Source organism: Sander vitreus, chromosome 9 (assembly GCF_031162955.1).
Source record: "Sander vitreus isolate 19-12246 chromosome 9, sanVit1, whole genome shotgun sequence".
Taxonomy (NCBI): domain Eukaryota; kingdom Metazoa; phylum Chordata; class Actinopteri; order Perciformes; family Percidae; genus Sander; species Sander vitreus.
The window spans coordinates 102,501-172,500 of record NC_135863.1 but is presented as its reverse complement, the minus strand read 5'-3'; the positions used below and the strand labels follow the sequence as shown (position 1 = coordinate 172,500).

At 37.4% G+C, this 70,000-nt stretch overlaps 4 protein-coding genes and 1 long non-coding RNA gene across 10 annotated transcripts in view; 3 read left to right on the top strand and 2 right to left on the bottom strand.

The window, feature by feature from the left end:
- The window catches only part of LOC144522996 (nardilysin-like), a 36,905-nt gene extending 32,740 nt beyond the window's left edge, over positions 1-4,165 (top strand). The window contains exons 30-31 of the mRNA XM_078258241.1: positions 630-719; positions 1,793-4,165. Coding sequence (XP_078114367.1) covers positions 630-719; positions 1,793-2,005 — 303 coding nt within the window. The 3' untranslated portion in view covers positions 2,006-4,165. The remainder of the gene's footprint in view (positions 1-629; positions 720-1,792) is intronic.
- Positions 4,166-25,913: 21,748 nt separating this feature from the next.
- On the top strand, positions 25,914-57,000 carry LOC144522993 (sterile alpha motif domain-containing protein 9-like). Of its 6 annotated transcripts, XM_078258235.1 has the most exons (6): positions 25,914-26,070; positions 26,543-26,684; positions 26,815-26,870; positions 29,115-29,835; positions 30,051-30,333; positions 33,432-38,759. In XM_078258235.1, the coding sequence occupies exons 4-6, from the start codon at positions 29,125-29,127 to the stop codon at positions 37,031-37,033; spliced, it is 4,596 nt and encodes a 1,531-aa protein (XP_078114361.1). In that variant the 5' UTR covers positions 25,914-26,070; positions 26,543-26,684; positions 26,815-26,870; positions 29,115-29,124; the 3' UTR covers positions 37,034-38,759. The 6 variants fall into 6 exon arrangements, with proteins under 6 accessions (XP_078114361.1, XP_078114362.1, XP_078114365.1 ...); XM_078258236.1 differs by lacking the exon at positions 26,543-26,684; XM_078258239.1 differs by lacking the exons at positions 26,543-26,684; positions 29,115-29,835; positions 30,051-30,333; positions 33,432-38,759 and adding exons at positions 51,186-51,317; positions 54,150-57,000.
- Positions 38,796-39,335, bottom strand: LOC144522994 (uncharacterized). Its single transcript, XR_013502472.1, has 2 exons — positions 38,946-39,335; positions 38,796-38,867 (listed from the first exon to the last, which is right to left on the bottom strand). It is a non-coding gene; the product is annotated as an uncharacterized LOC144522994 (long non-coding RNA).
- LOC144523926 (GTPase IMAP family member 9-like) lies at positions 55,992-62,849 on the top strand. The gene is made up of 3 exons (XM_078259896.1): positions 55,992-56,103; positions 61,364-62,119; positions 62,815-62,849. Exons 1-3 carry the CDS (start codon positions 55,992-55,994, stop codon positions 62,847-62,849), a joined length of 903 nt encoding a protein of 300 aa, XP_078116022.1.
- A 3,428-nt stretch (positions 62,850-66,277) lies between these two features.
- frem1b (Fras1 related extracellular matrix 1b) overlaps positions 66,278-70,000 on the bottom strand; it is a 93,746-nt gene continuing 90,023 nt past the window's right edge. The window contains exons 34-36 of the mRNA XM_078258234.1: positions 69,943-70,000; positions 68,060-68,145; positions 66,278-66,613 (exon numbers count right to left, since the gene is read on the bottom strand). The exon at positions 69,943-70,000 is cut by the window's right edge and continues 61 nt beyond it. Of these exons, the coding sequence (XP_078114360.1) occupies positions 66,402-66,613; positions 68,060-68,145; positions 69,943-70,000 (356 nt within the window). The 3' untranslated portion in view covers positions 66,278-66,401. The remainder of the gene's footprint in view (positions 66,614-68,059; positions 68,146-69,942) is intronic.

The window sequence follows — 70,000 nt, the reverse complement described above, 5'->3', positions numbered from 1 at the left end:
TCTCGTTCTCTGTCTGTCTCTCTCGTTCTCTGTCTGTCTCTGTCTCTCGTTCTCTCTCTCTCTCGTTCTCTGTCTCTCTCTCTCTCTCTCTCTCTCTCTCTCTCTCTCTGTCTGTCTCTGTCTCTCTCTCTGTCTTTCCCTCTCGTTCTCGCTCTGTCTTTCCCTCTCGTTCTCTCTCTCTCTCTCCCTCTCGTTCTCTCTCTGTCTCTCCCTCTCGTTCTCTCTCTCTCTCTCTCTCTCTCGTTGTCTGTCTGTCTGTCTCTCTCTCTCTCGTTCTCTCTCTCTCTCTCTCTCTCTCTCTCTCTCTCTCTCTCTGTCTCTCTCTCTCTCGTTCTCTCTCTCTCTCTCTCGTTCTCTCTCTCTCTCTCTCTCTCTGTCTGTCTCTGTCTCTCTCTCTCTCGTTCTCTCTCTCTCTCTCTCGTTCTTTCTCTCTCTCTCTCTCTCCCTCTCGTTCTCGCTCTGTCTTTCCCTCTCGTTCTCTCTGTCGCTCTCTCCCTCCCAATTGGGTCAAAACATTGCTAATAAAAACTGTTGTTAGGTACTTACTTACTGCTAGGTTAGTGAAGCTGCAGGTCTCTGGTTCTGGTTCTGGTTCTGTGTGTTTCTGACCCGTTGTGTCTCCGCTGCAGATCGAGGCCCTGAAGCTGTTCTCTCAGGAGGAGCTGGTCTCCTGGTTCCTGGAGCACAGAAACACCAACAGCAGGAAGCTCAGCGTGCATGTAAGTGTGTTTGAATGTTAGACTAATATTCAGTAAGTACAGTTTTTAAATGATGTGCTAAACATGCACAAAAAAACAAACGGTAACACTTTACTTGAAGGTATCGACATAATCGTGACTGACACTGTCATAACTATGACATGACACTGTCATGAACGTGTCATAAACATTATAAACAAGTCATAAACGTTTATAACTTTTGTCATTAAGTGTCACTCGGTTTTTGTCATGACAAGTTGACATTCAAGAGGACGACATTATGTCAAGTTGTCATTACAAAGACAAAGTGACATTACCAGAAGTCGTCTTGGTCATGACAAGTTGACATTACATTTGTTTGGGATGTCTTTGTAATGACAACTTGACATAATGTCATCCTGGTTAATGTCAAGTTGTCTTAATAAGGACACGCCAAAGAAATGTAATGTCAAGTTGTCATGACTAAGACATCTTCTGGTAATGTCACTTTGTCTTTGTAATGACAACTTGGCATTAACCAGGACGACATTATGTCAAGTTGTCATTACAAAGACAAAGTGACATTACCAGAAGTCGTCTTTGTCACATTAACCAGGACGACATTATGTCAAGTTGTCATTACAAAGACAAAGTGACATTACCAGAAGTCGTCTTTGTCACATTAACCAGGATGACATTATGTTACAAAGACATCCCAAACAAATGTAATGTCAACTTGTCATGACCAAGACGACTTCTGGTAATGTCACTTTGATTAATGTCAAGTTGTCATAATCAAGACAACCCAAACAATGTCAACTTGTCATGACAAAAACCCAATGACACTTAATGACAGAAGTCATTAAACGTTGATGACTTGTTTATGACACGTTCATGACAGTGTCATGTCATAGTTATGACAGTGTCATGTCACGATTATGTCGATACCTTCAAGTAAAGTGTTACCAAACAAACAAACACTACAATCCTTTAAAAGTAAAAAAAATATTTAGACTCAAATCCGAGGGAGGGGAAATACTGGCTTACAAAAATCTCTAAAAAGCAGAAAGTAAAGAATTTTTAACACATTTGTTTCCTCTCTCTGTCTGCGTCAGGTTGTTGGTTTTGGGGTGGAGGAGAACGACCCACCAGAGCCGAGCGCCGGCTGCGGCCCGGAAAGCCCCGACAACCCTCCCTCCTCGTCCTACGGGGAAGTGAGCGAGCTGACCTTCCTGCCGTCCGCCTCGCAGGACGCCACGCTCATCACCGACATCAGAGCGTTCACCTCGTCCCTCTCGCTCCACCCGTACCACAAAATCCTCAGCTAGGCCGCTCTCGCTCGCTGCAGGCCGACAGGACGGAGCTGAAGACCGCCTCGTAGTTAAAATTATAATAAAGTAACCATGAAAACAGCTAGCATTGACGTTTGATCGGAGAGGACACTGTCAGGGCGGGCAGACTTTTCACGGTGTTTGGTGTTGTTAGCCCCCAACGCCGCCTTCCAGGCAGCGCGGCAATGGTTATTTTTAGGGTTAAGGTGAGGGTTAGCTGCCTGGAAGGCGACGTTGAGGGCTTAAAACACCATCGAGCACCTTTCACATGTTTTTAGTTCTTTTGTTTAATGTGAGTTGGTTGTAAAAATGCTGCATTCACTTCCCGTGGGGAAAAAAAGTCTAAATCTGGGCCTGTATTTTAGAAGCAGCTAATGCTGAAACGTTTTACGTCAGTTGAAATAATAAAATAAAATATAAAATAACCACTTTTTTATGTAGCATAAAGGCACGACAAGGACGGGCACATAAGTAACCGAGCTATCTACTGTACTTCAGCTAAAAGTCTTCAATACAGCTCACGTTAACTTTATAACCAATTGCAATCAGCTGTAAGTAAACACAGAATACATAACAAAACGTATAAACTTTTAGGCTTAATTTAATAAATATCTGTCCAATCACATCGCTTAACACTGCCGATCTCATCGCTGCTAAAACATTTAATTCATCTCCTCTTTCAAGTACACCTCGTGTTAACTTGTGAGCCTTCACAGCTGCGAGCAATGATCTATTTCTGTTTATTAATTGAATGCGTTATGTATAAAATATAGCTCCTTCAACAAGTTAAGCCAGTTGCATGAAAAAGCAGGTTTTCTTCGATAACTTCCTGTGAATTAATCTGCGTTTATTTGAGAAGCTGTAATCACGTAGTCTGCAGAGTCGCACAGCAGACGCAGCCATCCTGATGCGTTCAGGGACAGTACTGAGTGTAGGTCACCGGTCTTTTCGCAGATCCCAAGCACAGTATTTACTTGTGTAAAAACGGAAGAAAATAGAACGTGAGATCGAACGTAGATTGATTAAACCTCCTGTTGTCCTCGGGTCAAATTTGACCCGTTTACAACAACTTCCTATATCAGAACTATACTTTACTCTGAAAAAATGACCAAAAAAATCGGAAAAAGTAAAAAAAAACTTGTTAAAAAAATCGACAAAAACATAAAAAAAACACTAAAAAAGTGACAAATAAATTGGAATAAAATCGACAAAAACGTCGAGAAAAGTGTAGAAAAATAACAACCAAATGTTGAAATTTCGACCCAGAAAAACACCGTTGCAGGTCGACGGGAAGACAACACAACAACACAAAGGGTTAAGATAAGAGCTGAGAAACACTTCCTGTTAACCTGTGAGAAGTCAGTCGAGGTTTGATTTATTACTGCAGACAGACGGTTGTAATTATCGTATCCAAGCTACATTTTACTTTTTGTTTTGTGAGGTTGCAAGAACGGCATGAAAACAGAAAAATTATTAAGATATTGCCAAAAAAAAGGTCTTTTGAAAACAGCATCTTTCTGCCTGAATGCCATCTGTAGCACTTCTAAATATCAGCACAGAGTCCTAAAATTAGGGCCAAGTTTCCCTCAGTTTGTGGCTGATTTATTACCCTTAAATGCTCGATAAACGGCCCAGAGCTTCTTACTGATACAGCAGCGCGATTAGCTCAGATATCAGGTGGAATATTATTCTCTGCAATAGTAGTTTGTCAGAGTCTGGAAATACAAAAAATCTGTTCATTGTTTCTGTGGAAAAGCTAGCTACCATCATTGCATTTTGATGGATTTAAATACTTGTTTACTAACTATACTACTGTGAACTAATAAGTATGATTATTCCCGGGTGAAGTGAATGCAGCATGATGACTCAGGGCTCTGGTTTAAAATACAGTCAGACAAAAAAAGAAGGGCATCACTGATTAACAGCAGCGTATGTTAACATATAAGTGTTCATACTGTAATAATAATAATGGATGATGTATTTAAAATGTAGTGACTGAATGTATCTGGTGGCCAGTGATAAAAAAAAACAACTGATGTAAGAATGTACTGCAGTAGTTTGTGGAGGCCGGACAGTGCCGCTGAAATAATTTTAAATTAATTACAATTGAATTTCCATGACAATTAAAACTACCTTAATTAAGTGTTTCAGTTTCAAGCTTTGTTTCATGTTTGTCTATGAATTATTTTTAAAGAGTTGTGATGATTTCAAAAATGACTCAAATATTCCCCTGAAGAGGAAAGTTCCCTTTATAACCTTTTCCTCTAATCTAAAAAGTCCCAAAAAGTCATAGCATAGTATGTAGAAAAAGTCCAAAAAGTCATAGCATAGTATGTAGAAAAAGTCCAAAAAGTCATAGCATAGTATGTAGAAAAAAAGTCCAAAAAGTCATAGCATAGCATGTAGAAAAAGTCCAAAAAGTCACAGTATAATATGTCGAAAAAAAGTCATAGTATAGTATGTCGAAAAAAAGTCATAGCATAGTATGTAGAAAAAGTCCAAAAAGTCATAGCATAGTATGTAGAAAAAGTCCCAAAAAGGTCATAGCATAATATGTAGAAAAAAAGTCTAGCATAGTATGTAGAAAAAGTCGAAAAAAGTCATAGCATAGTATGTAGAAAAAGTCGAAAAAGTCATAGCATAGTATGTAGAAAAAGTCATAGCATAGTATGTAGAAAAAGTCCAAAAAGTCATAGCATAGTATGTAGAAAAAGTCCAAAAAAGTCACAGTATAGTATGTCGAAAAAAGTCATAGTATAGTATGTAGAAAAAGTCCAAAAAAGTCATCGCATAGTATGTAGAAAAAGTCCAAAAAAGTCATAGTATAGTATGTAGAAAAAGTCCAAAAAAGTCATAGCATAGTATGTAGAAAAAGTCCAAAAAGTCATAGCATAGTATGTAGAAAAAGTCCAAAAGGTCATAGCATAATATGTAGAAAAAAAGTCCAAAAAGTCATAGCATAGCATGTAGAAAAAAAGTCCAAAAAGTCACAGTATAATATGTCGAAAAAAAGTCCAAAAAGTCATAGTATAGTATGTCGAAAAAAAGTCATAGCATAGTATGTAGAAAAAGTCCAAAAAAGTCATCGCATAGTATGTAGAAAAAGTCCAAAAAAGTTATAGCATAGTATGTAGAAAAAGTCCAAAAAGTCATAGCATAGTATGTAGAAAAAGTCCAAAAAGTCATAGCATAGTATGTAGAAAAAGTCCAAAAAGTCATAGCATAGTATGTAGAAAAAGTCCAAAAAGTCATAGCATAGCATGTAGAAAAAGTCTAAAAAAGTCATAGCATAGTATGTAGAAAAAGTCATAGCATAGTATGTAGAAAAAGTCCAAAAAAGTCATTGCATAGTATGTAGAAAAAGTCCAAAAAGTCATAGCATAGTATGTAGAAAAAAAGTCCCAAAAAGTGATAGCATAGTATGTAGAAAAAGTCATCGCATAGTATGTAGAAAAAGTCCAAAAAAGTTATAGCATAGTATGTAGAAAAAAAGTCCAAAAAGTCATAGCATAGTATGTAGAAAAAGTCCAAAAAGTCATAGCATAGTATGTAGAAAAAGTCCAAAAAGTCATAGCATAGTATGTAGAAAAAAAGTCTAGCATAGTATGTAGAAAAAGTCATAGCATAGTATGTAGAAAAAGTACGAAAAAAGTCATAGCATAGTATGTAGAAAAAGTCCAAAAAAGTCATAGCATAGTATGTAGAAAAAGTCCAAAAAGTCATAGCATAGTATGTAGAAAAAGTCATAGCATAGTATGTAGAAAAAGTCATAGCATAGTATGTAGAAAAAGTCGAAAAAGTCATAGCATAGTATGTAGAAAAAGTCATAGCATAGTATGTAGAAAAAGTCGAAAAAAGTTATAGCATAGTATGTAGAAAAAGTCGAAAAAAAGTCATAGCATAGTATGTAAAAAAAAAGTCCCAAAAAAGTCATAGCATAGTATGTAGAAAAAGTCCAAAAAGTCATAGCATAGTATGTAGAAAAAGTCATAGCATAGTATGTAGAAAAAGTCATAGCATAATATGTAGAAAAAGTCAAAAAAAGTCCAAAAAGTCATAGCATAGTATGTAGAAAAAAAGTCCAAAAAGTCATAGCATAGTATGTAGAAAAGTCGAAAGTCATAGCATAGTATGTAGAAAAGAAAGTCATAGCATAGTATGTAGAAAAAGTCCAAATGGTCATAGCATAATATGTAGAAAAAGTCGAAAAAAGTCCAAAAAGTCATAGCATAGTATGTAGAAAAAAAGTCCAAAAAGTCATAGCATAGCATGTAGAAAAAAAGTCCAAAAAGTCATAGCATAGTATGTAGAAAAAAAGTCTAGTATAGTATTTTGAAAAAGTCAGTATAAAATGTCGAAAAAAGTAAAATAAAGTGATATATAAAAAAGTCACTATAATATGTAATGTTAAAAGTCATAGTACAGTATGTCGAAAAAAATGTTACAAAAGTTCATAGTATATGTCGAAAAAATAGTCACATAAAATGTATAGTATGTCAAAAAAGTCAATGTAGGATGTAGAAAAAAAGTCAGTATAAAATGTCGAAAAAAGTAAAATAAAGTGATAGTATATAAAAAAGTCCCAAAAAGTCATAGTATAGAATGTCGAAAAAAATGTCAAAAAAGTCACAGTATAATATGTCGAAAAAAAGTCATAGTATAGTATGTCGAAAAAAGTCATAGTATAGTATGTCGAAAAAAGTAAAAAGTCATAGTATAGTATGTAGAAAAAGTCCCAAAAAGTTATAGCATAGTATGTAGAAAAAAGTCCCAAAAAGTCATAGCATAGTATGTAGAAAAGTCCAAAAAAGTCATAGCATAGCATGTAGAGTCGAAAAAGTCTATAAAGCATAGTATGTAGACAGCTCAAGAGCATAGTGTGTGAAAAGTCCCAAAAACAGAGCATATATGTAGAAAGTGCAGAAAGCCTCAGAAAGACAGTGTGTGGGAAAAAGTCCACCAGTGTTGTATGACACAGCATGCAGAAAAGTCCAGCCTATGGCGAAATAGTATGCAGAAAAGTCCAAAAAGTCATAGACTAGTATGTGAAAAAGTCCCAAAAAGTCATATATATGTGAAAAAGTCTAGCATAGTATGTAGAAAGTCATAGCACATATGTAGAGTACAGTGCCATGCGGTATGGTCTAAAAAGTGCAGGACATATGGCAACAGAGCATGTTATAGGGTGATGTAAAAGTCGCAAGCATAGTCATAGTATGTAGTCGAAACAGAGATAGCATGTAGAAAAAGTCCTAGTGCTCATAGGCATAGTATGTGGAGTGTCCAGCAGGTCATGAGGCATAGTATGTGAAAAGTCCAAAAGAGTCATAAAGATAGTATGTAGCAAAAGCCCAGTCATGGCATGAGTATGTAGACAAAGTCCTAGTTACTAACATGGTATGCAGAAAATACCAAAAGAGCAGTATAGTGTGTGTAGAAAGCCCAAAAAAGCTCATGAGCATAGTATGTAGAAAACAGGTGCCACAGTCACAGGCGGATAGTCTGTAGTAAACAGATAGTCGCACGAAACTGGTGTCATAGCATGAGTGTATGCAACTGTGTCAAGATGACAGTATAGAGAAAAAGTCTAGTATAGCATTTTGAAAAAGTCAGTATAAAATGTCTCCAAAAAAGTAAAATAAAGTGATATATTAAAAAAGTCACTATAGTATGTAATGTTAAAAGTCATAGTACAGTATGTCGAAAAAAATGTTACAAAAGTTCATAGTATATGTAGAAAAAATAGTCACATAAAATGTATAGTATGTCAAAAAGTCAATGTAGGATGTAGAAAAAGTCAGTATAAAATGTCGAAAAAAAGCAAAATAAAGTGATAGTGATATAAAAAAAGTCCAAAAAAGTCATAGTATAGAATGTCAGAAAAAATGTCAAAAAAGTCACAGTATAATATGTCGAAAAAAAGTCATAGTAGTAGTATGTAAAAAAGTCATAGTATAGTATAGTCGAAAAAAAGTAAAAGTCATAGTATAGTATGTGAAAAGTCCCCAAAGTTATAGCTGAGTATGTAGAAAAAAGACCTGCAGCCTAGAAAGTATATAGTAGTATGTAGAAAAAGTCCAAAAAGTCATAGCATAGTATGTAGAAAAAAGTCCATAGCATAGTATGTAGAAAGTCATCAGCTAGTAGCAGAAAAAAGTCATAGCATAGTATGTAGAAAAAAGTCCCAAAAAGTCAGAGCATAGTATGTAGAAAAAAAGTCTAGCATAGTATGTAGAAAAAGTCTAGCATAGTATGTAGAAAAAGTCGAAAAAAGTCATAGCATAGTATGTAGAAAAAGTACAAAAAGTCATAGCATAGTATGTAGAAAAAGTCCAAAAAGTCATAGCATAGTATGTAGAAAAAAAGTCTAGCATAGTATGTAGAAAAAGTCATAGCATAGTATGTAGAAAAAAGTCGAAAAAAGTCATAGCATAGTATGTAGAAAAAGTCAAAAAAAGTCATAGCATAGTATGTAGAAAAAGTAGAAAAAAGTCATAGCATAGTATGTAGAAAAAGTCCAAAAAGTCATAGCATAGTATGTAGAAAAAAAGTCCAAAAAGTCATAGCATAGTATGTAGAAAAAGTCCAAAAAGTCATAGCATAGTATGTAGAAAAAGTCCAAAAAGTCATAGCATAGTATGTAGAAAAAAAGTCCCAAAAAGTCAGAGCATAGTATGTAGAAAAAAAGTCTAGCATAGTATGTAGAAAAAAAGTCTAGCATAGTATGAAGAAAAAGTCATAGCATAGAATGTAGAAAAAGTCGAAAAAAGTCATAGCATAGTATGTAGAAAAAGTCGAAAAAAGTCATAGCATAGTATGTAGAAAAAAAGTCCCAAAAAAGTCATAGCATAGTATGTAGAAAAAGTCCAAAAAAGTCATTGCATAGTATGTAGAAAAAAGTCATAGCATAGTATGTAGAAAAAGTCATAGTATAGTATGTAGAAAAAGTCATAGTATAATATGTAGAAAAAGTACAAAAAGTCCAAAAAGTCATAGCATAGTATGTAGAAAAAGTCGAAAAAAGTCATAGCATAGTATGTAGAAAAAAGTCCCAAAAAAAGTCATAGCATAGTATGTAGAAAAAGTCATAGCATAGTATGTAGAAAAAGTCCAAAAAAGTCATAGCATAGTATGTAGAAAAAGTAAAAAAAAAGTCATAGCATAGTATGTAGAAAAAGTCCAAAAAGTCATAGCATAGTATGTAGAAAAAGTCCAAAAAAGTCATAGCATAGTATGTAGAAAAAAGTCCAAAAAAGTCAGTAGCATAGTATGTAGAAAAAAGTCCAAAAAAGTCATAGCATAGTATGTAGAAAAAGTCCAAAAAAGTTATAGCATAGTATGTAAAAAAGTCATAGCATAGTATGTAGAAAAAGTCATAGCATAATATGTAGAAAAAGTCAAAAAAAGTCCAAAAAGTCATAGCATAGTATGTAGAAAAAAAGTCCAAAAAGTCATAGCATAGCATGTAGAAAAAAAGTCCAAAAAGTCATAGCATAGTATGTAGAAAAAAAGTCCAAAAAGTCATAGCATAGTATGTAGAAAAAAAGTCTAGTATAGTATTTTGAAAAAGTCAGTATAAAATGTCGAAAAAAGTAAAATAAAGTGATGTATGAAAAAAGTCACTATAGAATGTAATGTTAAAAGTCATAGTACAGTATGTCGAAAAAAATGTTACAAAAGTTCATAGTATATGTCGAAAAAATAGTCACATAAAATGTATAGTATGTCAAAAAAGTCAATGTAGGATGTAGAAAAAAAGTCAGTATAAAATGTCGAAAAAAGTAAAATAAAGTGATAGTATATAAAAAAGTCCCAAAAAGTCATAGTATAGAATGTCGAAAAAAAGTCATAGTATAGTATGTCGAAAAAAGTAAAAAGTCATAGTATAGTGTCGAAAAAAGTCACAGTATAGTATGTCAAAAAAAGTCATAGTATAGTATGTCGAAAAAAGTAAAATAAAGTCATAGTATATTATGTCGAAAAAAAGTCATAGTATAGTATGTCGAAAAAGTCGAAAAAAGTTATAGCATAGTATGTAGAAAAAGTCGAAAAAAAGTCATAGCATAGTATGTAAAAAAAAAGTCCCAAAAAAGTCATAGCATAGTATGTAGAAAAAGTCCAAAAGGTCATAGCATAGTATGTAGAAAAAGTCCAAAAAGTCATAGCATAGTATGTAGAAAAAGTCATAGCATAGTATGTAGAAAAAGTCATAGCATAGTATGTAGAAAAAGTCCAAAAACGTCATAGCATAGTATGTAGAAAAAGTCCAAAAAGTCATAGCATAGTATGTAGAAAAAAAGTCCAAAAAGTCATAGCATAGTATGTAGAAAAAGTCCAAAAAAGTCATAGCATAGTATGTAGAAAAAAAGTTATAGCATAGTATGTAGAAAAAGTCACAGTATAGTATGTCGAAAAAAGTCCAAAAAGTCATAGCATAGTATGTAGAAAAAAAGTCTAGCATAGTATGTAGAAAAAGTCCAAAAAGTCATAGCATAGTATGTAGAAAAAGTCCAAAAAAGTCATAGCATAGTATGTAGAAAAAAAGTCCAAAAAGTCATAGCATAGTATGTAGAAAAAAAGTCTAGTATAGTATTTTGAAAAAGTCAGTATAAAATGTCGAAAAAAGTAAAATAAAGTGATGTATGAAAAAAGTCACTATAGTATGTAATGTTAAAAGTCATAGTACAGTATGTCGAAAAAAATGTTACAAAAGTTCATAGTATATGTCGAAAAAATAGTCACATAAAATGTATAGTATGTCAAAAAAGTCAATGTAGGATGTAGAAAAAAAGTCAGTATAAAATGTCGAAAAAAGTAAAATAAAGTGATAGTATATAAAAAAAGTCCCAAAAAGTCATAGTATAGAATGTCGAAAAAAATGTCAAAAAAGTCACAGTATAATATGTCGAAAAAAAGTCATAGTATAGTATGTCGAAAAAAGTCATAGTATAGTATGTCGAAAAAAGTAAAAAGTCATAGTATAGTATGTAGAAAAAGTCCCAAAAAGTTATAGCATAGTATGTAGAAAAAGTTCAAAAAGTCATAGCATAGTATGTAGAAAAAGTCCAAAAAGTCATAGCATAGTATGTAGAAAAAGTCCAAAAAGTCATAGCATAGTATGTAGAAAAAAAGTCCAAAAAGTCATAGCATAGTATGTAGAAAAAGTCCAAAAAGTCATAGCATAGTATGTAGAAAAAGTCCAAAAAGTCATAGCATAGTATGTAGAAAAAGTCCCAAAAAGTTATAGCATAGTATGTAGAAAAAGTCCAAAAAGTCATAGCATAGTATGTAGAAAAAGTCCAAAAAGTCATAGCATAGTATATAGAAAAAGTCAAAGCATAGTATGTAGAAAAAGTCCAAAAAAGTCATAGCATAGTATGTAGAAAAAGTCCAAAAAAGTCATAGCATAGTATATAGAAAAAGTCATAGTATAGTATGTAGAAAAAGTCATAGCATAGTATGTAGAAAAAAAGTCGAAAAAAGTCATAGCATAGTATGCAAAAAAAGTCCAAAAAGTCATAGCATAGCATGTAGAAAAAGTCTAAAAAAGTAATAACATAGTATGTAGAAAAAGTCGAAAAAAGTCATAGCATAGTATGTAGAAAAAGTCCAAAAAAGTCATAGCATAGTATGTAGAAAAAGTCCAAAAAGTCATAGCATAGTATGTAGAAAAAAAGTCCAAAAAAGTCATAGCATAGTATGTAGAAAAAAGTCACAGTATAGTATGTCGAAAAAAGTCATAGTCGAAAAAAGTCATAGTATAGTAAGTCGAAAAAAAGTCATAGTATAGTATATCGAAAAAAGTCATAGTATAGTGTCGAAAAAAGTAAAAAGTCACAGTATAGTATGTCGAAAAAAGTAAAAAGTCATAGTATAGTATCGAAAAAAGTCACAGTATAGTATGTCGAAAAAAGTCGTAGTATAGTATATCGAAAAAAGTCACAGTATAGTATGTCGAAAAAAAGTCATAGTACAGTATGTCGAAAAAAGTCATAGTATAGTATGTCGAAAAAAGTCATAGTACAGTATAGTCGAAAAAGTCATAGTATAGCATGTCGAAAAGTAAAAAGTCACTAGTATCAGATAACTAAAAAGTCACAGTATAGTATGTCGAAAAAAAAAGTCATAGTACAGTATGTCGAAAAAAGTCATAGTATAGTATGTCGAAAAAAGTAAAAAAAGTCACAGTATCGTATGTCGAAAAAAAGTCATAGTATAGTATGTTGGAAAAGCACAGTACAGTAGTCCGAAAAGAGAGATAGCATATCTAAAAGTCACAGATAGCATGAGGTGTCGAAAAAAGTCACAGTAGTAGTGATGTCGAAAAGTAAAAAGTCATGTAAGATCGAAAAGTCACAGTGATAGTATGCATCGAAAAAAGTCGATAGTATAGTGTGCTATGAAAAGTAAAAAGTCATGATAGTACGTAAAAAGTCACAGAGTAGTAGTGTCAATCATAGTATAGTATGTCTAAAAGTAAAAAGTCATAGTATAGTATGTCGAAAATAAAGTAAAAAGTCATAGCATAGTATGTCGAAAAAAGTGCAATCGAGTACAGTAGTGTCGAAAAAGTAAAAAGTCACAGTTTAGTATGTCAAAAGTTCACAGTATATAGTAAAAGTAAAAAGTCACAAAGTATAGTATAGTCTAAAAAAAGTAAAAAGCCAGCAGTATGGTATGTCCAAAAAGTAAAAGTCACAGTATAGTATGTCGAAAAAGTAAAAAAAGTCACAGTATAGTGTGTCAAAAAATCTTAAAACGTCATAGTACAGCAGGTGGAGAAAAGCTTTACATGAAGTCATAGTACAGTAAGTTGAAAACCCCCACTTAAATGTCATAGTAGCATAGCATCGAAAAAAAGTCACAAAACGTCCTAGTATAACTAAAAAACAGTAGAAAAAAGTCATATTACAGTATATAGAAAGAATCGGTCAGTTTTGGTTCCTACCTCACCTATGGTCATGCAAGGCTGGGTCATGACCGAAAGAACGAGATCCAGGGTACAAGCGGCCGAAATGGGTTTCCTCAGGAGGGTAGCTGGCGCCTCCCTTAGAGATAGGGTGAGAAGCTCAGTTATCCGTGAGAGCCTGAGTAGAGCCGCTGCTCCTTTCACGTCGAAAAGGAGCCAGTTGAGTGTGGTTCGGCATCTGGTAAGGATGCCCCTGGGCGCCTCCTCAGGGAGGTGTTCCAGGCACGCCTCCAGCTGGGAGGAGGCCTCGGGGAGAGACTCCAGGACCAGGTGGAGGGACGCCCAGCTGGGAGGAGGCCTCGGGAAGACCCAGGACCAGGTGGAGTGGACGTCCAGCTGGGAGGAGGCCCCCAGAGAAGACCCAGGACTAGGTGGAGAGGACGTCCAGCTGGGAGGAGGGTCTCGGGAAGACCCAGGACTAGGTGGAGGGACGTCCAGCTGGGAGGTGAGGCCTTGGGGAAGACCCAGAGTAGTTGAGGGACGCCCAGCTGGGAGGAGGCCCTGGGAAGACCCAGGACTAGGTGGAGGGATTATATCTCTAACCTGGCCTGGGAACGCTGATCCCCAGTCGGAGCTGGTTAATGTGGCTCGGGAAGGGAAGTTTGGGGTCTCTCTGCTGGAGCTGCATACCCCTGCGACTCCGACACCGGATAAGCGTGACGAAGATGGATGGATGGATGGAGAAAAAATCATAGAAAAAAGTCATAGTATAGTATGTCGAAAAAAAGTCAAAAAAGTCATAGTATAGTATGTCGAAAAAAAAGTCATAAAAAAGTCATAGTATAGTATGTCGAAAAAAGTAAAAAAAAGTCATAGTATAGTATGTTGGAAAAAGTCATAGTATAGTATGTCGAAAAAAAGTTATAGTATAGTATGTCGAAAAAAGTCACAGTATAGTATGTCGAAAAAGTAAAAAGTCATAGTATAGTATGTCGAAAAAAGTCACAGTATAGTATGTCGAAAAAAGTCATAGTATAGTATGTCGAAAAAAGTAAAAAGTCATAGTATAGTATGTCGAAAAAAGTCACAGTATAGTATGTCAAAAAAAGTAAAAAGTCATAGTATAGTATGTCGAAAAAAGTAAAAAGTCATAGTATATTATGTCGAAAAAAGTAAAAAGTCATAGTATAGTATGTCGAAAAAAGTCACAGTATAGTATGTCGAAAAAAGTAACAGTATAGTATGTCGAAAAAAGTAAAAAAAGTAACAGTTTAGTATGTCGAAAAAAAGTCATAGTATAGTATGTCGAAAAAAAGTCATAGTACAGTATGTCGAAAAAAGTAAAAAAAAGTCACAGTATAGTATGTCGAAAAAAGTAAAAAAAGTCACAGTATAGTGTGTCAAAAAATTCCTAAAACGTCATAGTACAGCAAGTGGAGAAAAGTTTACAGAATTCATAGTACAGTAAGTTGAAAAACCCCCCAAATTTTTGTAAAAAAAAAGTCATAGTAAAGTACATCGAAAAAAGTCACAAAACGTCCTAGTATAACGAAAAACAGTAGAAAAAAGTCATATTACAGTATATAGAAAGAATCGGTCAGTTTTTGTTCCTACCCTCACCTATGGTCATGAAGGCTGAGTCATGACCGAAAGAACAAGATCCAGGGTACAAGCGGCCGAGATGGGTTTCCTCAGGAGGGTAGCTGGCGTCTCCCTTAGAGATAGGGTGAGAAGCTCAGTTATCCGTGAGGAGCTCGGAGTAGAGCCGCTGCTCCTTCACGTCGAAAGGAGCCAGTTGAGGTGGTTCGGGCATCTGGTAAGGATGCCCCCTGGGCGCCTCCCTAGGGAGGTGTTCCAGGCACGTCCAGCTGGGAGGAGGCCTCGGGGAAGACCCAGGACTAGGCGGAGGGACGTCCAGCTGGGAGGAGGTCTCGGGGAAGACCCAGGACTAGGTGGAGGGACGTCCAGCTGGGAGGAGGCCTCGGGGAAGACCCAGGACTAGGTGGAGGGATTATATCTCTAACCTGGCCTGGGAACGCCTCGGGATCCCCCAGTCGGAGCTGGTTAATGTGGCTCGGGAAAGGGAAGTTTGGGGTCCCCTGCTGGAGCTGCTACCCCTGCGACCCGATACCGAATAAGCGGACGAAGATGGATGGATGGAGAAAAAATCATAGAAAAAGTCATAGTATGTCGAAAACAAAGTCCCAAAAAGTCATGAAAAGGTCTTAGTATTGTAAGTCGAAAATAAGTCGTAAAAAAAGTCAGTATAGTTAGTATAAAAATATCATAAAAGTTATAGTATAGTATGTTGAAAACAAGTCATTATAGTGTTGAAAAAAGTAATGAGAAGTCAAAGTATAGTATGTTGAAAAAGTCTTAAAAAAGTCATATAAAAATACTTTATGTTTCGGAAAAAGTCATAAATGTCATAAGTCAATAGTATAGTATGTTGAAAAAGTCTTAAAAAGTCATAGTATATTATGTCGAAAAAGTCATAAAAAGTCATAGTATAGTATGTTGAAAAAAACTAGTAAAAAGTCATAAAAAAGTCATAGTATAGTATGTTGAAAAAAGTCATAAAAAAGTCATAGTATAGTATGTTGAAAAAAGTCATGAAAAGTCATAGTATAGTATGTTGAAAAAAGTCATAAAAAAGTCATAGTATAGTATGTTGAAAAAAGTCATAAAAAAGTCATAGTATAGTATGTTGAAAAAGTCATAAAAAGTCATAGTATAGTATGTTGAAAAAAGTCATAAAAAAGTCATAGCATAGTATGTTGAAAAAAGTCATAAAAAGTCATAGTATAGTATGTTGAAAAAAGTCATAAAAAGTCATAGTATAGTATGTCGAAAAAGTCATAGTATAGTATGTCTGAAAAAGTCATAGTATAGTATGTCGAAAAAAGTCATAAAAAAGTCATAGTATAGTATGTCGAAAAAAGTCATAAAAAGTCATAGTATAGTATGTCAAGAAAAGTCGTTAAAAAAGTCTTAAAAAAGTCATATAAAAATACTTTATGTTTCGAAAAAGTCATAAAATGTCATAGTATAGTATGTCAAGAAAAGTCGATTAAAAAGTCTTAGTATAGTATGTTGAAAAAGTCTTAAAAAAGTCATATAAAAATACTTTATGTTTCGGAAAAAGTCATAAAATGTCATAGTATAGTATGTCAAGAAAAGTCGTTAAAAAGTCTTAGTATAGCATGTTGAAAAAGTCATAAAAAAAATCATAGTATAGTATGTTTAGAACTCATGTTCAGACATTAGTCAATATTTCATTTCAACAATACTTTGGTTTGTGACCAAATACCAGAACTAATGACATTCCCAAGACTAAGACAAGCGTCTAGTTTTGCAGCCATGTATACCACAGCCAGTCAGAGTGACGTTTCCATCCTCTGATGCACAACATGAAGTTTAAAAAGAGTCAGATTTACATTGCCTGACTGTACACTCTTTTATACTTCATCACATGAGAGAGCAATTACAACTTGTAACTCATTTATATATTATATTGGAATTGTGGCTGAATTTAGTATCATAAACGTTGGTCCAATGTGCCTTTACTACGTTTGTTGGTTTTCTTAGGTTTTTATAGACACACCTTTATCTGACTGTAGTTTCATTTGTTGCAAAAATTGGCTCCTGTTACATTCATGAGTGACGATTTCATTGGGGTTATCTCTTTCTTAATTAAAATAGTTTTACTACTGCAGTCTCTTTTGGTTTTTTAGGAGTTGACGATGTGATGTATTGTGTGTGGATGTTAATAATCAACAAGAAAAAGTTGTAAAGACTTGTAAAAACTTCTAAAAGTCTACACTGCTCATACAGAAACAGTTCTGTTTCTGTATGAGCAATTATTTTATCACAGCTGAAGCTGAATATCAAATCATTTTGCTGCATCACTTATGAAGTTTGGGTCCGGGTAGTCTGGCCTGAAGGTGAGTAATGTTTCCACTGCTTCTTACTTTGTATCGAACTGCTGGCACATTAGCTGAATAACCTGATGTTATTATTCTGGTTGAATTTATATTTGTTTAAACATACTGCAGTGTATCTTTCCACCAAGTTGCTTCACTCCTGGAAGAAAAAACTGTGATGATTCTCTGAACAGGAAATGACTTGAACCTGAATATCTATTCTTCCGATTTAAGCTTGAAGTCCTGGATTCAAGTTCAAGTTACTTTATTTGTCCCCCAATGGGGCAAGTTGTTGTGCAGCAGATAGTATAGTACAAATCACACACAATCATACACACAAAACAGAGATTGCCTACCTTGCAGGCATAGTTAAAAACAATTAAAGCGCCCATATTATGCTCATTTTCAGGTTCATAATTGTATTTTTAGGTTTACATGGTTTCATTTTAAAAAAAACACCATATTGTTGTACTGCACAGCTCTCTCTCACTGCTGCAGATCCTCTTTTCAGCTGGTCTCTGTTTTAGCTGCAGAGTGAGACCTCTTTTCTTCTTCTTCTGTACTATCTTTGATTGCACATGCTCAGTAGCTCAGATGTAGCTCATGTCAGCTAGCTAGCTCCATAGACAGTGAAAGAAAGGCTGTTTCTCCACCTTCAGTCAGTTACAAGGCAGGATTAGCTGGGAGACTTCTTCTAAATGAGGGCGCACATGGAAGTAGATCTTTTGGAGATTATGGTGAACTTGTGTGTGTTGTAGCAGTGCTTTGCTATTGAGAACGAGGTAGCATGCTAGCATTAGCGTTAGCATGCTAAAGCTACGAGCTAACGGTTGCGGTCAGCCAGCTCGTTTCGGCCTGTGACGTCACAAGCCATGCCGATTTTGAACAGCTCACCCAGAGACTGAAGGCAGGACACATTCAGAAACCGTATCTCACTCAGAACAGCATGGATGGATGTTTTTCAAAGTTTGTATGCGTGTGGAAGCACCAGAGACACAAAAGAACTCCCCAAATCCCAGGAAAAGTATTTTTTTCATAAGATGGGCACTTTAAGAAAAAAACAATCAATGAATAGTAAGTCAATAAGTTATCTATGGGTCTTTATAGAATTAAGAAGTAGATTGGCTGCAGGTACAAAAGATTGTTCTGTTGGTTCTGAGTTTTGGGAATTTGAAGCGTGATCCAGATGACAACATCTGAAATTCAGCCCGTAAGTGATGAGAACTATCTGACAGGATGGATTCAACCCTTCTTAGCATCTGCTTCTGATAAAGGTCCTCCAGGCCTTTCTGCTTAGAACCTGTGATGCAGCTGCTCACTTTAATTAACCTGGAAAGGGAGTTTTTTGTTTTACAGTAATGGTCCCATACCAGCAGATTAAGGAGAAGGTGACAACTGACTCAAAGAAGTCAGTTGATGTTTGTCAGTCTGTAAGAATGACAACAGCCTGAGCATTAGTGTCTTCAGCATCGGTTTAAAAGGCAGAAATAGCAGCAACCCTCCATCACCCTACTCAATCACAGCACTGCTGTCTTCATGGCATTGTTTGTTATCATTATCAGGGCTGTTCATTTCATCCAGCTGGTTTTATTTACTCTTCCCCCACTGTTGTGTCATTAACATATTATTCAGTGGCTCTAATTTGGACATATTTACACACAGTGGGACGTGATAGGTTAAAATTACAGTGTGTTCCAACGAGGAGGATGATCAAAATATTTTATCAACATACATTTTCATCAGTGCATGGACTTTGCAGCAAATCTGTGATTGGACTTTATGATTTGAAGATTTGACTTGATAAGTTCAAGTCAACTTTATTGTCAATTCTGCAATATGTGGCAGACATACTTTCTCTCCGACCCACGGTGCAATAAGGACACGTACAACAAGTATAACATAAAAGATACAACGCTGTACTGCAATAAACTTGGCCCTAATGATTGGTGTGAAACGCATGCTGGAATACTAGTCTATCCCAAGTTCACACAAGTCAACTTCCAAAGCATCCCTTATAAAATGGAAGGACCAGGAACACTTGCGGGCATTTGGCTCGTTCTTGGCTTTTTTCTTACCAATGAAAATGACAGAATTGGTCACTTTAGCAAATGTACATTTAAATGACCAAGCCCTGGCCCCTCCTTTGTTAGAGGCAATAGAGGAAATATTGTCAGTTAGGTTGTTATAAAGCCATAAAGTCCACAGATGGGGTGGGGTGTTGAATTATGTGGACCCGTAAATGACAAAAAGAAAACAATGCAAAAGCAATAGGATTGATTGTATTTTGAGTGGGTTGTGGGTCCAAGATGACTATTTTGACATTGGAAGTTAGAAACATCAGGGTTCAATGTTACGTTTATTTTCACTTTCCCGGTCGGGGCTGTGGATGAAAAAAAAACCTCTACTTGCCCAAAGTCAATTTTTACTTTTTACTTTTTATTAGTAGTTATCAAATAACGACAAAGACTGAAGTAATTTTTTTATATTTGATCTTTATTTACAATGTATAAACACAACATGGAGAGTGGCATGGATTAGTTAAAGTTTAGACTGAAAGTAGAGGCTATTATTTATAAAAAAATAATAATATTAAGGCCAACGGCACATTCAAATCATTAAATAAGCATTCTCCAACGTGGGCAAGAAAACGATAACGTCATTTATGATACGATGATGCGTCTTGCACACTACTTTGCACTATTACTTTTTGCACCTTACATCCCACCATTGTACAGTATGTGTCTATATATTACTATTTGTCTATGTATAGAGAGTTAACACCTACCAATGTCAAATTCCTTGTGTATGTAAGTATACTTGGCCAATAAAACTGATTCTGATGATCGGAAAAAATGCAAATGAATGAGAAAAAACAATTAACCACGTGCCCGAGCTTCCAATGTATTGAGCAGCAATGAATGGACATCACTGCCCACAACCAAAAGATTCAAGAAACTAGAGAGAATTTCCAGCTCCTCCTAAAATGTGTGGCGTTCCAGAGCAAGCAGGAGATGATTAATATTATTTTGTATATGACACTTCAGCCATGTTGTCCCATCAGCCCGTCTTTCATGCTACTTTTCTGTTTCTTTGTTTAAGTTTTAGTTGATACAAAATGAGCCAGTCAACAACTGAGCCACCAGCTGAGATTGAAACATGGACTGAAGAAGAAGATGACATTGAAACACGCATCGAAGAGGACGTCCACCACAGGCTGATGACAGAGGTCGAATCCAATCCAAATTTATTCATAGAGCACATTTAAAAACAACAACAGTTGAACAAAGTGCTGTACAATCAGAAAAACAGAACGAAATGAACACAAAAACAACAAAAAGACAACAGTTTAACAGCAAAATTATAATAATATTGAAAGGCAACTATTGTTCATTAGAGTAGTGCAGAAAGGTTCATTAACGTAAAGAGAGGCGAAGTTGTAATTTTCTGCAAAAAGATATATTAGGCTGATTTATGCTTCTGCGTCGAATCGACAGCATACCCCCGCAGACCCCTCCGAGCCCTCCGCCATAGCTCGACGTGCACCTCCCAAAATGTGTAACTTCGTGTTGAGGCGACGCAGACCACAAGGACTGTGAATGGTCAACTCGTCCTGTCTGTTGATAGTCTGTTTCTAGCAGCGTACTGTGGGGAGTAGCAACATGCTAGTTCACTGACATAATACAGTTAGTTAGTTATATTTTATTTCTGTGTCATGCCAAACATTTTGGCCCATCCCACATATTTACTTATTTAACAAACATCTTCCTGTCGCATATACAAATCATATACGAATAAACTCAGACATATTTTGGTCACAATGACGGGGTTATCCGTTTGTAAAGTGTTTATATGTCAGTAACGTTTTTGAAATTAGCACTTCGCCAGCAAGCAGTACTTTGTGGGCAGTTGTGCAAAAGTTTGCTTGCTAACTTAACATAAACTGGCTGGCAGACCTCGCGAATAACTTCAGACTCATTTTCTGGTTACAGTAACTAGGTCAGTGGATTTTACTGTGTCTATTTATTGATGCTTTTTACAAAATCTAAGCAAGAAAAGGCCAAACAAATAAGATTAATATTTTAGCATGAAGGTCTATAGGGTTTGCCATTCTGAGAACCGTTTCGGTGGTGAGCGACACAGACACAGGCGACACCGCCTAGCGTTATGGCGGTGGAATGCACCGTGATGCAAAGCAACCCCGACGCAGAACTCTGAAAGGGTCACGACGCCGTAGGAGCGACGCCGTGGAGTTGACGCAGAAGCATGAAACAGCTTTTAGTAATACAACACGTTTGTATATTAAATAGAAATACAACATGCTGCCTGCTGATGTATCTTCTGAGTATAACAAAAGCACACATGAAGTCATGAAACACTAAATATTGCTGTCATTGTATTTGTAGTTTGATTAAAAGCATGTAGTAATAGCATTAAGTAATATGTGCCAAGCAGAAGAAATTCAATAGCTAAAATGCATAAACAGATATGAAAGGAACCTGTCCAACTAATTTCTCCTGTTCTGTTTCTGCAGAACCCAACTGTGGTAATTAAAACCACCCTGGATAAACTTGGGAAAAAAAAGCTAAAATCTTTTAAATTCCAACTCAATAATCACGAGGCGAAAGGCCTTGAACCCATTCCTCGGAGCAAACTGGAGGATAAGGACGCCAAGGACATCGCTACATTAATGGCCGAATACTATGGACGCGAAGACGCGTTATCAGTCACACGGGATATTCTCCAAAAGATTGATCAGCATGATCTTGCTTCTCAGCTTGACAGTGACAATGGTAAGAAACGCTCAACTTGTCCTTTAGCTGTTTTTAGGATTTTTTTATCTGTTTGGGCAGGTCTCTCCGTCTCCGTTAAACTGGACGGGCCCAATAACCTCTGAATGGTTCTACTTGTTGTTAAACTGGACGGGTCCAATAACCTCTGAATGGTTCTACTTGTTGTTAAACTGGACGGGTCCCAATAACCTCTGAATGGTTCTACTTGTTGTTAAACTGGACGGGTCCAATAACCTCTGAATGGTTCTACTTGTTAAACTGGACGGGCCCAATAACCTCTGAATAGTTCTACTTGTTGTTAAACTGGACGGGTCCCAATAACCTCTGAATGGTTCTACTTGTTGTTAAACTGGGACGGGTCCCAATAACCTCTGAATGGTTCTACTTGTTGTTAAACTGGACGGGCCCAATAACCTCTGAATGGTTCCAGTTGTTGTTAAACTGGACGGGTCCAATAACCTCTGAATGGTTCTACTTGTTGTTAAACTGGACGGGTCCAATAACCTCTGAATGGTTCTACTTGTTGTTAAACTGGACGGGCCCAATAACCTCTGAATGGTTCTACTTGTTATTAAACTGGACGTGCCCAATAACCTCTGAATGGTTCTACTTGTTATTAAACTGGACGGGTCCAATAACCTCTGAATGGTTCTACTTGTTGTTAAACTGGACGGGTCCAATAACCTCTGAATGGTTCTACTTGTTGTTAAACTGGACGGGTCCAATAACCTCTGAATGGTTCTACTTGTTGTTAAACTGGACGGGCCCAATAACCTCTGAATGGTTCTACTTGTTGTTAAATTGCAATGTGAGCGGGTGCATTATGTTGGCAGGATCATTTGAAAGGCGACCGCGACTACATTGTGTGTCAGCCCTATTTCTGATACTGTGGCGGCAGAAATTTTGCCGTGGTGGGCCGCCACTACAAAATCAACATAGATGAAATATTATGATTATTGATTATATTTTCAGGAACGTATTTTGCCTGGCTATAACTATTGGTTTGCTTTCTTATCATTACAGTAACTTAAACATTAATGTATTCATTCCTTTGTTTACACAGGAACGAATCAGAGTGACACAAGTTCTGCTGAAAGTAAGGAGAACACGGAGAACTCAGAGTCACCGTCCAAAACAAAACGTAAAAAAAAGAAAAGATGCTGTCTTTGTTTTGTAAATGTCAAAATACATTTACCATCCTGCTTTGACTAGTTATCCTAATATTGCAGTGGCAGCCAAACAGAATGAGACTCATTGATTGATTTTAACTGTACAAACTTTCACATTACAATCCATCTCATAGTTGTTGAGATATTTCGGCCTTGACGAAAATGTTGGACCAACAATATTTGTACAGACACCCAGCTGTCATGGCCAAAGTTCTTTCACAAAGCAATGCAATAACAACTGGCAGCTGACTGTGTTGACTAACCAAATACATGCCAAGGTATATTCCTGGAAGATTACTTTATAACCTGTAGCTAATGTTTACCTTGTGATTGTCACGACGTAAAATAAAATGATTTCTGCAGTTATAACTTCCCAGAGTTGTAAAAGTCTGTCATTATAAACCGCTGTGCTGTGTTTTGGTTTCTGATCAACATTGTAAAGGATTTTTCGTAAAAAGTGGAAGGCCCAAAGGCCAGAAAATCTGACTCCAATAATCTCTCTAAATTCTAATCCCCAACGTATTCGTTGATGACCCAAAAGACCAGAAACCTTGAAGAATCACTGAGACATTTAAATAAGGTTAACACTTCTTTAGTAACAGTAAAATATACAAATACACATGCTGGTGAAGTATCTGATTGACTTAAAGTCTGTGGTACAATAAACATGGTTCCATTTGGCTGAGGTATATGGTTAGAGGAAATGGCTCTGTGAGGGCAAATGGGGTTACTGATTGATTGCCCCCAGGACCTGGAGTCACCTACCCCCATCACAACATCTCATGTTACACACAGCTTAGGGTATGTGTATTCAGGTTTGACCAGCAGAACCTCAGAGCGACAATATTTGAAGATTGGGTTGGTCGTCTCTCCGAGCTCCTGCAGAAGCTTGTAAACTGATGCTGAATCTTTGATGTAATAAACCTTTTTATAATCAAGGACAGTGTCAACGAAGTTCCTTCTCCTCACATCAGCAACGCAGTGCTGCAACTGTACATGCAGGCCATAACTGTGACTCCTCGTGTCCACCAAGTTAATAGCAATACTTAGAAAGTTTCAATCCTTTTAATACTCTCTCTGGGTGCAGTCCTCCTCTGTGTCCTCAGGATGTGGGGGGTTTGCTGTCTCCATGCTCCCAGTCAGACCAGATGTCTCCTGTCTCATTCTTCCTTTTCCATTCTTCATGAACTTTTGACCAGGCATAAATACACACATTCCTATGGCTCTTATCCTGTCATTAAATGTTCACTCCTAGAAGACCTTTCCTTTCCCACAGAATACACACATGGTAAACTTTAAACACACTATATAACATATCTGGGTAAAATACATGTCTAAATAATAAGAATCTCTTCAGTATGCATCACAGATGTTTTTTCTCAAACTGGACTTCCTAGATCATATTTTATCCTCTCACCTGGAGCAAATCCCCAACATAGCCACTAGTGTTATTTTCTAACAGGTAGCATGTATAAGGTGGTTCAAACTCTATTTCATACAGTTTCAGTTGTTTTTATAGCAACAGAAAAAATATATAATTAATTACTTAATGGTAAGTCCAGTTCTATTGAAACAATATACAGTATATACACTACCGGTCAAAAGTTTGGGGTCACTTAGAAATTTCCATTCCACTCCATTTTAGACAGAATACCAGCTGTTGCATTGTTTTTTTAACCAGGGCAGCAGTTTTCAGATTACATTATGTGCTTACAAATGTTTTCTCAGTTAGCCTTTTAAAATTATTTGAGATTAGTAAACAGAATAAGCCTTTGGACCATTGGATGAATGGTTGCTGATAATGGGCAATGTAGATATTGCATTAAAGATCAGCCACTTCTTTCTGTCAGTCGAGAACCCTTTTGCAAATATGTGAGCACATAATGTAGTCTGAAAACTGCTGCCCTGATTAAAAAAACAATGCAACTGATCTTAGCTGGAGTGGAATGGACATTTCTAAGTGACCCCAAACCGGTAGTGTACAATGCCTTGACTGTTGCATTAACCAGACGGTCTTCTCCACTGGCGACATTGTCGTTTTATTGCAAAACATTATTCTACACTTGTGTTCAGCAACATTGATGTTTGCAGACACCAAAAACTAAGTCTGTCCCATTGATGTCCACAGGGTGGCTGTCATGTACCATTCAGTTGTTTGTTGAACCAAAGAGCAATAGAAAGATTAGATTATGCCTTTATCCTGTTTGTTTAGTGTTCTCTTTCTGAAATGACCTGAAAATGCTAGTATAATTTAAATTGAATAATCACAAATAGATGCTTTTAGGATAGAAGGGAGTTCAAACAGAACACAGCAAATTATTATTTAGTTGTGGCACAAAGCTAAAACAAAGTTGCAGAAGTTACTATAGATATAGCCTGCCCTTTCCTCTAACTCTTTCACTGTCGTTAAGTCATTTCCGTTTTTTTTTAATAATTCTTTATTGTGTATTTCTTAAATGTGTTTGCCTTATTTAAATGTGTTGGCAGAAAGGATAGCATTTAAAAGATGGGTGTGATATACTTAAATATTTTAAGTTTTAAAATGAATTCCCCATAAAACAATTAATTCAAGTGGAGGTCCCAAATTGTCCCACTATATCATATACACAGGACAATATTTTGGAGAAATGCGTATACAACAATGCATATGACATCTTAATGGTTTGATACAGCCATAAGAAATGGCACTTTAAAGCTAAAATGGTTAGTCATTTATTGTATATTGTTCAAAACCCCTCTGCAATCTTTAGTAAAGGTTGTGGTATTGAGTTTCTATGAAAATGTGATTTTGATAATTAAATTAATGATAAATAAATTACCTATGAAACTCAAATTTATTCCACAAACTTTAATCCTCATAATGTTCCTGTTTTAATCAACAGATTTATTAATGAAATTAAAATCTTTTAAACATTTAAACATTACGGGACTGTTCTAAGCAATACTCTCTCACACTTATTAGGTTTGTTTATTTTATTTTAGATTTGGTCAGTATTTGTGGCGTTCTCAGTTGTATTGTAATGAACTAATGTCATACAACTGCCTGTTTGAATCTTTGTATTCAATAAAGTTACAGAAAAAAAAGAGGGTGGAGACATTCTTGCTTGTCACGGAAGTGGTGCAACAGGGAAGTAGAGACAGCGCGCATATATCTTTTAGTGCGTGGTGCAGTATTTATCTCAGCAAAGGTTTTAGTAAATAGATGACCTCTCCAGGAGAGATGACCAGCAGTTAAAATCCAGTTTGATAAGGTGTACAGGAACATCAAAAGGTGAGGAATTCACTGTCTGCTCATTCTTTGTATGCTTCGAAATAAACTTTTGTGTATGTAAAAACTGAACAATGACTTTCATTAAATCTGACATTGTGAATGTTACCTATGTCAGCTGCTGTATCAGTCGGTGAATTAAGGTAGAGGTAGAGTAAAACACATTATTCTGATACTATTCAGATGTAGACATGACTGTACATTACCACAGAAATGTAAGTGTAGTATCTGAACCCCTCACTATCTATCAGAATGGGTGGTGGCTGACAAGCACGGACTACAGGAAAAAGAAAAGCATGCAATTAAACTGTTTAAGTACTCCCCTTGCTTACACTTTCATAATACACTTTCTTGTTTTGTTTATTTTCTTTTTTAAGATTTCATCAGGATTTGTGTCATTGTGTCATGTTCTCAGTTGTATTGTAATAAACTTATGTTATAAACATGCATGTTTGAATTTTTGTATTCAATAAAGTACAAGAAAAAAAGGAGGGTGCAGGCATGTTGGTCTATTACACTCTTGCTTGTCACGAAAGTGGTGCAACAGGGATGGGCCAAACTTTAGGAGATAGGTGTGTTGGCGATCACTGACGTAAAGACAGAACAGGACTCAGGAGGTATAACTCTTAGTGCATAGTATAATGCAAAACTCTTAGTGCAGTATTCATCTCAGCAAAAGTTTTAGTAAATAGATGACTGGTCAGTTAAATTTCTGTTCACAGTAACATCACACCTCTCATCTTTCAGGAGAGACGACCAGCAGCTAAAATCCAGTCTGATGAGACGTACAGGAACATCAAAAGGTGAGAAATTCACTGTCTGCTCATTTTGTCTGTCTGCTTTATATGTTTGAAAGAGAATGTTTGTATGTAAAAACTGAACAATGACTTCCTTGTAATCTCACATTTTGAATTTTAACCAGGATACTATACCAGCTGCTGGGTAGGCATTTGTATAAGCAAATAGGATAGGTTGTTACCAGGATAGATATCCTGGTAACAACATGGAAACAAACAAGACATCATTTTACAGTCCAGTTTCCGCCTACATACTGAGTAAATTGTGAACATATTTACAAGAAAATAGCCAGTACTTATGAAGATTGTCTATCTTGACTACCCAAGAGATAAACTGTCCACTCAGTGGGTGTTACCAGGTAAGTGCTGATGTAATGTTTCATATTTTCTAAGGTAAATCAAATAAAGCTCATATAGCCATGAACAAAACTAAGTAATTCATTGGAAAGTACTTTCTAAATTCAAGTACTCACCCAAACTTGGGCTGTTACAAAATAAACCCTGGATAACTAAATTGGTAATAAAGCTGGGTAATTGAGGGGGTATTAAGGAACTAAGGATTAGTTGCCTATTTTCAAAGGAAGTACACAGTTTTATCTGATTTATTACCAACCTAAACCGGTCAGAACTACATGGTACTTTGGGGAACTGACGAGTAATACTTGATGTTTTACCTCGTACTTCAGCTGTAGTTTTTTCTATAATTACCTACTTATTACCAGTGGTAGTTACCTAATAATGTAATATTATTACCAGGTAATTACCAGGTTAATACTTGGTAATAAAGGGAGGGTTACCTGATCTGCTTAGTCAGCAACTTAGTTAGCCCCTTCATGGCCTCACTTAACAGTGATACAGAAAACAGACAATCAAACAATGAAGAGACGCTGGCAAAAGAACTCTGCAGATGATTCAGAGAGTAATTGTAAATCATACAATGTCATAGAATTTATAAGAATAATTTAAAAGGATAGACAGAACCACTGAAGTTATATCAAAGTTCATTTTTACTTGTGAACACAAGGAGGCAGTTACAGTACTCACAGCATGAGCACAGAAGTGACCTAACAAAAAGCTCTCCACAGCCGCTTTTTATAATACCAAGTGAAATGTAATACAATCATGATACAGAGTTTGATGTCATCAGTTATCTTGTCAGAGTTGATGACGTCTCCCTTATCTAGTCAGGGAGCGCCTGTTCTTTCCTCAGCATCACACCGTGCTCAGACAAGGACAAAACCGTGGCTCCCATGTTATCTTGTGAGTTCAAGCAGTGTTTTTTTTTTTAACAATATCCACACACATCCACAACAGTTTAATATAACAGAGAGAGAAAATAGTAATCAGTACAATATTATTCTATGCAATCAGTTTAGTAAATAACGAGAAAATGTATGCATCGTAATTTTTCTAACAGAATTACACTCAATAACTGTAACTAGATAACTAAATAACTACAGAATTTCTTTCTGCCACGTCATTTTTTCATAAATTACATGCTATTTTTCAATAGTAATACAGTAGAGACCTAATTATTTACATATTTTAATAGTGATCCAGCTTATGTGCTAAGTTGACAAGTGGCTGATGCTTGGTGGCTAAACCATACATGTTACAACAATATTCAACACGCTCATAAAGTTATTTTAAGTATGACTGACATGGATAACAGCGCTAGGCTTACCCACAATTAAATTAGCCACTTAACGTTGTATGTGTACGCTGTATAGGTAGTCGACTAATCTAATGTGACGGAGAGGTAGTATCAGACCCCGGCCGCTGGCATCCACACCTGGCTGAAATCGAGCAACCACAGCCAACCAATCCGAATAAATCAGAATGAATCAGAATAAATCCCCCTGAAATGCAGTTTAATTGGAATAGTAAATCTGTGTTGACATAATTGTTTATGCAAAATATCAATACAAAAATAAAATACACAAGTTATTATAAAGTAATATAACTTATTATAAAGCATGATCTTCAGGTACCAGTAGAATTATAAATTACTTTATTATTATGTATGGATCATTATGCTGGGGGATCATTTTTACCTGTGAGAACACTTAAGGTCCACCTTTCCTTTTAAACTCAAATGCACAGTGCAAGTGCTTTTTGTTCATTTTCTACTGAAAGGCCAAAGACATTTCTTTTAACAGCTTTTGTAAGACTTTATACTTTATAACTGCCTTTCGTTATCTTAATGTTTTACTGTTTTACTGACTGTTTTACTGACTGTTTCATTTTTAGTTGATCCAAAATGACAACAAAGCCACCCTCTCAGCCTTTTGAAAAATGGACCGAGAAAGACGTCCACCTGTGGCTGATGACAGAGGTCAAAGTTCATGAGACTTGTGCAGACACATTCTGTGAAGAAGAAGTGTCTGGAGAGAGTTTAGTAGACTTTAAAAAGACAGACATATTGGATATGGGTATAAAACATGGTCCTGCTGTAAAAATCACATCTTATCTAGAAAGTCTGAAAAAAGGATCACAACATGAGTCACAGTTCCCAGCATATGTGGAAAACTGGACAAAGGAGCAAGTGAAGCAGTGGTTACTGCAGCATGTGAAGGTATATAGCAAATATGCAGAACGGCTCGAAGAAGAAGATGTGTCCGGAGATTGCCTTGTTTGCTTCAAGAAGCAGGATTTTCTGGACCTGAAAGTGAGAAATGGTCCTGCTGTAAGGATTTTGGCAGAACTCAGTCATTTGAACAAGAAACCAGAACCGACACTGCAACCCATCGTTTACACCAGCACGGATCAAACAGAAGCTCCAAAACCCACTCAACCTGTACTGAGTCTAGCTCAGGCCATAGAAACCAAACAACCAGAATCAAAAACAGACAAAATGGTGGAAAAAGAATTTGAAAAGTCTCAGCTGCCATTTAAAGAAGCTTCAGAGAAGAAGGAAACTCAGCAGCAAAAGCCAAAGGACTTGAGGGCCAGGAGAAAAGAAACTGTTGTGGTAAAGTTTATGTTGTTTTATACTTTGTGGTATATGAAATATTGCATACAGCCTGTTAATACAACAATTTGAACTTAATAGTAAAATGAAAAGACGAAAAAATAAGTTTTTTTTTAGAAGATTTTCTTTTTAAGGCATAACAAACCCAACAGGATTTTCCAAATATAGACAGCGATTACTGGGTAAAGTTTACACTACTTCCTTTCTTCCTGCAGACCACAGTCCCAGCAGCCAAATACAACATCACTGTGGAGATCAAGGAAACCCTAGACAACCTTCTAAAAGAGGACGTAAACAATTTTCATTTCTACTTAAAAGAATACACTAAGTCCAACCATAAACCTATTTCTCTGAGTAGACTCGAGGGCAAGGACACCAAGGACACCGCTAAGTTAATCATTGACCACTATGGAGAGAAGGAGGCTTTACGAGTCACAAAAGACATTCTAAAAGATATCAATCAGCGTGAACTTGCTTGTCAGCTGGACAACAAGATGGGTAAGACAACCAAATAAATATTTGTTCAAAAGTGAAGTTGCATTAACTTGAAAAGAATGATTTTTTTTTGTAGTATTTAGTTGCGGATCTGCATTATTTTGTAAAGTTTTCTGTCTTATTTTGTTGACACATACTGACTCACACATGTTATTAAATCTTTAAGATTACTACTTTTAACAAATCCTAAAACCACTGAAACAGTGTACTGATCCTACAATCAAGGATTACTTGTGTATTCAAAGCCTGATGTATCTTCTTCCTCTGTGTTCCTTCTAGGGATGTAACGGTATGAAAATGTTACCTCACAGTTATAGTGACCAAAATTATCACGGTTTTCGGTATTATCGCGGTATTTTTAAAAGTGTGTTCAATATGTTCAGAAAGCACTGATAGGACTACACAAGCTGAGAGTTTCAAAAATTATATATATATAATATATTACAAAACATATCAGGTCCATAAATATTGGGACATCGACACAATCCTAATCTTTTTGGCTCTATACACCACCACAATGGAGTTGAAATGAAACGAACAAGATGTGCTTTAACTGCAGACTTTCAGCTTTAATTTGAGGGTATTTACATCCAAATCAGGTGAACGGTGTAGGAATTACAACAGTTTGTATATGTGCCTCCCACTTTTTAAGGGACCAAAAGTAATGGGACAGATTAACAATCATAAATCAAACTTTCACTTTTTAATACTTGGTTGCAAATCCTTTGCAATCAATTCCAGCCTGAAGTCTGGAAGGCATAGACATCACCAGACGCTGGGTTTCATCCCTGGTGATGCTCTGCCAGGCCTCTACTGCAACTGTCTTCAGTTCCTGCTTGTTCTTGGGGCATTTTCCCTTCAGTTTTGTCTTCAGCAAGTGAAATGCATGCTCAATCGGATTCAGGTCAGGTGATTGACTTGGCCATTGCATAACATTCCACTTCTTTCCTTAAAAAAACTCTTTGGTTGCTTTTCGCAGTATGCTTCGGGTCATTGTCCATCTGCACTGTGAAGCGCCGTCCAATGAGTTCTGAAGCATTTGGCTGAATATGAGCAGATAATATTGCCCGAAACACTTCAGAATTCATCCTGCTGCTTTTGTCAGCAGTCACATCATCAATAAATACAAGAGAACCAGTTCCATTGGCAGCCATACATGCCCACGCCATGACACTACCACCACCATACTTCACTGATGAGGTGGTATGCTTTGGATCATGAGCAGTTCCTTTCCTTCTCCATACTCTTCTCTTCCCATCACTCTGGTACAAGTTGATCTTTGTCTCATCTGTCCATAGGATGTTGTTCCAGAAATGTGAAGGCTTTTTTTAGATGTTGTTTGGCAAACTCTAATCTGGCCTTCCTGTTTTTGAGGCTCACCAATGGTTTACATCTTGTAGTGAACCCTCTGTATTCACTCTGGTGAAGTCTTCTCTTGATTGTTGACTTTGACACACATACACCTACCTCCTGGAGAGTGTTCTTGATCTGGCCAACTGTTGTGAAGGGTGTTTTCTTCACCAGGGAAAGTATTCTTCGGTCATCCACCACAGTTGTTTTCCGTGGTCTTCCGGGTCTTTTGGTGTTGCTGAGCTCACCGGTGCGTTCTTTCTTTTTAAGAATGTTCCAAACAGTTGATTTGGCCACACCTAATGTTTGCTATCTCTCTGATGGGTTTGTTTACATTTTTCAGCCTAATGATGGCTTGCTTCACTGATAGTGACAGCTCTTTGGATCTCATATTGAGAGTTGACAGCAACAGATTCCAAATGTAAATAGCACACTTGAAATGAACTCTGGACCTTTTATCTGCTCCTTGTAAATGGGATAATGAGGGAATAACACACACCTGGTCATGGAACAGCTGAGCAGCCAATTGTCCCATTACTTTTGGTCCCTTTAAAAAGTGGGAGGCACATATACAAACTGTTGTAATTCCTACACTGTTCACCTGATTTGGATGTAAATACCCTCAAATTAAAGCTGAAAGTCTGCAGTTAAAGCACATCTTGTTCGTTTCATTTCAACTCCATTGTGGTGGTGTATAGAGCCAAAAAGATTAGAATTGTGTCGATGTCCCAATATTTATGGACCTGACTGTAGGCAATAGGCTTGTAAAAACTATTGAAAACTGGCTACTGAAACACTGGCCTGCTGTAGGATGTCCGGTAAGAACTTGAACCAGAGATGTCTGACTTTGAGAACCAGGAAGATTTATTTACAACTCGAACATGAAGTTAATTATGAACTTGTATTTGACATTACATGTGAAGTTGGATGTGGTTCTGAAATATAAGCAAATAATAATGCACATTAATAAGCACCTGACTTACTATGAACATTATTTACCAAAACTAAATGTTATAGCCACCAGCATATAACAAGAAACAATACTAAGAATTACATTAATTTCTCTATAATAATTAACATAAATGTAACATATTGCTCAGTAACACAAACTGAGAATAAGCCACATCTATTACAGCACACATATCCATATCGGAGCAAACAGTGTAATACACCTTTAATAGCTAAGCACGTGGCTCCACAGCGCTGTTAATTGGCGATTGCATGTTGCTAGCAAATTGCCCTAACACAACCTGAATACCAACACGTGGCTGCACAAGTAACAGTAAACAATCTGCACATCTATCAGCTATGCATTAAGAAACAAAGCAACAGCAATATTATCAAGGCGATAATATAGCTCTCTCACTCCAAATAAATGTCATGTCGTAGGCTAACACGGGCAAAACTTAATCCACATTGTAGCATCAATTGTTATCATCAACATGTTTACCGTGGTTTACCATTACACAGGTAATCGTTACATCCCTAGTTCCTTCATCACAATGAACACACTGTTGTTTATTCTGACTCAATCCCACACACACCAGCTCTTTTGAGGTGTTTTTTTTATTAGTAGCAACCAATAGGGTTGAAATAGAGAGCAACAGACAGTAGTAGGAAAGTCAGAAGGTAGACAGATACATTATTGGTTTTACTTAATACAACAAATAGAATAACACCAACCAAAATCTAAGATGTTTTGTGTGTGTTTTCTTTTACTCAATAATGCATTTATTTTACTGTTCATACAGGTCAACTGGAGCAGCAGTGTCTCTCAGAAGACGTTTTGAAGAAAGAAGCAAACCAGGGAGACAAACTAAAGAATTTGTTAACTTGTGGTGGGAACTCACTGGACAACTATAGCAGATTTGTTGTTGTTGTGAACAAGAGCAGTCCAGAACAAGTGCAGTATCTCCAGTTTTTGAATAAGCTGAAACTGTTTTGTGTGTTAGACTTTGACCCCAGCTCTATTGCTCCAGGTGGACTGTGTCATTCCTACAGAGAGTCAAGGTTGGCCAATCTGCATACCCCATCACAATATCAAGGACAGACTGACTCAGTGATTAAGAACCTTAACCTCTACAAACAGACCAGCTGGGTCTTCTGCAATGGCAGAAATGATCTTGACAGTGACTCAGACAAGGAGTTAGATTACAAGAACTGGCTGAAGAAATCTTGCAAAGGTGTAGAGAACTTGGTTTCATTAATTTGCAACCCTGAGGTTCTTCCCACTGGAAGATGCCTCATCCTATTCCTCCTACTTTCACCTGTGGACACTGAGAAAGACCCAATCTTTGAGATCTACAAGGCCTTCATAAAACACACTGAAGAGGAATGCATCATCACTATTTGTGGACCTCAGAGCAAGTATGAAAAATGGAGGGAGATGATACAAGAAATGTCTGGCTCCGACATCGACCCACGATCTATATATGAGCTGACCCTCAGCGAGGTCAATGGAACAGTAATGGCACTGGGACCTTTCAATCAGTCATCTGGAAGGCTGCTCCCCTCTTCTGACTCCAGTTTTGTTGTTCTAAAGCAGAAGGACGAAGACTTATTGACAGCTCTAGATATATTATGTCTGAATCAGTGTGAAAACATTTATGAAGAAAACAGTCCAGAGTTTCATGACTTCAGAATCAAAGTTGAGGAAGAATTCTACAGAGGAGGTAAAGTCAAATGGTGGAACTTCTACTTCTGTGACAAAGACAAAGACAAGCCATTTGTCAAGCGGGACAAGTATGAAAATGTGAAGAAGCTGATTAGGTCTCAGTTGAGAGCTTCAAAAGACATGTGCGTTCTTTTCAATCTGTTTCACCATCCCGGCTGTGGTGGTAGCACCTTAGCAATGCATTTGATGTGGGATCTTCGTCAAGAGTCCAGATGTGCTGTGTTGAAAGACAATACACATCCAAAAGCAGACGTTGCCATGCAAGTTGTTAAACTCATGAATCTTGAAAGCGAGAGACTTTCTCCTGTTTTGCTGTTAGTTGACGACTCAAAGGAAACAGAGAATCATTATGAACTTGTAAGCCACATCCGTCAAGCTGTAGAGGATTACTGTAACATAAATGTGGATGACGAAAAAAATTGCAAAGTCATCATCCTCAACTGTGTTCGTTCCAATAGCCCAAAAGAGCAATACAAACGACACAATCCAAGTCAATTCATCACTGCTTCATTGACTAAAGAAGAACAAAATAATTTTGAGAAAAAACTCAAAGAGCTGAAAGAAACTCATGAAAAACCTGAAAACTTTTACAGCTTCATGATCATGAAGAGCAATTTTGACAAAAAGTACATTGATGATCTTGCACGTAACACACTGGAGAACTTTGATTTCAGCTCAAAGGAAGCCCAACTGTTTGCCTTTCTAGCGTTACTGAACACCTATGTGGCAGAATCTGAAATCTCTCTCTCACTCGCTGAAGATTTTTTGGGGATGAAAGTGATTCACTGGAAAGAGGATAGTGTAATGGACAGAATGAAGCGATATTCAAATGTTCTCATCGTAGACAAAGTTGAAGAATGGGGAGGATACAAAGGAATCCGAATCCTTCATCACTCCATAGCATCGGCATGCCTGGAAGAGTTGGAGAGAAGCTGCTTTGTAAAAGTAAGTGATATCACTATGGCGATTCTTCACTGTGATCTGTTCTTCAATGTTGGAGTTGCCAAACACAGAGACTCAATTCAACAAATGTTGATTGAGAGGCAGCAGAAAGATGGAGTAGGGAGAGAACTTTTTTCTTCTCTCATAGACAAAATCCACAACCAGGAAGGGAGACAAACTGTCCAACAAATCTTTGTGAAAGCATCATCCAGGTTTTTGACAAGTGCATCTATTCCTCAGGCATTGGCGAGATATTTGTACATTAAAGAGAGTGACTTCCAAGAGGCTGGAAAATGGGCTGAAAATGCCAAGAACATTAAAGAAAATCCATTCACATTGGACACAATTGGGCAGATTCACAAAAGCAATTTAATATCTAACAACAACAGAGAAAAGCAGGAGACATCACGCAATCCAGAAGACTTAAACACAAACATTAAAACAGCAAATAATGCTATCAGAGCATTTAAAAGAGCTCAAGAGCTGGCAAATACAGAGGATGAACCTGAGGAGGAAGTTGCTGATGATGCATCAGATGACTACCAAAGAAAGTCATATAATGTCTATGGCTATGTGGGTGTGCTGGAAATTGCCTTTCTGGTCTTTGAGATATTGAGCAGATTGCCGTTCTTTGAGGGAAATGATCCGATGAGGAAGAAGTACTTCCAGAGTTTCCTGGAAAAAAAAATCCCAATCACCAGCGTGCATAAAGAAGAGAATGAAATCAACAACAAATATGTGGAGATCATCAAAGAGCACGAACCGTTTCTCCTCAGTTTGAAAACTGAAGTAAAGGAAACATTTGACCTTGTTAACCGTTACTTCACGTATACAAAGGTGAACAATTCAGAATTTGATTCAAAGAATCATCGTACCGTCTGTGGTCTTGTCAAAAAGTATGTAGCTCTTTTTTGCACTGCACCAGATGAAATGAAAAAAGAACGACAAAAAAATCCTAATCTCATTTTGGAAATCGATATTGAAGACCGAAGATTGTTTCTTGAAGAGAAACAAGCAGATACATTTGCAGGGATTCTTCAGCATTTGGACAAACCTGCCGAAGAGATTGAGAGGATCACAGAATGCTATGCATTCTTACAAAAATTCAACAAAAAACAAAAGACAAAAGAAACAATCAATTACATTTTGTCGAACATAGTTCTTTACCTTTTGAAACCAAAATCCAAACATGTCAAGAGTTACAGCCAACTCTCTGATCTACTTTTGAAAACACTGCAAGATGTAGGACTTGGGTATCCCTTCCCAGACCCGTACTACCTGGCTCTGCTGTTATTCTGGCCAGGTCCAACTGAGAAAAACACTGACATTGGGACCTATGTGACTGCAATTCGAAACTCATCCCGCAAACATCTGTCATTTATTTTTAGAAAGAGAAGCACAATTGCCCACTTCTACTTAGGAAAAGGAGAAGGACTTGATAGGTTTCTTTCTAAACGTAAATTGGATGGGACCTTTAAAATTCCTCGTGATGTTTTGGCACAACTGTGGTGGAACGGAGACATATTTAAAGAACAGAAAATCACTAGCCGCCTTCATCGAGTCAGTGGAATCACTGAGGAAGGACAGGTGTTCGCCAATTATGGCACACTGAAAATCCCTGTCCGTCCTGCTCTTATTGGTGGAATACGACATGGTTTCAGTAGAGAAAAGGTTTCTTTCTACCTTGGTTTTGCGATTAATGGACTCCTGGCATATGACATCCAGTATGAAAACTAGGGTAGTTGATTTGACACAAAAGTGCAACACAAGCATTGAGACATGAACTGTACAATGTGAAAATAGGTGTGGTATCCAGTGACTCACTGTGATGGAATTTCAAACACACCTTATAAAAACATGATCAAATGATAAGTAAGACAGACTGCAGGGTCAAATTCCAATGCTGTAGGTCTAGCTTTATATGTTTGTTTTTATATTATTTTGATGCCATTTAATCTTTTATAAACATTTTTCATCCACTTTAAGGAGTTTTTGTTTTTTTGATTTTGTTGTTGGATGTTGCAAACTTGCCAAACTTTCTCCTATTCATTTATCTGCAAGTGCAAATATAATATATTAGTTAAGTGTATGTACCCAAGCACTGATGCATGAACTGTACAAAGTGAAAAAATAGGTATGGCAGGCAGAGTGATGGAAAAACACACCTCATAAAAACAAATGACATGTAAGATAGACTGCAGAGTCAAAGTCCAATGCTGTAGGTCTAGCTGTATATGTTTGTTTTTATATTCTTTTTATGCCATTTAATCTTTTTTAAACATTTGTCATCCACTTTAAGGAGTTTTTGTTTTTTGATTTTGTTGTCGGATGTGGCAAACTTGCCAAACTTGCTCCTATTCATTTATCTGCAAATACAAATATATTAGTTAAGTGTATACAGCACTGATGCATGAACTGTACAAAGTGAAAAAATAAGTGTGGCAGCCACTGTGATGGAAAAACACACCTCATAAAAACAAATGACATGTAAGACAGACTGCCAATACTGTAGCACTAGCTGTATATATGTTTTTATACTCTTTTTATACAATATAATCTTTTTTTTACATTTGTTATCCACTTTTGTTGGTTTGTTTTTGTTATCTGTTGTAGATTAACCTGTCTGCTATAAATGTATCTACAAGTACAACTCACATTGAAACTGTTACTCATTTAAATTAAGAAAAGAAAATCAAGGAGGCTGGATCTCCCAAATCCCAGTTAAGAACCATTAATCTAGCATTGAACTATATTTTTTTGTTATTACTTCGCATTAACATTATTAAACACACATTGTTAAACATTATTGAACAGATAAGGGTAATGTTGAAACATTGAATTAATATCTTCTTTTTCTTGTGTGAGAAATGTGATTGATTGTGGACATCAATTGGACAAAGTGGACATTGAAAGTTCTCCATAAGAACATGGTTTTGCCGTAGTAAATTGTTTGCCAGCTTAAAATGTATCAGGGAGTGGTCATCTGAATTGTTGTATTAAATGTAGATTTGAAGTATTGCACCATTTTGTCATTATGGTATTTTGTCTTGTCTTTTGCATATTTATTTTCATTTTGTTTTTACTTTATATTGTGACTGTATTTTTGAATGTGCATTGTTTTATTCTGCATGTAACCTACCTTTGGAGCAACAATTTATTTTAAGACAACCTGTTAATAATCTTTTTTTTTGACTTTACATTAACATTATTAAACATGTTGCATTGTGATTGGTAGGTCTATTTATCAGATGTGTGTCTGTCAGAAGTAGGACTTTAGTTCATATGTTTTTGTATTGTAGATTTAAATTTTGGCACAATTTTTTTCCATACAGTTTTGTTCACACAGACTTATTTTAATTGTGTTAATACTTCATACTGTGATTGTGTTTTGGAATGTGCATTATTTTCTTTTGTATGTGGCTGACTTTTGGAGCTACACTTTCTTTTTGATGACTTAATCGGTTGATTAATCTAGCACTTTTTATATTTTTTGTTTAACTTGACAATAACATACTTTAACATTTGTTGATTGGTAGGTCTATTAACCCATCTGCCTGGTCAGAGCCAGAACCTTACTTTATATTATGTTGTATTGTATTTAGATTGATTGGTAGGTCTATTAACCCATCTGCCTGGTCAGAGCCAGAACCTTACTTTATATTATGTTGTATTGTATTTAGATTTTAAGTTTGGCATAATATTTTGTCCACACAGGTTTTATTATTTTTATTTTGTTGGTAATTCATACTGTGATTGTTTTTTGAATGTGCATCATTTTATTATGTATGTGGCCTACTGTTGGAGCTACACTTTCTTTGTTAAGACTTTAAGAATAAAGTTTGGAAGCTTTATATTACATTTGTGAGTTCCCACTGTGTTGTGATTGGTAGGTCTATTATCTGTTAATTGTTTGTGTGAGCCCACTCATACTTCATGCCATTAATTGGCGCCCAACTTGGGCCACCCCAGTAGTAAAAAAGTCTGGACATGCCACTGAAATGTATGTATTCATAAAGAACATAACTATGCAATACACAAAAATCCCATCATGGGTTCGGTCTTAATTGTTGTTTTTGTATTTTATCATTGTAACTTTAACTCTGTAGAAATTTGTAGTAAAACATATGTCCTTAAATCAATTTTACAAATTGCAGGCCTTAAAACTATCTTGAATCGAGTTGTTAAGGGCTTTCAATAAACATTGTATCTGCTGCCTGTAGTACCAATAGCCAACAGAATGCTTAACCTTAGTTGCTTTATCTAGATGTGTATCATGATGCTTTCATGCTACTGGTTTAGTGTGATATGACATTTTGGCTTCATCATAATAGGAAAAGCCTGTTACTTATACCACTAATGAAGGTGCTGTTGTGTTCAAGTGTTCCAGTGAGAGTGACAGTGAGCCAGTATGCACAATACCAGGACCCTGAAATCAAAGCAGAGGAATGCAATTCAGCCATCATTAATGACATTATTTAGATCTGTTCTTTCCTACTGTGACAAGTCAAAATGTCTTTGGTGAAAAAGGCCTTTTACTGTTACAAAAGCCTTTTACAAGTATAAAGGATTAGGTTGCTGTGGTGGCATGTTTAAACTAGGGTGCTGCTTTATATAGGTGTTTTTCTGCAAATAGCTCTCAGGTAGAGGGTAACACTGGAAATGATTTTTTAGGGATGTAAACATGTTGTTTTGCCTCACTGATTTTAATTTCCTGTATGCTGGGTTTATGGGGATAACCACGGCTAAATAGTATCCACAATCTTATAAAGCTATACATAAGAGATATTCCTACTTAAAGCAAGGGGGTTTTGTAGAGTTTTACTAATTTTTAACATTCACTGCTTATTGGACTTATTTTAATTAATTAATTACATGGATTGATTTCAACTTCAAAAAAGGTGTTGCATGTATGTATACATGCAACATGTATACATACATGCATAGTATTTACTTATTTTAGTGTATACAGTATTTACATAGTATTACATGTCTGTAATAGAATACAATGACTATTATCCCCATACTTATTATTCCTCATCTTCCGCCACATTTCCGTCCTTCTACTAGTCACGCAGCGTTGCCCGCACATGCGCATGAAATACATAAAAACGTGTGGAATGATCGGGAATGGTGTGCTATGACTTTTCTAAGAGATTTGCAGCGCGATTTTCACGAAATTGACAAAAAACTGCACAAAATTACCCATAGACTTTAATGAGAAATCTTTGGGAAATTGCTTAACATAGCTCAAAACCACCCCTCTTTGGGGCCATACCGATTCGCCATACTTTAACGTAGAAATATAATTAAAAGTTTAAACCGAAGACAAGACTTTGGCCTTTAATGGGCTGAATGGGCATTCTGATATCAAGCATGGTTTCTACCAAATTACAGTTTATGTATCATCCAATTTTCAGACCGTTTCAGATTTTCCAATGTGTGTGAATGGGTACTGAATGTTGAGAGCCAGAGGGGAGGACAGAGGGTGAAGAAGCTGCAGTACGATTCTCCAAAATCTTTCCAAACAAATTGCTCTTTCCCCTACAGATTTCACTCTTCGTACATCGTGGTTGGTCAAAATGTAGGAAAATGTGTGCTCATTAAATGGACTTTTCTTTTTTAAGATGATTTTTTTGGGCATGTTTAGGCCTTTATTGCCAGGACAGCTGAAGGAATGAAAGGGGAGAAAGAGGGGGAATGCCATGCAGCAAAGGGCCACAGGTCGGAGCCAAACCCGGGCCTGCTGCGTTGATGAGTAAACCTCTATATATGGGCGCCCGCTCTACCAACTGAGCTAAATGGACATTTTTGACCTGTCAAATGGACAAGATTATTACACGTCTTTCTGCAATACACCTGACCTATGATGATGACAATAAAATATATTATACATATTATACAGTATTATTCACAGTCCTTTACACAGTTACAGTCCAACTCACCTGCAGAGCAGCTGCCCCACATAATACGATACATCTTTTATTGTCAGCCAGGACAATAAAAGTTGTATCGTATTATGCACGTTTTGCATCCCTGGGTAGCTTATATAAAAAAGAGGACATAGACATACATACAGACATACATAAGATGAATAACACCAAAGGACATACATGAAACATTACCACAAAGGACATAAACACCCAAGTAAGGAAACAAAGCATACATGTATAACAGAAAATTGCATACACACAGACAAGGTCTTGGAGACTCCTATAATAAACTCCTATAGCCTAACAGATTACATACCTTACTGATTACAGTTCATATTTTGACTTAGTTGCACTTTATGTTGGCACTCTTCTCCTTTGTACTGCAACTGCTGCACAACAATTTTCTTCAGGATGAATAAAGTTTTATCTTAGTAATTATGTTTTACTGTTTATTGTCTTTGTTCATCTTCTGTAATGTGAAACCATCACATTTCCATCACATGAAGAGCACGAAAGTTGAAATAAGTATATAATAAAGTATGACCCTGTTATTGGTGGCTTGTACTCATCTGACAAAATGACATCAACTCGGGGGCTTCTTGACTGAAGATTTTAATCTTCATATATATATATATATATATATACACTGACCTTTGACCTCCTTACCTTTGGATTTAAGAAACCCACTTCATTCTGTCTTTGCCGAGTTATGGATAAGAGCATCATCATAATGTATGTATGATTCTTCATCTTCAATAGAATGAAATATTTGGTCATATTGATGGTTAAAAGTGGGATATGTCAAGAATAGGCTATCCTAGTAATTGTAAATTGATAACTAAAATAATACTACTAATGACATGCGACCACCACAACCACAGAAATTAAACTGAAAAATTCCCTTTTAGGATTTAAAAAGCTAGCTAATTAGCTAGCTACCTAGCTAATAGAGAAGATGATGAGTTATCTAATGTTATTGATGACTTACCAATAGAAATATGAAGCAATTTAATCCACCATCTTCAATTCCTCTTTAACAGCAAGGCAAAAGAGATAGCGAACAAAAAATGTGCACGTGCTTCCTGAGTACTCCACATGTAGTTTGCATGTTTGTTACAGCTGCAAAACCTCTCCACAGTGAGTCTGTGACTGGCCGCAAATCAAAATATGGAAGTCTCCATTGACATTTCATTAAATGCTTATATAAAGAGTTACGAGATGAATAGTGACCATAACACAGTTGATTCGGCCCAAAATGGAAAACAGCGAAAGGCAAAGGTACAAGACTGTGTACAGAAACAAGCATAGACTTCAGTGGTATAGCCGTTCGCGGGTTTGGTAAACATTTCCATGGTGACAGCGAGTTTCCCCAATCAGAGACATTGTGGAGGATTGTGGCTTGTGGGTAGTGTGGTACTTCTCCATAACATCGTGAATAAATCCTGTTTTTCTTAAAACAAGGTTGATTTCATACAGAACTCCGGCTTCTACAGGAGCAGAAACATTTGTTTCAAAATCTCACCGCTTGTGGTAAGTCTACCTTGGATGGTTTAGACATTATGGCTGATAAGAAAAGTCCTTATGAAGAAAATTGGAGCCTATTCTGTTTAATGGAGTTCCTTGCCTGGCACATATGCCAAAAAAGTTCTTAAACTTCCGGGTTTACTCCCACGACTACTTCGTATTTTTTCTCCCACTGGCTCCACCCGTGAGTTCCCACTAGGCCCGTAGACCAGCAGCAGTCGCAGAAAAAACTGTCCTGTCCTGTTAGTAGTGTCCTGAGGAGTGTCGCGAGGGACAGTCAGACAGTGTCCTGTGACTCCCATGACTGTCCTGGGACCGTGTCTGGGAGTCACAGGACACTACTAACAGGACAGGACAGTTGTTGCTGCCACTGCTTCTCCCGTAGACTTTACATTGTGGTTACGTCACAGGTTTGGAATCACTTTTCTCGGCTAGAAGGACTTTTTTCAAATATAAAAAGTCCATGGATGTATAAAAAAATCTGAATAAAAAGAGATAAAACCAACCTTGCTTGCAGTTTGAGGTGTCCTGGCAGCAGTTTTACAGGTGTCTCTTTTACATTGGTGGCCATTGGGAAGATCCTTTTTGGGCTGCAGGGCCTGAGTGCTCTTCCCGGAGGCCTAGAGAAAACTAATAGGATTTTTACTTCCAGAACCACACTGTTGAGCTCTATAACAAAATGGAGAATGTAAAATACTCTTGCAGATTTGGGAACTGCACAAAGAGAAAAATCACAACATTAACAGTGAAAATATATTTTTGGTAGCAGGATATCAAATAAAAGAGTAAATCATTGTATTTTGGTATATATATCTGGTGCCAATACACTGATATTTATGATTTAAGTTAGCTAGAAAGACAACCAACAGTAATGTTAAACTGTTATTTTTATTTTTGTGCCTCAGCTAACCCTTGCTATTTCACCTAGCTTGCTAACTCAGATGCTTATATTAATTATTAAGTTCATCCACATGAAAACAGTGTATAAAACCTACATATCTGAATGAATTAAAAAACTTACAAATAATGCTTCAACCAGTGGTTAAAAAGTTGATAAAACCAAATATTGCTTATATTGTAAAGAGTTAATCATTGGATTTTGGTACTCATATAAAGTAGCGTTGTGTTGATTTCAACACAGGCTGCAGGTTTTGTTTTGTGTTTGTATTTTTGTTTTGTATCTGTTAGAGAAATGTTGATTTACATACTTTCCCTCTTGTTGTTATTTAAACTGTTTGAATGCCATATTATAATGATTACACGCTCACATGATACCAGGGAGCCATCGTCTGTCCTTGTGAAAGGCACAGGATGTTTCTGAGAGCAGAGCAGGTAGAGGAGATGCCCAGCTTGAGATAACTTACGACATCGACTCTATATTATGACTATAGTGTTACAAGTCCGGGGATTAAAGGACCCAAATGCAGGGAGAGGCAGACAGGCAGGAGAAGGGTTGAACGCGAAGATTTATTTTATCAAAACACAGGATCAAACCAAGGGAGTCCTGAGGCTTCAGCGGGCACAAAACAATTCCAGGGAACTGACACAGGGAAAGCACACAAACACACAAAATGATGTGACAAGAGACAAAGGGAACACAGAGGCTAAATACAAGCGGTGATGAGCAAACAAGGAACAGGTGATACAACAGGTGAAACACATTAGGGCGGGGCAGGACAATCAGACAGGTGGGAAAACAGGAAGTAATACTAGACGAGACAAGACAGAAAACCAGACTATCAAAATAAAACAGGAACCAGAAATAATCATCAAAGAACAGGAATACACAATACAAACAAGCATACACAATACACAGAACACAGTCAAAACAGGGTAAACAGAAACGCACAATGAACAGGTAAATAAGGAAACAGAAATATACACAACAGAGAACAGTAATATACAGTATAAATATACAAAACAGGAAACATCAACAGAAATATACAAACGGGCAACAGAAACGTCCACAACCACAACATATAGAGTTTTATCACATTCTACGTTGTATTACAAAAGCTGTTGTAGAAAGCTTATTCGTTGGTCATTTCTGTACTCATGCTGTGAGTACTTAACTGTCTCCTTGTTGGGTTCTCAAGTAAAATTAACTTTAATATAACTTCAGTGGTTCTGTCTATTATTTGATAATGTAATTATTCTAACAGTATTGTCTTGTTGTCTGGCTGTCTTATGTGGTGTTCTGTTAAAAAGGAAAATATTAATAAAAAAATTAAAAAAACCTAGTCAAGCTCTCATAAACCCGGACCGACTGTTGTGAACTTGAGAAGCCAACAATATCAGCTCATGGTGACATTCATAATTTCAAGACAAAAACTGTAAGTATAATAAGTAAAAAGTAGTTACTGCATTGGAAGTGTCCCTTCAGTAAAAATCTGTAAGTATAATCAGTAAAAAGTAGTAAGAAAACCAAAAGCTAAGTATGTCCCATTTCTGTCCACTAGGTGGCTGTTTTGTACCATTCAGTTGTTTGGTGACCACAAAAGAAATAAGATTCAGCCTTTCTCCTGTTAGGTGACACTTTATTGATCCCACAAAGGGGTCACCAGCTACCAGTCAACACTCCATACATGGTCAAGCATGGGGAGTTGAACCAGCAACCCTTCAGTACACAAGCCAAGGCCCAACAGACTGAGCTACTGCCATCCCTAGTATCACCACTGTTGTTCAGTGTTTTGTGTTTCTAAAAAAAGACCTAAACACGCTAGTATAATGTGAATTGAATTAATAACATGAAATGCTTGCAGGACACTAATTCATATTTCTAAGAGTTGAAGTTTAGTTTGAATTTCATTGTTCTGAATATGGCTAATTTACAAAGTAAGGTTCCAAGTATTCAGCGATAAATACAGAAAACACTCCTGAATGTAAATTCAGTGGGGACTTTAAAAATGCAAATGTTATATACAGTAGCTCCAAAGAAGAGTTGGAGCAATTGGATAAAGAATACTGTGTGTATATCTCCCAGTTTTAAAACAACAGTTTTTCACACCTTGAAGCTACTATGGGGGGAAATATAATATAAGGAAAATACTGTTCAACCAATTATTCAATGACAATTGTACACCAGTTCTATGTTGACAATATGTATGTTTATGTCGCTGCCCGTTATGACTGTAAAGACACTGTAGTGCGGAAACGGTCTGTGATTAGGTGGCCTAACTGGAACTTGCAACATCTTTGGAAGGTGTATTGTTTTATTGTTAGCATTATCTTGATGTATGATAATAGACCCAGGATTGTGATGTTGATGCACTCTCCTGCTTTGGCATAATCGTTGTTCCTTTTATCAGGTCAGTGGCATGTTGCAAGTGAACATGTTTTATATTTAAGAATTTCTTCAGCTTTTCAGTTTTGATCTTGAGTAATCTCATTTGTCAAAGCATTTTCTCTGGCCTAGCCTGTAAAGCCCAGTTCAGACCAAAGATTTGCGATGAGTAGAGTTGAAATACACCGGTCTGCAACAGTCTGAAACCTGTCAGTTTATACCAATGCGACGAGGTGGTATATTATCTGCATAGCAACGACTGTCTGTTCTTCCGTTCTAACTTGCAACTTTTCAGGCAGGATAGCCTGAAAAAGCTTTATAGCTTTTGTAGTGATATAACTACGAACACTTTTATTTCTTTGATTACCGGTTTGTTCTAATGCAGCTCCCTCTTAACGGTCCAATGTGTAGAATTTCTCCCATCTAGCGTTGAGATTAGAGATGCACCGATTGACCGGCCGGTGACTGGAATTGGCCGATTTTAACGTCATCTGCCGGTCAGACTGACATATGCCGATTTTATGCCGGTCAAATGCACTCGGGCGCCGCATGATTTACATCGCGCAACAGCAACATCACACGTGCACATGCAGGGTTTTCGCTGTATGCATGTAGCAGCGGCGCACTGTTGCTCAATCAGCTGTTTATGAAATGTCATAAAGTCGTAATTATACACGGCTCGAACAGTCAGCCGCTCTCTCTCCCCTCTGAGGCTGAAAAACTGGAACATGAAAACCGCACTCACGCGGGTCCCGTGAAATATGACAGCTACAGTTTATCGGTAAAAATAGCGTTGGGCACACTGACTTTGATGAGTTTATCAGACCCCAGATGAGACAAGAAGCTAACGTTAGCAAACGCTGTGTGGTCCTCTGCCTCTGACGCCCGCCCGCTGTAGGACACGCTGTATTAACGTTACTGTTTAAAACGCTTTCCAGGTTAGTGGGGGACGCATACCGCTCCAAAACCAACATTAAAAACGTAGTAATGTTCCCTCAGCGTTTAGTTTTGTTGCCAAACTGTGTGTAAAATGAGCGGTGACGTTAAATCATCTGTTTCAGGTAACAGCACTCTAGGGTACCGTCTATTTGCTGGATTGTTCCGAGGTAACCGTCGGTAGCTAACGTTAGCAGATAAGCCCGTTGACAGCAACGGTAGTGTTCACATTTATGCACAATGACACATGAAGCAAACTTGCTAAAAAAGGGAACTACACGCTGTTTAGGTAACGTTACTATTGACGTTCAAACAGGCCTGTGTGTGTGTTTTGAAAAATATCTTTATACTGCATTACGGCTATATTTATTTTATTTTTTATTTGTTATTTTTTATATTATTGTATTGCCATTACCTATTTTCCCTGTTTTCATACATACAGAAGTTTAGTTTGCTAAATATATCACATTTGTTTAGTTGGATATTGGACGTGAAAAGAAGGAAATGGTTCTTCCATAACATTGCACTTTAGATGTGTGTTAATTTCCACACCAGGAGTCATTTATATAGTTGTATTTTATAGCGATCAATTATCTATTTAAAAAAAATGTTCTATGTTCTATGCAAAATGTAACATTTTCTATTAAAGAAAAGATAGAAAATACATATTTGTGTGTGCTGTAAAGTGGTTAGAAAAAAATGAAATCGGTATCGGCCTAGAAAGTTGTAATTGGTGCATCTCTAGTTGAGATCATGTATCAATCAACTCTCTCGCACCACGCAGTTCAAAGTCCGTATTACAGCTACGGTAGCCTTCACGCTTCAAAAAAGCCGGTCTCTCGCTCTTTTTCAATATCCTCTTTCTTTTTCTGGGTGAAGAAGAAGACTCCTGTTCCTGAAATCTGGATTTTGAGTACGTGCTGGTCCTCCATGTTTCCTTCTTCAAACCTGCCGGGGGGCCGGAAGCTACGATACCGTTAGCAGCGTTAGCAGCAGCTGTGAGTTTATCATGTGACAGAGAAAAACGCAAAAGGCGGAGCAGTATGTCCTGTATGTCCCTTACAGGCTAACGTATTTCAAGATGGCGCATGAATATGGAGCGTCTACAGCGATTTTGATGATGAACAACCAAACACATTACACACTGGACCTTTAAATTACTCTTTAGCTCACTCAACCACATACGATGCTCGAGGGCGCTCATTAAGCTCCGTCTAAAACGCTAACATGTTGACCAGTTGACAACGGTTTCTTCTCGTCGCAAATCTTTGGTCTGAACTGGGCTTAAAGTTACAGCAGCTGATATAATCACCATTAAAATGTAATTTCTTTGAATTTAGAGATACGTTGTGTGGCGCAATATGGCCCCTCAACGTTGTTGTCTTCGTTGTTTGTTATGACTGTCATGACTGCTGTCTGTGACCTTTAATTTGTGTCTGACAATGAACACGAAAGATTAACTTAAAGCAATAAGCTTCTATTACCTTACTGGAAATGAATTATCAAATTGCCTTAAGCAATGACCATATCTGTGTGAGGACATTTCTGTAGTTAATCATTGTTGTTTTAGCTTTAACAATAATAATAAAGCCCAACTCCAGGTTAGGTAAAAAAACTATTCTAAAGTAAAACTATGAACTATCAATAGTAAGCTAAAACTAATAATACTGCACATGTACAAGTCCTGCATTCAAAGGTTTACTTAAATAAAAGGCACTATATCAGCGTAATGTACTTAAGTTTACTTAACGTCTGTTCAAGGTGGAGCTTTTAACTCTAATATGATGCTGGAGAGTTTAATGTAGTCTGTAGTAACATTTCTCTGTAAGGTAAATGTAGTAGTACAATGTTTTTCCTCTTAAGTAGAAGTACACAGTAAGTCAGTAGTATACAGTTGGGTTGCATATTAAGTGCTTTCTGGGCCTGTTCCAGGTTATTTCAGGGGTTCAATGGTTCTGGGAAAGCTACAAGCAGCAATACTCTTTAGTTTCCCCATGGGAGGTGAACTCCGCTCCCTGGTTTAAAAGTCCTGTGTTTTAACGCCCACTCATCCCCCCCGACCTCCTCCGTATGCGGACAGCTGCGTTCTTATACATCAGCTGTCAATGAGGTGCATACTGCAAAAAACAAGTGGAACGTGATGTTAAGCTAATAAGTGTCCGAGTGTCAATAAACGTGAAAGATTAACTTAAAACAATAAGTTTCTATTTCCTTACTGGAAAATGAAGTATAACAACAACAAAGGGCCACCTGTGTCACCCACAGTATCTCAAGAACAATATATAACAGCACCTTCTTAAGTATTTCTATGTATTCTACTGCAGCGTACAGGAACTGTCTGTATTTTATAAAATTATATGTTTACAGATTTTGTTTGCACAGATGTGACCTTTTAAAGCATCAGATACAGTGATCAGTACTGATGAGAGAGCTGTAGTACCATGTGTTTACTTTAAAATATTTGATAGCAAATGTATTCATTTGATTATTTCATTTAGCATAATAGTTGATATGCTGAATATTGTAAGACCCAAAGTGTCTCTTGTGCTACTCATTAAGCCAATGCTGATTTGTTTCCAAAATTGGTAATGTATCAACCCGTTGAATTTGGATCACATCAGAACTTCCCATCATGTGTAGGGATGTATCCTCTATCAAAGAGGAAGAGATTTACTGGGACACAGTATGGGAGAATCTACAGGAGACCTCCAAAAACCCTGATCACATCTATCTATACACAGAATGTATCTTACTCCAAGAAAACGTCATGCTATGAAAATCATCCCATCTCCTAATTGAGACCTATGTACACTTGATGTCTCAGGGTCATTTATACGTTACATACACAACATTATATGTTTTGGGAGTATCCCAATGTGTTTGTCTTTTGGAGACATATATGCCTCACTTTTAGTGATCTGCTTGGAGTTAATATTCCACTGTCACCGACCTTGCTTTTACTTAATAATAGTGATGCACCGAATCCAGATTTTTGGGGTTTGGCCGAATACCGAATCCACTGGTTAAGATTCTGCCGAAACCGAATACCGAATTAGGGTCCTCGCCACCACCAGACTAATCAGCATTGCAGATTGAACATGTAGCTGGACTTGAATGGCCTTCTTTTGACTGAAAGTACTGCCAAACAACACTTTTTCTGCTCACCAGTTCCATTTCCACTTCCTCACAGCCTACTGCATTGAAGCTCCACCTACGTAAACACCTTCCCGTAATCAACGGCGCCGTCATTACGTCGATCAGCGTAGCGCGCGGAGTGCAAGCGTAGGGTTCAGCAGAAACCCAACCCCGTCAAAAAGCCCAATATTAGGCTGAATCGATGATTCGGTGCATCCCTACTAAATGATGACTCTGCCTTAGAATTGTCTCATATACTATGGGCTGGTCTCACTGCAGCAAAGAAAATGTTGGCTTTGCGATGGCAACCGCCTCACACATTGTCGTGGCAGCAGTGGTCAAACTCTTTTCTAGACATAGTTATGATGGAGAGATCCGAGGCTCGGGTACATGGTGGTAGACGGAAAACTCTACATGCATGGGATGAAGCTTACACCTTGGTTAAAGAAAGAGTACAGCATAAATGTATTTGATACATTTTTATCATGTCAGGTATTATACCTGTAAGTTTGTATTGTTTCCTTTTTATTTGTTGGGGAGGTCGAGAGATCAGGGGTCGGTAAGGGGGTCGCCATGGGATGGGGGAGAGTGGGGATGTTTGTTCTGTATTTGTGAGGTATAAGGTTTTGTGATGTTTAACCTGTACTATTATTGCAAGTTTACCTGTTTATTATCAATACAAAAATGATCTTGAAACTAAAAACAAAAAAGAACTTCCCATCACTGGATGATGTTGACATAATTAGTACAAAATTGTTGAAAGCGAGCAAGAAAAGCCTGTATCTGCTTTTGTAGGATGAAATATGGACAGTTTACATGCTTTTATTGTTCAGGTTTGATTGAAGAGTATAAAATAAAAGTGAGTGCCTGTGGGCAAAATACACATGGCTCTATTTTTTTAACCCAACAATGCATTGCTTGCTCGCCTAATTCCTATATACTATACATACAATTACATTATGGTTCACATTTAATCTCTAAGGTTAAATCTAAAGGGTTGAATATGGTTTAACTACACTGTACAGTAACTGAACCAACTCCATACACATCCAGGTTTATCTTTCTTTCTCTGACTTGACAGTGCAATCATAAATGGATGTGTTTTAATGCATGAAGCCATATAAAGAGGTGCAGCACCAGAAAGACTTTTACTTCAGCTGCAGTATTGACTCTCTACTCTGAAACCCGAACATGGCAAACAATTTCAACTGTGGTAAGTCATGACAGTAATATATTTATGTTTATATTCTATTTTACCATTGATACAATTGTGATTGTATTAATGTTTTTGAATTATTATTATATTGTTCTTTGATTTAAAGTTGTGTTCAGTATGTTTTTGTAAATGGAAGGAACAGCTCAGATACATGACGGTTCTAACACAGAAGCATTTAATGAAATCTCGATCAAGGAGAATTGGGATTAGCCAGTACAATTTAACCATGATGTAGTTATGTAGTGCCATCCCAATTTCTAAAATACCTGTCTTCCTGAAGGTCTATTTAAACTCAAGCTGAAGGTGTCAAGTTTAAACCTTCAGTGTAAACAAAGATATTGCAGGCACCGTGAACACATATGCTAGCCTAAATCATTAACCCAAACACTCCAGCACAGACCAGAAAACAACGTCAGTCTGACCATACTGCAATAGTCGATGTGTGTGTATTAATATAAGTATGTGTTAGCTTCCTCCCCTGACCTTGGTGGAATGGGAGCCCTTAAGGCATCACTGTCTTATCATACAGCTGTGGAATCAGAGAGTTGAACTACTCCTCTGCCTAAGACAGGTTATAACCTACTGCTGTTATGTTGGACACAGGCCTGAATGAGACCTGGGGTACCACCGTCTCAACCTATACAGCATGAATTTTTAAGCTGGAAATTCCACCACACCGTTAAAAAACTTGTCTTGGCTGTGCAGTGACTGAGATCACTACAGAGACATGTATGCTATTGTAAACTTTAAGTATTTACCCACATATTGTTCATACACAAGGTGGGTATCAGGCAGGCACGGGAGAGAGACCGAACCACCTGTATCTCATGAAAACATTGTACACTCTATATTAACAGAAATCCCATTATCTTATCTAATCTGACAAAAAACTGTAGGGTTGCCTTGCAGAGCATTTGGGCTTATACAGCCTGTTTATTTTTTGATTGCTGTAGTTTAAAAACTAATATCACGCTGACTGGTAGAGTGAACACAACAGGCATCTGTGTGACCTGTAGTGTAACAAGGCTATCTCGACCTTTGTATTTCAGATCCCTTTATGTAGTTTGTTGAAATCAAGCCTAAACTTAGGTGGCCCAGAGAGCTCAACACACTGGAAATTAAGAAAAACATCAATCAATTGGACAACCCACATGCAGCATTTAGAAAAAGAATCATGGCGATAGATAAAAACACAAAGAAATACAGAAATGCACTGCAACTAGCACAGGCAGCAACTGTTTCCAGGGGACAGTGAAAAGTGATGCACACACTTGTGTCATGTTTTCATGAAGTGATTGAATGTGGGTATTTGTCAGTGTTTCATTACAGAATGGGTTGGAATACATTTAAACATTTTATTAATTCTGTCAAACTGCAAGACTTGGTGACACCTCTGAAAGTAACTATAGACAGCAGATATATACAATAATATCTAAACATTGTTTACAATGTTAAAATAAACAAATATATATTTTTTCCCCAACACCACTAACGGACAGTTAACTTCAATAACTTTGCAAGCCACAAACCATGACAACAACTGTGTGCATCATGTTTTAGTGTCTGGAAACAAACAACATGAGTTCCTTAGATAACGTAGCAGCTGAAGGTAGACATACGGTATCTCAGTTCAATTATTGTAATTCACTGTATTCAGGGACAAAAAGGTATCTCACACTTTAAGGGTTGCTTGAATTTAAGAAAACTAAAAGACAAAATCGTATCAGCCCTGTCTTCTCTGGTGACCAGCGAGTTTTAGAATTGATTTTAAGATTTTCCTAATGCTTTAAAGCATTTCATGGATTAATTTGATGCTCACCGATGAGCAAGAGTGCAGCCTCAGATCATCAGGCAGGGCTCTGCTTTCTGTTCCGACTGTAAGTCCTGGATCAGGCCTAAAGGGGACCTGGTTTACAGTCTGTACCCCTCAGAACTTGAACTGCAATTGTTTCACTAAACAAATGTAGTTAGACAAACCCAGTCACTCACTCCTGCACTTTGATACTTGCACTTATCTGATCATTGCTCTTTTACTGTTTTTACTCTGTTTTTATATGTCCTCTAAGGATTACTTATTGTATGCACCCAGTGGAGTAGTGCTCCTAATTTCGCTGTATTGTAAAGTACAATGATAATAAAGGCTTTCAATTAAACTCCTTTGCTGAAGAAGGCTGAAGAATCAGTGTCATCTTTTAAATTACTTATGGAAAAATAAAAACTGGCAAATGACACAGTTGGATTTCCAACTTGTTTAATTATTAGTATTATTTTTTGGGCATTTCTTTCCAATTGAAAAAAATAGTGTTGGAAAAGCCCAACACTGTCAACCAACGAGTCCTCCAAAACATACGACAACACTGGCCGTTTGTCCGCCCCTCCCCCTCTAATCCGACCCACAGGAGTGTTTTCTGTCCTCATATCTCAACCAGAAAAGGTAACAGTGGCGGTTTTAAACATGTTGTTAACATTAAAGTTATGTTTGAAAAAACTTGCTGTTTACTGTGATCTGCAAACTGGACATGAACAGTGGTCACCTGTGTTTGGTTGACCTATCCATGTCCACTCCTTCCCACCCTTATTGGACTTTCTGGGTCTGAATCCCTTCCTGCTTTGCTCCAGTCATAACTACATGTACATACATACAAGACATAAACTACAGCCAGTACAGAGCCCTGCCTCACAATAAACCAAAAAAAGGTATTGTAATTGCTGCTTGACCTATGAGCGTTGTATTTCAGGGGAGAAGAGTCTCCCATCGACACTGATGGCTATTTGTGAAAACGTACAATGCTTAACTTCTAATTTTATATTCTTCATCCTTTCAAATAGAAGCTATTCTACAAAATGATGAGGAGCTGAGGATTGTGATGGTGGGGAAGACTGGAATTGGGAAGAGTGCCACAGGAAACACCATTCTTGGGCGTAAATGCTTTGAATCAAAGTTCAGCGCCACGTCTATGACTGAAGAGTGCTCTAAGGCCTATGCTAAAGTGGATGGACAAAAGGTTGCTGTTATTGACACCCCAGGTCTCTTTGACACCAGGTGGGCCCAGGATAAAACACATAAAGACATAAGCCAGTGCATCTCCTATTCTTCGCCTGGACCCCATGTCTTCCTGGTTGTCATCGCGCTGGGCAGATTCACAGAAGAGGAAAAACAGACAGTGCAGAAGATCAGAGAAATGTTTGGCCAGGCTGCAGACAAATACAGCATGGTTCTCTTTACTCATGGCGACCTTCTTAAAAACACCACTATTGAGGAGTTCATGAAGGGCAGCCGGGACCTGCAGGAACTTGTGGCCAGGTGCAATGGTCAGTACCATGTCTTTAATAATGATCTGGAGGATCGCTCGCAGGTCACCGAGCTGCTTGAGAAGATCAGAAACATAGTCCAGAAGAATGGAGGAAGCCACTACACCAATGAAATGTTCCAAAAGGCAGAAAGGGTAATCGAAGAGGAGAAACAACGTATACTGAAAGACAAAGAGGAGCAAATACGCAAAGAGAGAAAAGAACTGGAGATGAAACTACGAGCTGAATATGAAGAAAAATTCAAAGAATTAACTAAGAAACTCCAGGCTGAAATTGAGGAAGAGAGAAGAGAGAGAGAAAGGATACAACATGATGTTATTTATTTGAAGAGGCAAAGAGAGAGGTATACTATGACAATGAAGGAGATGGAGATGGCAAGGAATAGGGATAGGAATAAAATGGAGCAGATGTTGAATAGGGATAGGAATGAAAACTTGCTTGCATTAAACAGTACGATGAAGATGCTACAGATAGCTTTGGAAAAGAGAAATCTGGATATAGAGGAGTGGGGAGAGGAGAGGAAAGAGTGGGCGAAAAGAAGAAATGAGGAAAGAAAGGAGATGGAAAAGAGGGAAGAGGAAAGGAAAAAGTGGGAGACAAGAAGGGAGGAGATGGAAAAGAGAAAAGAGGAGGAGAGGAAAGAGTGTGAGACAAGAAGGGAGGAGGAAAGTAAGGAGATGGAAAAGAGAAAAGAGGAGAAGCAGCAGAAGATGTTTCGACAATTAAAGGCAGAGCATGAAAGAGTTCTGAAAGAGCAAACAAAACAGTTGGAGGAAATGCATAAAAAAAAGGCTAGAGAGAAAGCAGAAAAGAAAAACAATTGTACGATTTGCTAACAAGGCAGGGAGTGTAAATTGTAAACTCTGTTTTGAACCGTGGTTGATCCAGACTAGCAATCCCCCGATTGTCCGAATGTTATCCATTGATGTATTGAGCTGCAGAATAATATACTGTACGGGCATCATGCAAACGTACAAGGAAAGGACCATCCATGGCCGGTGCTGCTCCTGGCGGGGGTCAACAATAACCTGTTAATTTGGTTTTCTAAACATTTTTCTAAAATTATGACAATGAAGGAATGAGTGGAATAGGTATTTAGGAAAAGTCACAGCAGGAGTGAAACATAGCAATAACAATAATGGAATAATTCTACCTTTTTAATAGCAATGTTAAACGGCGTGGGCTATGGTGGTTCTAGTGTTAAGTATACAGGCGTTTTGTATTAGTATTACTATACACACACAATTACATTGGAAGATAGAGTGGGAGAAGAGAAAAGAGGAGATAGAGAAGGAGTGGCTAGAGGAAAAAAAGGAGAGGAATGAGTGGAATGAAAGAAAAGAGGAGGAAAGGAGGGAGATGGAGAGAAAGCAAGAGGAGACGAAAGTGATGAAGAGAAAGGAAGAGAAGAGGAGGTTGTCGGAAGTCAGAGAAAAGGAGAGGGAGTGGGAGAAGAGGAAAGAAGAGGAGAGTATTTTGGAAAAGTCACAGCAGGAGGGAAACAGCAATAACAATGATGGAAAAATTCCACCTTTTTAATCACAATGTTAAACAGCGTGGGCTGTTCTAGTGTTAAAAATACAGGCTTTTATATCATTATTACTATACATGCAATTACATTTGGTTCACATTTAATCACGAAGGCTGAACATTTGAATATGATTTAACTAAACTGTACAGTAACTGAAACAACTTCATACACATCCAGGCTTAGCTTTCTTTCTCTGACTTGATAGTACAATCATAAATGGATGTGTTTTTAATGTGTAAAGCCATATAAAGATGTGTAGTACCAGGAAGGCATTGGTATTTATGTGTGGGTGTTTGTGGTTACTCATTGCCTTGAAAATCAGCTGACAACTTTCTCCAAAAGTGAATCTGGTGGATATGCCAGTTGATGGCATATCTTTACAACATTATTGATGCCTAAGTCCAAGTTGCATAGATGTTTTTCAAAGCATCAAAGGTGTCCTTGTGTGCAAACACACTTTAAACAGATAACTAAGACAGTAAACTGTTTAGATTATGAAACAAATTGTTGTACCAATAAATGTTCCAAAAAAGATCAACTGATTTCTTTGCACTGCTCTGACCATGTTTTAGTATAATGTGAAGAAGCACTATTGATTATAGGGTTAACCCTTTCATTTCATTGCTTTGTTTAGCATATTGGTATGGATAAGTCTAGAATATGTGTTGCTACCTGTTTTTTCAATCGTATAGCTCAGTCAGACTTGCAAAGTTAAACCTGTTTCAGAGGATATAACAGTCCATTTTCATGGTACATTCATTTTGTAATCTGCCCAGGTCTGCGTTTGTCCGTGTGCATCCCAAAATGTCTCACCAACGCATACAAGGTTTTTCAAACGTATTACTCAAAGGTCTGTATCTGATTTTTACTCAATAACAGAGGTCCGGAATGATTGGAAATAAAAAAATATTTAATTAACTAACTTATAACGTTTAAACAACATATATTCAAGTTGAGTACTCGGTTGTCCTGGTCAATCTTTGTACCAACAAGGGTACCCAGCTGTACCTTTTTCCAGGAGGGATAAGAGAACACTGCACTTTTTTTACACTATAGGTGTATTCATGACACAGTGTATGGGCTGGGTCCAGATAGACATGCCATTCGGTCCAGATGCGGACCTTAGTCTGGACTTTAAGAAGCCCTGCATTAGTCTAATGTACTGAGAGGCAGCAAAGTCATAGGCTTAAAACCCTAAATGCTGCTATTCTGCGTAACTGATCAAATTTAGCTAATGTTTACTTGCATTACTGCCCTGCAAAGGCAAAAGGAAGTAACTTAGTGTTGGTCTAAAATGAGTTCATGATATTTTTGGGTCATTCAAGACATCCTTTATCATGGGGATAAGGATCTTGGGTCAATTTCGTTGTTTTTCGAGAAAATAATGGCTTGTCTTAACAGTGACTTCTAAAAGCCCTGGATAAACCAAAGGCAGAACACCGTAACACCTGTTACTGCTCTTTGACTTTGTTTTGGAACGCTAAAATTGAGTTTGGGTACAGGATAGCAATACGTAATAATAATAATAATAATAAAAAATTTAATTTATATAGCGCTTTTCACGAACTCAAAGTCGCTTTACAGGGTAGGTATAGATAAATAAAGACAAACAAACAAAATAAAACAAGATTTCAGGCAGAGATGAAAAGGGAAGGGGGGTGGGTTTGCTATGGTTCACATTTAATCTCTAAGGTTAAATCTAAAGGGTTGAATATGGTTTAACTACACTATACAGTAACTGAACCAACTCCATACACATCCAGGTTTATCTTTCTTTCTCTGACTTGACAGTGCAATCATAAATGGATGTGTTTTAATGCATGAAGCCATATAAAGAGGTGCAGCACCAGAAAGACTTTTACTTCAGCTGCAGTATCGACTCTCTACTCTGAAACCCGAACATGGCAAGCAAACATTCCAGCTATGGTAAGTCATGACACTACTATGTTCATGTTTATATGGTTCTTTGATTCAAAATTGTGTTTGTGTAGATTTTGGATCTGTATTTGTGACAAACATGCTACATGAAGCCTGTGCCTCCCTTAAATCATTTACAATCCAAAATGGATCACTTGGCTCTATGTGCGGGAACCATGTTCACTACTGAGACACATCAGTGTAACTCTTAATGTTCAACTGCTACAGTTACTGACAGGTTATCGGACCTTAACAATTTTCTGTCCGATTTAACTCTTTCACATCACGTGTGCAAGTTAATGAATAAGACAGAGGGTGTCAAACTAAACATTTGACAACTGTAGAGTGTCGTTTCACAATAATCCCTTCCATTTTATCAAAGCATTTGAGAAGAATTTTTAAATGCAGAACATGACACCAAATGTGATGCTATTCTGATTATCTATTGGGAGCAAACTCATGTATCCATCAAACAAAGTACCCAATAAATACACTCACACACGGAACAGCAACATCACTCACTAATGACACCACCACTAGGTGAAAGACTGAGTACATTTACATGCACACCAATATTCCAGTATTATTCCGAATATGACAATATTTGGAATTTGATACGTGTCATGTAAACAACATATTCTGTTTGGATATTCAGAATAAGGCCTTTTTCCAAATATAGCATTTTCCAATTAAGACATTTGGGATATTCTGGTATTTTTCAGGTTTTAGAGCCATTCTTTGGACATGTATGCGTCTCAATCAGGGTTTTTACCGCAGTTGACGGCCTCCTGCTTGTTTACGGTTTACGGCCAGCTCTGTGTGTTGTAGGGCTGTATGGCGTTATATATGTGCCTCATTCCTGAGCGAGTAATTGTATGTTTTGAGCACAGAGAACTATATTTTGCAAGCACATTACATTGCATTTTGAACAGAAATTAATACTCACAAAAAATAATTCAGTTTGAGTAAACAAAAACCTATTCCGTGCACAATAAATGTATTTGCATGTCTTTCTCTGCTCGCAGGTAGACGCTGCTGCACTCCGGTCATGTCTCCCTCTCTCTCAACCTCTTCACTCTGCACGCTCAACTCTTAAATTAACGTTAGTCACACAAGGAGATATGAGTCAAACAAAAACAACGGCATTATAGTACACACAAATATTAAGACCTTTCTGTGATATAAGTCAATAATACAAAATACTGACCGAAATGTGTTTTATTGCAGTAACGTTAGTCGAACAGCTCCACTGTAGTCAGTATTTGCTGTACCAGTAATTCTGACCCACAGGTGTTGACTGAAAGGACTGAAAAAGACCGTTCAGACTGGTAGATGTTCGTCTCCATCTAATTGGATATATGGTATTCGAGCGAGTGTGTCAAGAGTTGAGCGTGCAGAGTGAAGAGGTTGAGAGTGAGGGAGACATAACCGGAGTGCAGCAGCGTCTACCTGCGAGCAGAGAAAGACATGCAAATACATTTAATAGGTTTTTGTTTACTCAAACTAAATTATTTTTTGCTAAATAATTTCTGTTCAAAATGCAATGTATTGTGCTCACAAAATATAGTTCTCTGTGCTCAAAACATACAATTACTCGCTCAGGAATGAGACACATATATGACTCCATAGGTCTGTTGGAACGACTACCGAAAGTCGAATATTATTGAAAAGTAAAAAAATCAATGCTATTCGAATGCTTAAATTACTATTCGAATGTGACTTTTTTTTATAAATATGTTGGCTAACGTTAGCTAATCTCCCTCTTCTCGCCTTGGCCTACCCACATGTGTCACTCATGTCACGTCTTATGAACAATAACTTAGCAGGAGTGAGAAACACAAGGCATTGTGAGGTCTAAGCTAACGCTACGTACCGAGTAACGTTAGTACAACATTACGGAGCTAACGTTAGGTACCGAGTAAAGTTAGTACAACATTACGGAGCTAACGTTACGTACCGAGTAAAGTTAGTACAACATTACGGAGCTAACGTTAGGTACCGAGTAAAGTTAGTACAACATTACGGAGCTAACGTTAGGTACCGAGTAAAGTTAGTACAACATTACGGAGCTAACGTTACATACCGAGTAAAGTTAGTACAACATTACGGAGCTAACGTTACGTACCGAGTAAAGTTAGTACAACATTACGGAGCTAACGTTACGTACCGAGTAAAGTTAGTACAACATTACGGAGCTGGAAATCGTAAGAAGGACTCAAAATAGTTTTAACATGACTTTTAAATCGACATCCACCGAGCCAAAGTGCTTATGTTATCAATAGTTAACTCGTTCTTGTTTTTTAACTGCGTCGCGAGGTATAGTAATGTTACCTTAGCTGGGAGCTTCATGAAGACAGCTAAAGGTAATGTTAGCTGCCATACAGCTGTCAGAGTTGTCTTCAACTTCATATATTACCATCTAATATCTGTATTCTCAGTAACGTGACAATCTGCAAGAAACATGTTGCTTATAAATCACTAAAATAGTAGTGACAGCACCGTTTGGCTTGGTTATTAATGCCGTTAGCATTGTTTGTTACTTACCTAGTTCATGACAAATTTCGGCTGTGCTTTCTAACATGATGTCATTGTGCTAACCGAGCACCGTTAGCCTTTACAACAGAGCCGCTTCACTACACTTGTTAGATAATGTTTCATTACAGAGTTCTCTGTTGATTTGTGTTTGTCGCTGTGTGCGCGTGGTGGAAAATTAATGTAAACAAAGTTGCGTGCAGGTCAGGCTAATGTTAGAAGTCCCTCTAGTGGACAGAACATGTTACAACAACCACATGCTTGTAGTGGCATTGACAATGCATAAGCCTGAGTAGTGTAGTCAGCATATTATTTAACAGGCTGCAATTGAACATTAAATATTCGAATATTCAGTCCCTCCAGGATTTCGCGATGTATATTATGAATATTATGTGCATGTAGTGTTATATGCAGTGTTTCTAAACTGCTGAATTGGGGCAACATTTAAGGGTTCATTTTGACACCCTAGGACCTTTATGTTTGATTTAAATGTTACTCAATAGTATTGCAATCACTCATAGGACTTATAACTAATGAAAACCTTTGTGCAACCGCATCAAGAAATTAAAAAAATATGAGAACATTTTACATAAAACTGTGCAAATAGTTTTCTCTTTCTCAAAGAATCTGGAGTTGCACTTTCAACCTTAACAATGTCAGAGATGCCTATTTCTGATGTCACTGTATTGATTGAAATGAAATCATATAAATATTATTATTATTATTTAATATTCTTCATCCTTTCAAACAGAAGGTATTCTACGAAATGATGAGGAGCTGAGGATTGTGATGGTGGGGAAGACTGGAATTGGGAAGAGTGCCACAGGAAACACCATTCTTGGGCGTAAATGCTTTGAATCAAAGTTCAGCGCCACGTCTATGACTGAAGAGTGCTCTAAGGCCTATGCTAAAGTGGATGGACAAAAGGTTGCTGTTATTGACACCCCAGGTCTCTTTGACACCAGGTGGGCCCAGGATAAAACACATAAAGACATAAGCCAGTGCATCTCCTATTCTTCACCTGGACCCCATGTCTTCCTGGTTGTCGTCAGGCTTAGCAGATTCACAGAAGAGGAAAAGCAGTCAGTGCAGAAGATCCAAGAAATATTTGGCCAGGATGCAGACAAATACAGCATGGTTCTCTTTACTCATGGCGACCTTCTTAAAAACACCACTATTGAGGAGTTCATGAAGGGCAGCCGGGACCTGCAGGAACTTGTGGCCAGGTGCAATGGTCAGTACCATGTCTTTAATAATGATCTGGAGGATCGCTCGCAGGTCACCGAGCTGCTTGAGAAGATCAGAAACATAGTCCAGAAGAATGGAGGAAGCCACTACACCAATGAAATGTTCCAAAAGGCAGAAAGGGTAATCGAAGAGGAGAAACAACGTATACTGAAAGACAAAGAGGAGCAAATACGCAAAGAGAGAAAAGAACTGGAGATGAAACTACAAGCAGAGTATGAAGAAAAGCTTCAAAATGTTAGGGAGAAATTACGGGCTGAAAGTGAGGAAGAAGAAAATAGGAAAGTAGAGATGGAGAGAACACCAGACTTGAAAAGAGGCAAGGAGATAAAAGGGGATGAGGAACAGAGAGACAATGAGGGGACAGAGGGGGGGGGGGAGGAAAAGAAAGGGGAGGAGAAAGAACAGAACGAGCTGGATAAAAAAAATCTAACTGTGGCCAGACAAGAAGCTGAGAAACGAAACTCCGTAATTATTCTTTTGCAAAAAATCTTTAAGTGGTTTTCGAACTTGCGTAAATAGTTTACATTTCACTGTTAAAATAAGTTTATCATTAAAATTACAATACTTTACTGGCAATAATTAGCCAGTTATGGCGTTTTTCCATTACGTGGTAACAGCTCGCCTCGACTCTACTCGCCTTTTTTGGTTTGTCCATTATGAAAAAAGTCCCTGGTACCTACCAACAGGGACTTTATTTAGTACCACCTCCGTCGAGGTTCCAAGCGAGCTGAGGCGATACCAAAAGGTGACGTGGAAAACCTGCAGACTACTGACTGGTCGGGAGAGAACGTTACCAATCACTGCATCATCATTGCTAGCGGCAGACGGGGGTGTCCTGAATAAACCCCGCCATTTTTTAAATAGTTTAGCCAGCGGTGTTTTTTTTTGCTGCCTCCAGCTTCTTTAGAAACTAAATGAAACAACACACTATTGACGTTCTGTGTGTCGCGTTAGGTCACTGGCAGTTAGCCTGCGGACAGGCCGCTTGACGACCAGCCGCACTCGCCTCACCATGAGGTGGTACTAAATATGCAATGGAAAATGGAGGACGGGGCACCAGCGGGTCGAGTTGAGCTAGTACTATAGCAGTAGTTACGCCATAAGTTACTGTAAGTCATTTTAGAGTAAAGTTACTTTATAACTACAGTAGTTTGTAGCAAACGGTAAAATCACAGTATGATTATAGGTACTGTAGAAGTAATTAGTTTCTTTAAGAGTTTAAAATAACCACGGCGGTACTAATGTCTATAATTTTACAGTATTTATTACAGCAGAATGTCACATAAACAAACTGTAAGAAAACTGCTCATGAGATCATTGTCATATTGAAATACTTCATTTTTAAGTAATCAAACAGATGTTTGTATATGAATTTGCATATATTACAAATTTGTAGTGATTGAGTTTGTTTGATTTAATGTCTTTTGTAAAACTGTAGAAATTATTGGATGTTTAAGACACACATTAATTATCATTGGATTCTAATTTTTTTTGTATAATACTATTTTTTCAATCAATAAATCTACCGTCTTTAACAAAGGCTGGTGAGTTTAAATTATTGTTATTGTGTCCAAAATATGATATGATTTTGGCGCCCAACATACTCTTCATCTGAGTCTGGATCTGACTGACGCCGAGTTTAGACAGGAAACCGAAACTATAGTTGCAGCTCGCAGAGCTTTGCAAGCGGACTGCCTGCACAGCGAGGCTTCGTGAGACGGCTGCCTGGGCGAGGCGGCTGCCCAGGCTCCGGATGTAGTAACCGAAGAGTCTCAACCTAGAGCGAGCAGCTGTGGAGGGCGGGCCGATCACAACATCAAACTAACAAGTGCATCATTGTATTAGGGTAGCCTGCTGCTATCAAATACAATCTGATATTATCATTTAGCTGTAGACAGACAACCAGCAGGAACGTTATTCTTTTCTTCTGTCCCAGTTAAGTCTTTTATTTTAACCTAGCTTGTTAACTTTGTATACTGTAGCTAGTACAGTTTTATTTATTAAACAGTTCTACTTTAGAAAGTAAAAAAAAAGACAGGAAGCCGTCCAGCTCTCTAAATAAAAAAACAGCATTCACAAAACTTAGGCTGCATACAGTATCTGAATGAATTGCAATACTTACAAATGATTGGCCGGAAAAAGGTCACATGAGAAGAAATGCAGTAGTTAACACAGACATAGGATCCATAGTTTGCTATCCTGATCATGTTAGGAAATTAATTAAAATGAGACGGTGGAGACTAAAACCCAACTACTAATTGTAAGCGTCACAAAATGGTAAAATTATGGTACATTATGACACTTTGGCATTATTATTCATATCATACTTGATTGTACATCTGGCAATGCTGTTTAGTGAAACTGCAGTAAAATATAACACCTTTTTCATTTGTGAAATGGTATTCCATGTTGCTTAGTGTTGACAGTTATTTCGCATGAAAAATCAAAAGCAGCACAAAAGTCTTTTTTTTTCTGTGAGTCTGTAGAACGGGTGAGATGCCTGTACCAAGATGGCGACGGAAGACGCATCTCACAAGCCAAGGCGGTTAGCACATTCTCTATTAGCTAGTGAAGTTCATTAACAGTCCACAGAAAAACAGCGTTCACAAAAAGTTGATAGATGAATCAATTGAAATACTTACAAATGGGCTAATGCTTCGACCAGAGTGTGTAGAAAGGGGATAAAGCCAAATGTTGTTTTCTTTTGCTAAGTCATTGCTCTTATGACAAAATGGCGGACGTAAAATGCCGTCAACAGTCAAATCACAATATTTAACTGGGAAATAACTGTTGGTAGCAGGATATCTAATTAATGCATTTGGGTAATCACATAAAATAGTGTTACAGAGCCTATTGTTTTCATGCTTAAACAAGCTAGACGACCAATAACATAGTATAGTAGTAGTATAATAGTATATATAGTAGTATAATAGTCAGCTGAGTTGTTAGCTAGCTGTTAACTGAACCTGAACATTACATTATTTAGATTAAAATAAAACATTACTATAAAATGACCAAACAAATAGCTAATACTAGGTCGTGGCATTGCATTGTAAACGGTTGGATTTAAAATGAAATTAAAAAAGGAGACAATATACGCCCACTATTGGGGTTTTTACTCACCGGGAAGAAAGTTTCTTTTTTTAGCCAAACTCCAAGAAACACGGACCAACTGCTGTGCACTTGAGGAGTCCAGAAGACATTATGTTCATGTATGTTTATAATTTTTGTAACGTTAACTGCTGTATTTTGTTTTTTTTTAATCTAAACAATCTCGCAGGAGGCAAATTTGCGATTCCTAGGATGGTAAGGCATAACACGCCATACCCCTGTCTCTGATTGGCTAGTACTCCTTTACTTGGTTGGTTGGATTGGTTAGGTTTAGACATGATGAGTTAGATTGGTTAGGGTGGGGGGTAAGCCAATCAGAGGCAGAGTAGGGCGGGACATGCCTTCGCCATCTTAGGGAAACGCAAATTCGTCTTGTTGTGTTGTGCTGCCCTCTGCTGATCGTTAAACACAATTTAGGCTTGTTTCATCAAGAGAAAACATTTACCTCACTTACTAAAGACCTGTGACATTCACTATTTCAAGACAAAAAACGGTGTAGTTAAGATTATAGACAGATTTACAACATTTCCATGCAAAAAGCTAAATTTGAAACCAGTGGTAGTGTATTTAGGACCTTTAATGCAACAAAAAGTACTAAGAACACATTAAAAATACTCAAAAGTCCTGCTTTGAAAATGTTTCTTAATCAATCAAATGTAGATAAAGTATTAAACAGATAAAGATGTCCCCTGTGACTGTTGAACTATTATATAGCCTACTTATCGTATATAGGCCTATCATTTTTTTCTCCATTAATTGATAGTTTGGTTTGTAAAATAGTGAAAATAGTGAGAAATAGCATCACGAATACCCAGAGCCCAAAGTGACACTGTCCCAATGTTTGTTTTATCCAGCCAACAGTCCTCAACATTATTACAAATAGGCTACATTCATATTATTAAAAGGTTTATACATGTAAAATGACTTCAACTATCAATGTATTTTTCACATTAGGCTACTCTTATGTCAATTGGCTAAATGATTGATGGACTAATGGTTTCAGCTATAACACAAAGGTATATACACAGTTTATACTTATAAATACTTATAACAAAACATTTTATAAGCAGAAATCTTATAATTTGTAAAACAACTGTCTGTCAGATAAATGTAGTAGAGTACAACTAGAAAGTAGCATGAAAAAAATCCTCAAGTAAAGTACGCTACAAGTAGTAGGCAACTTTACCTTAGTACCTTTGTACTTAAGTACAGTTATGAGTAAAGTGTGAAACCGATAAGAATTTGTCAAAACTTCTGAACTTCATCTAAAATGTAAAGACTCATAGGCTGTCTTGGTTTTGTGCAGCGATCTTTATTATGACAAAAATATGAATACTATTGTACAGAGCAGCATCATTGCGTATCATTAAATATGACTCAAACATGCCCGCAGGTCGTTCAGACGGAGCTGGTAACAGTAAACGTGTCTCTCAGTGAGTGTGAGCCGCCGATGAACAGATAAATGTGTGTTGAGTTTCGGGGGAGCAGCTTGTGGAGATCCAGCTTCGGGGGTTTTCAACCAGCACGCAGTCCGAGTCGCCGCGGGACTCGCCGTGGGACTCGCCGCGGCCCGGTGGCGCCCCCCTCAGTCTGGAGAAGGACACTGAGCCACCGTCAGCCCACATCCAACCTCCAGACAGACCTGAGGAAACATAAAGAGCAACAACTACTGACAAACAGACTCTAGAACTCATGTAACCTAAGGGAGCGTGCCTATGTTCCCACATTTCTAAGATTGTTTTCCAACTTGAGGCCCTATGTTCCCACATTTCCTTTTTCATAACTTCGTATCAGATTTTATCCCACTAACCCTAACCCTAAAAAAATGTTGTGGGAGGATAAGGCTTAAATTGAAGGGAAATGTAGGAACACAAGACCTCATTTTGAAAACGTCCTAGAAATGTGGGAACATAGGGCTATGAGCTTTCATGAGCTTTTATCAACTTCCATAAAACTGCAAAATAAAGCTGCTCTGTTCGTTGGACAGTTTCATTCACAAAAGTAAAAAAAACATAAGTGTGTGTTTTTATTTTCTCCTATTTGTTTGCATCAATATTGCTGAAAAAATGTTAACTCTCCTGTTTCTTTCAACCAAACGTGGATGGCTCCATACGACGTTCTTCACAAGTAAAATAAATGATCACTTCACTACTTTCATTGAATGTGGGTGTTTGATTCATTTTTTATAGCGTTTGAAAAAAAAAAAAAAGATAAAAGAAAATTAAAAAAACTTCATATAAAGTGCAGAAGAAATCAAAAGTGAGGAAATTATTAATAAAAACCATAAAATCTAAGAAGTCTCTCAGTGAATTAGCAGACAGGATGAAGATGGTTGTATTACATTAGTCTTATATGATTTATATGAGGGTATATTATTTCATTTGGTTCATTACTTTATCATAGTCAAACTTTTACTTATAGAGAGAAAACTCATAAAATCGCTGCCGTGTCACTAATAAATGAATCTGTACGAGTGGTTCTTGCAGGAGGAGAATCATTTTAATATTGGGAAATAATATGACATTGTTAAATGCATGTTGGAGCCATTACTCAGACTTGCTTAGCAATGTTTGTTAAATGCAAAATATGTGTCAAACCATTCGTTTTTAAGTATTTAATGCTGCAGAAACGCGTCGGCCTACGAATTGGATACGAACAGACTAAATCATGGCAAAAAAAATCTTATATTTTTCAATATTTTCCCTCCAATATCGTAACTCATATCTCAATCGCAATATCAGTCAAAATAATCCCAACTGGATATTTTCCTCATATCGTGCGGCCCTAGAAGGAGCTTGTTTTGGTGGAACATGTGGACGTTCAGATGTTGTTTTTGATTGGACAGATAGTCTAGCTAGCTGTCTGGATTTACCCTGCAGAAATCTGAGGAGCAGCTAACCATAGTCCTCACAAATCAGCTGGAGGTTAGAACCCCGACACAGAGACAGAGGACGGGGACGGACATCCGGCATAAGTGAGTGAAATCCGGCGAAATTTCCGTTAGCACCGGAGCAATCCCAGAAGTGGAATGTCGAGGATATAGGCTACTCCGACGTTAAAGCACGTTGCTGTGAAAGCAGCCACTCACCGATCCAAAACGGCCTCCTCCCGGCAAACTTCCACAGCCAGGACATGTCTCTTCTGGAGCGCACGCCGGTCAGGCTGCTGTTAAATCTGACACACAGATGTTCAAAGCATCAGAGTCAAGCACATCTGCAGCTGCATTCACACGTACAAACACAACGTAAAGTAAACTGGAACTTAAAACGTGCAGGCTCAACGCTCAAATTTACAATAAGATTTTTTAACAGATTAAAACGTTTTTCGCCCACTTTTTTCAGCAACTTTTTATAAGTTCATTATAGTTAAGCTGGAACTTCTTTTCCTGTTTAAGTTATTGTGTCATAGTCATGATAAAATCCTTGTAAAAAATCACAGCTGTTCATTAAAGTGAAGCAGTTATCATATATGCTCAGTCAGCTTAGTTAGTTTGTATTTTAAAGGGTTAGTTTTTCGTTTCTTCCATTTTTTCTCTGTTTTGTGTCTCTTTTTTCCTGTCTTTAATGTCTTAGTTTCATGTTTTTTTCTTTCTTTTTTTGCTTCTTCATATCTTTCTTTCTTCTGTGTCTTCCCTTTTCGTCCTTGTTGTTGTTTACCATAAAATGAATCGGGGAACTGAAGCCGGTATCTCTGCTCTTTTCAAAGCCACCAGACTACTTTGACAAAAACAGACATTTTACGTCGCAGAACCTGGGAGTTGCTGCTCTAACTAACTGACCGATGGAGGCAGCGGTACAGCCGAAACTCCCATTGTGTTCTGTGACGTAAAATGTCTGTTTTTGTTAAAGGAGTCTGGTGGCTTTGAAGAGATAACGCAGAGATTAACGGCTTCAGTTCTCCGTCGTAAAGGGCTGTCTGACAGCAAGGTGAAGCGCTGACAATGTTCTAAATATGGCCGACACTAAAAGTGATATAGAAGTTATAAGTGTAGCTGCTTCCCCCGTCCACAGCAGGATGTTGCTTAGCTTCCGTGTCGGTACTCCTGCCTGCTTCTCCAAACTGGGGGCCGGCCGACCGCCATCTACTGTAACTAACTAACTGACCATGGAGAAGTCACTCATACAACCACACTTCAAAATATATTAAAGGTGCAGCAGGTAAGACTTATAAAACTAACTTTCTGTCATATTTGCTGAAACTGACCCTATGTTGGAGTACAACTACATGAAGCTGGTCATTTAAAAAAAATACGGTTCCTCTGGCTCCACCTACAGGCTGTAGTGGGATTTGCAAAAATCCACAGCTCCCTGTTCAGATGCACCAATCAGGGCCAGGGGGGGTGTCTAACTGTTCAGATCCACCAATCAGGGCCAAGGGGGGTGTCTAACTGTTCAGATCCACCAATCAGGGCCAAGGGGGGTGTCTAACTGTTCAGATGCACCTATCAGGGCCAGGGGGGGGGGGGGTGTCTAACTGTTCAGATGCACCAATCAGGGCCAGGGGAGGTGTCTAAATGCGTGTCAATCACTGCTCATGCACACGCATTCATTCTCCCTTGTGGGGGGAAGGGCTTAGGAGACCGTTTGGGATTCAGCAGAAAGGGGGGGAGGGACTGAGAAGTTGTCGATGTTAAAATGTTTTAGCTAAGTCCTGGATCTTCACAATCCTACCTACAGCACCTTTAAGTATCCCTTTAAGCTTTGGGATGAAGTCAGAATACTACCAACATAAAAGTGTATGGAGAAGAGGAATGACCAAAAACGTCTTGCCAAATAAATGAAAGACCTTTTATTTTTTTTTTACCCAACATTGGGTGCCTGTATATGTTTGTTTTTTAGAACTTCTTTTGCTCATAACTCTTCCTCCTCTCCATGAACTTTATTCCCATCCATGAGCACAGGTGCTTAAAGGGATACCAGAAGCGCTCCTTTTTTCTTTCAAAAATAAAAACTGCGTTTCCGTGTTATTTACAGCAGCGAGCAGCTCCTCTCGGCGCTCCCCCAGCTGGCCACCGACGAGCCGAGGATGT

Excerpts from the sequence above, each read along its gene's own strand:
- LOC144522993 (XM_078258236.1), top strand. The coding sequence starts at position 29,125 with ATGACAACAAAGCCACCCTCTCAGCCTTTTGAAAAATGGACCGAGAAA. Across the intron at positions 29,836-30,050 it reads GGAGAAAAGAAACTGTTGTG|ACCACAGTCCCAGCAGCCAA; the intron begins GTAAAGTTTATG and ends TTCTTCCTGCAG. Across the intron at positions 30,334-33,431 it reads TCAGCTGGACAACAAGATGG|GTCAACTGGAGCAGCAGTGT; the intron begins GTAAGACAACCA and ends CTGTTCATACAG.
- LOC144523926 (XM_078259896.1), top strand. The coding sequence starts at position 55,992 with ATGGAGAGAAAGCAAGAGGAGACGAAAGTGATGAAGAGAAAGGAAGAG. Across the intron at positions 56,104-61,363 it reads GAAGAGGAAAGAAGAGGAGA|AAGGTATTCTACGAAATGAT; the intron begins GTATTTTGGAAA and ends CCTTTCAAACAG. Across the intron at positions 62,120-62,814 it reads GGAGAAATTACGGGCTGAAA|GTCACTGGCAGTTAGCCTGC; the intron begins GTGAGGAAGAAG and ends GTGTCGCGTTAG.